We start from the raw sequence: 72,089 nt of genomic DNA, 5'->3' as shown, positions 1-72,089 counted from the left end.
GGTTCCCCCAGCTAGTGCCTCCCACCATTCCCCTGTGTCAACGGCACATGATAGCTTTAAATGGAGTTCAAAGGAGATACCTCAGATACCAGGAACAAACGACTGCAGAGACAGCTCCATGCCTCCATGCTCTGCTCTTCAGTGTGCTGGGCCCAGGGGTAACCCGTGAAACGTGGTCCAGGACCAGTCTAGAATCCGAAGGTTCCACTAGGAGTCAGTCCGACAGGGCCAGGGCAGGACATGAGGCAGGAAACCAGGCAAGGACAGGTACAGGATCTCAGGCAGGATCTAGCATACAGCAATGTTGCTCCCGCAACCTGGGGCGGGGTCCGACAGCCTTTTATCTTTGTCGAGGTCCTTATCCCCAACAACTCACCTCCCTTTTTCACCCAAAGGCAAGCACTCCTCTTGCGAGTATTCAGGTCTCTCCTTCTCTCAGACCTTAGTCTCTGCAGCTCAGGAGACGTCGGTGGGTTACTAGACCCAGGGGCCACCTCAGCCTCCCCTGACCCAACCGGTAGTGGAGCAGCTGTAAGTGATGGCCCAGCTGAAGCAACAAGGAAATCCCCACATCTGGAGCCAGGGCAGGCTCAGGCCCCTGACTCAGCCCAGCAGTGGAACCTGTGCAGACTGGAACTCTTCAGGACCAGGCCCAATACTTGGTTCAGATGATACCTGAGACAAAGGATCTGGTGCAGACTGAGACTCCTCTGGTTCCAAGTCCGAACTGAAGTCCCAGGCCATCACATTCAGCTTCCAACAAACATTTGGTTGACCACTCTTGGAGACCAAATGCTTGGTTAGATGGACCTTTGGTCTTTTCTCACAGATCTGTTCTAGGCCAGTGGCCCTTACCTAGCCCTTACCTAGCAAAGCGTGCCAGGTTCAGTCCCTGACAACTTCCTGTGCCAGGTTCAGTCCCTGACAACTTCCTTTGAGAAGGGTAGAGAAAGAAGCCACATGCTCTTCCAGGATATTCCACTCTTATCTGTCCCCCCCACCACCCCAAGCCTTTGCTGGTTTTCTGGTTTTTCCCTTCAGCAGTCAGACAGCATTCTGTTCAGTCCTCATTGGACTGTTTTGTGGTCTTCCTTCCCTTAGGTCTTTCTCCTCCCCGAAACATTTTAAAAATACTTCAGACATTTCTTCACAAGACACGTTTGCCTCCAGATACCGGATGTTGGTTATCACAAACAAGGAGAGTGCTGTGGCCCTCAGGTCCTGCTTGTGGTCTTCCTTTGGCAAATTCCTTGGCACCATGAGAACACGATGCTGGACTAGATAGGCCTTTGGCCTGAACACAGCAGGGTTCTTATGTACTTCCTTCCAGCGGCCTTTCTCCTGACAGAGCTTTCTCACTGTTTCAGAGTCCAGCTGGGAGAAAATCATGGGGGTTTTTCAGCCAGAATTCACCAGAACTCAGTTTTGGCACCTCTCAGAGGGCCGCCATTGCCGTTATAAGAGAACAAGGGAGGTGTTCATGGTGAGTTCTGGCATCTCTATTTCTAGAAAAATAGCACTGGAGAAAATCATCCTGTGAAGGGACTGCACAATTGGGAGGAGAAGACTTCAGCACCCGTCTCCCACTTTTAAGTCATCTGCCTTAAAACACCCCTTCCTTTCTCCATCTCCCACTTTACAACTATGTCACAGACTCACCCCCCTTCTACCACATGGCTTTACCAGTGGTGAATGCCAAAAAAAGCCTTTCGCTCCCCTGAGAGTGTTCAAGGCCTCTGTTTCTCCTGTAAGCCGCAAGCTGATTAACATTCCTTCAACGATATCCACTCCTGATTTGAAAGAAAGACACCTTTGATTCTGGCCTGGTGCGCACTTCTCAGTTGGGCTGGAATGAAATTCCTTGAATTCTGAGCTCGCTCCTTCTTTTTTCTTTCTTTCCTCTTCATTAGCATGGTTGCACAGTATCCTTTGCTTGATAGGAATAATGTCTTCTAACAGGCTTTCAGGAATGTAACTCTCGTAACTCTCGGGGAAAAGAGAAATGGCATTGATGCAGGATAATTTGTCAGCAAGTTTTAAGATCCGCAGCCATTCCTCTTCTCTGTTTCTGTCTTCTGTTTTCATCATTGGCATTCTCCTAATCTTCCAAGATTGCCCTTCATTTCCCCCAGACAGCCGAATGCCCTTCTGCTCTGGAAACATTCTCTCTCTCTCTCTGAGTTCATATTTATTTTAAATATTTCAGCCAAATGATGAATAAGGGCCTGGAGAAGAAGTTGAACTTTCTCTCTGTCTCTCTTCCGAGATATGAAGTGATTTTTCATTTCGGCTCTGGGTCTTCGAAGGCCTTAAAAGCCCTGGCTCTTTATCATAAAGGCTGTACGCAGAAGTGGAAGGGGGAATGAGATGAGTATTTTATTTGGAGGGGGGGGGAGACCAATGGTCCTCATGAATGCAAGCTTTTTGCAGCGTCCACACATCCAAAACAACAACGCATCTCCCAGATTTGCACTTTTCAGAGAAATTCTCATCAATTAAAAAAAGCCAGTTGCAAACAATCCTGTCATTAACAATGCAACTCATGCAAATTATTTTAATGTTTCTGTTGATTATGTGTTATGTTTTTATATTACCTTATTTTTGCAAGCCACCCTTTGGCCATTTTTGGCCACTCCTTGAATTTGTCCAATTTGCCCATTCTTCTTTAAAGCCATCCAAGTTGGTGGCCTTCATTGCCTCCTGGGTGAGGGAGTTCCATAGTTTTACTATGTGATGCATCAAGAAGTGTTTTCTTTTCTCTGTCCTGAATCTTCCAAGGGTCACCATCATTGGATGTCTACAAGTTCTAGTGTTACGAGAGAGGGAGAAAAACTTTTCTGTATCTGCTTTCTCTGTGCCACGCACCATCATTTTACACGTGTCTATCACCTCATGTCTACTCACCTTTTCTCTAAACTAAAAAGTCCCAAACACTTCAACCTTTCCTCACAGGGCACTTGCCAGTGTGGTGTAGTGGTTAAGAGTGGTGGACTCATAATCTGGTGAACCGGGTTCGCCTCTCCGCTCCTCCACATGCAGCTGCTGGGTGGCCTTGGGCTAGTCACACTTCTTTGAAGTCTCTCAGCCCCACTCACCTCACAGAGTGTTAGTTGTGGGTGAGGAAGGGAAAGGAGAATGTTAGCCGCTTTGAGACTCCTTCGGGTAGTGATAAAGCAGGATATCAAATCCAAAATCATCATCTTCTTCTTCCATCTCTAATATAATATAATATAATATAATATAATATAATATAATATAATATAATATAATATAATATAATATAATATAATATATAATATATAATATATAATATATAATATATAATATAATATATATAATATATAATATAATATAATATAATATAATATAATATAATATAATATAATATAATATATAATTTATTATTTGTACCCCGCCCACTCTGGGCGGCTTCCAACAAGGATTAAAAATACATCAAAAATATACATTAAAAACTTCCCTTCAGATGTCTTCTAAATGTCAGGTAGTTGTTTATGTCTTTGACATCTGATGGGAGGCCATTTCACAGGGCGGGCGCCACTACCAAGAAGGCCCTCTGCCTGGTTCCCTGTAGCTTTGCTTCTCGCAGTGAGGGAACCACCAGAAGGCCCTCGGCACTGGACCTCAGCGTCTGGGCAGAACGATGGGGGTGGAGATGCTCCTTCAGGTATACTGGGCAGAGGCTGTTTAGAGCTTTAAAGGTCAGCACCAACACTTTAAACTGTGCTCGGAAACATACTGGGAGCCAATGTAGGTCTTTCAAGACTGGTATTTTGTGGTTTCAGCGCCCACCCCCCCATTCACCAGTCCAACTGCCGCATTCTGGATTAGTTGTAGTTTCCAGGACACCTTCAAAGGTAGCCCCATGTAGAACGCATTGGAGTAGTCCAAGCGGGAGATTAAGTAGAGCATGCACCACTCTGGTGAGACAGTCCACAGGCAGGTAGGGTCTCAGCCTGCATACCAGATGGAGCTGGTAAACAGCTGCCCTGGATACAGAATTGACCTGTGCCTCCATAGACAGCTGTGAGTCCAAAATGACTCCCAGGCTGCGCACCTGGTCCTTCAGGGGCACAGTTACCCCTTGAGTTTGATCCCTTGAGATATCACAGTGACCTGCTTGCAAATTACGCTCCCATCTGAAGTGCCCTGTGTTGCTGATTAACTCAGGTGGATGCTTGAGTGATGCATATCCAGCGATGAAATTATTGTTTCAGAAGATGACATTTTGCCAGCAGGGTGTGTAAGGCCTTGTATCAGCATCCTTGGTCTGCTGCTGGGTCTCAGTACCCATCCAGGATCTACTGTTGATGCCTCCTGCAACCTTGGGCAGCTCTGTGGGATGCCTAGGAAATAGCCCTTCCCCTCCTAAGGAGCTATTGCAGGGGCCTAAAGAGTTTCCCATATGAAGTATGAGAAAGAAATCAAAATTTATTGGAAAAGAAAACACCATGGCGGATTTCACCCATTGACGTACTGACGGTTAAAAAATTAAATATGGAGGGAAGGTGGGCTACATATGAAGAGATTTTGATGGAAACCAAGCAAGGTTGAAAACTTAAGCCATATGATCAAATTGAAGGTTTATTTACAGGTTGGTTGCAATATCATCAAGTGAATGATATATTTAATGTAGATAAGAGGAAGGTTGGTTTTGAAAATAAAAAATCAAGATTCCAAATTGTTGGAAGGCTGAAGTAAATTATTATACAAGATGTACAATTTGTTGTTAGAATGGTTTACTAAAGATGAGGAAGTAGAAGAAGTTATGATAAAATGGGCACTAGATTTTGGGTATAACAGTGAGTTTGATTCAGGGATAAGATTGTGGAATGAAAATTTACAATTTACAGCAGGTATGGCATTAAAAGAAAATGTAATGAAGATGATGTACAGGTGGTATTTGACACCAGTAAAGTTAGCTAAAATGTATAGTATGAGAGATAAAACATGCTGGTAATGTAAAGAATCAGACAGTAACTTTTATCATATGTGGTGGACCTGTGACAAAGTAAAATCATTATGGGAATTGATCTATAATGAATTAAAGAAGATGTTTAGATACACCTGCCCAGCAAAACTGGAAGCATTTTTGCTAGGTTTGATGGGAGAGGAAATTACAAAGATAGATCAAAGATTATTTGTGTACGCCACAGTTGCAGTGAGAACTTTATTGGCTCAAAAGTGGAAGTTACAGGAGGTACCTACCATTGCTGAGTGGCAGGCGAAGATGATGGACTTTGCAGAACTGGCCAGACTGACTTGCAGGATTCGAGACCAAAATGATCAGGAATTCCAAAGGGACTGGAGTAAATTTATTGCATATTTGAATAACTAAAAACGTGACACTAGCAGGATTGAAATAAATCCTACAATGTGGACAATAGGTTAAAGATGTAAATTGTGTGATTGGATTAGAAATGGAAAACCTGCTGAAGGGAAGGAGGGAAGTCACATGCTCGGCAGAGCAGAGAGGTTTTGTGTTTGATATTGTAATGTTGCAATGTTGAAAATGTTGTTTAAGGAGGAAAATAATAAAAATATATTGAAGGGGGGGAGAGAGAGTTTGGTCTAGGGAGATTGGGAGGGAGATTGGAGGAGATGTAACAGATCCAGAAATAAAAGAGACTGGAGCCTACAGTGAGAAAGAAGGGAAGAGAAAGAACCACCCAGAGAGGATAGTAGAGCAGGGGTAGTCAGCGTGGTGCCCTCCAAATATTGTTGGAACACAATGGCTATTGGCCAGACTGGCTGGGGCTGATGGGAATTGCAGTCCAGTAACATCTTGAGGGCACCTGAAGTAGGAGGTTGCACAGGTTCTGCATCACAGGGGGAACCAGCAGCCAAAGGTCAGGATTCCCTTGTTAGACCTTCCTGTCTTGTATGGATGACAGGGGAAAGAGCCAATGGGGATGTAAGGGTGGGGCCAGTAGATGGGGCTCCACTCTTTCCCCTATGCAGCCAATCAAAAGAGGGGAAGAGGGGAGCACCATCCAGTGGGCCCGCGCCACCAACCCCATTGGATTTGCCCCCTGACACCCATGTAAGGGGAAGAAGGTCATGTTATTCAGATGAGGGAATATCGTCCAAGTAGGACTTTTGTCATGTCTTGCCACATTTCATCTCAGAGTTGACTAATGTCCTAGACAAGGAGACAAGAGCAGATTATTTGCTGATTTAGACCAGTGTTTCCCAAACTTTTTTGGGCAACGGCACACCTGTTTACTGAAAAAAAATCTCGCGGCACACCACCATTAAAGCCCCGCCCCGTGACGTCAGCGCGCAGCGTCACGCCGGGAGGGACGCACGAAAGTGAAAGTTTTTTTCCCCTCCCCCCTCAGTCCCTCGCTCGGAATTCAGCTCGTTTGGGGCATCGCTCCGGCTGCTCCCTCTCCCGCCGCGCAGGAGCGATGCCTCTCTCTGGCTCTCCCTCCGCGCAGGCTGAGGGAGGGAGGGAGGTGCGCGTGTGACCCGTCTCTGCTGGGAGACCAAACCCAGCGAGGCAGAGTCGCGCGGAGGCGCCCAGGCAGCGCTGCCGGCTGCGAGGAGGAGCGCCAGGCAGCAGCAGGAGGCGCGGCCTCTCCTCGCCGCCGCCGCCCCGCCTCTCGCCGCCCGACTCGCCCGCCTCCCTCCAGGCATCTCGCGGCACACCAGCCGGTGTCTCACGGCACACTCGTGTGCCGCGGAACACCGGTTGGGAAACACTGATTTAGACCATTTATCTTGCTGGTGGAGTTTGAAAGATTGCTTCCCTATGTTGAATTTGCATCCCTAGTTCTGGAAAACAGACTTACAGATGGAGTTTGTTTTACTTACTTATTTTTAGCTTTATAAAACTGTAAGGTCGCTCAAGGTGCCCGGGAGTACAGCAATATAGAACAAATGCATTAAAAAGAAACTTTGCCGTGAAATGAAACACAGCCATAATAAAATCCGTCTCATAATAATAGCACCAGCAGAAGCCAGATGAAATCTGCCAGTATCCATTAACCTCCTCTAAATGTTAATTCCCAATGGTCAGATATACAGGAAGTGGGTGATGAAAATAGGAAGAGCATTTGACTCTGGAACATTTCAATATTGTTTTAGGTTTATGGTGGGACTCTTCTAATTCCTGGGCGCAAGATATTGAATTGAGCATGTTAAAAAGACAAGCCAGGAGCCAGCCCGGGGATGGCTGTTAAGATGGGTCCTTAGCTGGGACAAAGGAACCGTCTATGAGCCAGAGGGCAAATGGGAAGGGGCCCTCTCTCAACTCAGAATTAGTTAGAAAGACAAAAACCTCTGGAGTAAAATTTTTGAGGTTTCCTGTGATGTGAGCTGGGGGAAAACAGGGCAGTGTTCAAAATGCTGCCAGCTGCAGAGCGTCAGAGAAGCATGTTGGATTTCTGATTGGATCCAATACTGCGGCTTTAAGAGGAACAAGACCTTTTTAGGGTGCGAATGTTGTGAGTCCCTCCACAGTAGGCTCAGGTTGTATATACAGTGTTACCTTGGTTCTCAAACTCAATCCGTTCTGGAAGTCCATTTGACTTCCAAAACTTTCGAAAACTAAGCCGTGGCTTCTGATTGGCTATTTGGCCCTGGAAACAATGCCAACAGCCGAAACGGATGTTCAGCTTCCGAAAGATGTTTGCAAAACAGAACACTTACTTTTGGGTTTGCGGCATTCGGGAGCTGATTTGTTCCTCAACTAAACTGTACGGGAACCAAGGTTTCACTGTATGAGTAAATAAACTATATATCCTAAGGGCACCACAGTCTTTGCTGTGCCTAATTTCCAGGGCTGGGACCCATGGAATTGTGGAAGTTGGGGTGGCATGTAACAATATGTTCTTCTGTGGTTGAAATTTTATCTACATTTCCCTGGAAGTAAGCTCCATTGACCATAATGGAGCTTCCTTCCGAGTAAACATTAGGTCCAAAAAGAGGAAATACATCACCCAAAAAAGAAACTAATTTAAATCCCTTTGCTCTAGTGGGAAGAGGATTTAATTTGACTAAGCCTGCCTTTGTTAAGCTTAACCTCATAAGAATACTCCATGTCTCTAAGGCTCAGAGTGCTTTTATCATGTGCGGAGTGGCTTTCCCTCTCTACTGCCTAACATAGCTGTGCTCTCTTATCTAGACTGAGGAGAAATGGCTTCCATATTTCTGTTATTGGAAGCAATAGTATGAATAAAAGCTGTCCAGTCCAAAAATATGATTCAAAAGCTTTACCAACAGAACTTGTTTCAAAACAGACACTTAAAACAACAGTGTTACATGCAAATAGTTGCATAATATTATGTGCCTATCCAAGCACAGGTACTGCATCTTAGAAATAGAAGATAGCTTTATCTGGAAGTGAAATCAAAGCTCTGTCTCTCTCACAGCCTCCATTAGAAGCCTGAGGCTGTGTTCCTGGAGAGAATCATTTGCACATCCTTTCTTCTCCAGTGCCTCAGAGAGAAAACAAAGACCAACTCACACAAAACAAAGATTCGCAACTGAATATCCCACATAATATAAGCTAAATATGTCACAAGAGAGCAGCAGAGATACATTCTTGGTTAATTATAAACCTCTTAGGTACTCTGCTGGTCCAGCTTAGTGTCAATGGAATTTTCCAATGTTAAATCTTTAGCAATACACATACAGAGGTTTTTTCCCATTCCAATGCACAAATAAACAAGTATACATAACATAACGTTCCAGACCAGAGTCATGCCTGGCAGGCAGGTTTGATGTTTCTTTGGAAATTAACCACTGCTTTGGAACCTACACAAAGTTGCTCCACCCCCCACCCCCCACCGAATAAATAAATAAATCCTCAGCATTCCTAATTGTAAGGACTGACCCAAGACATTTTACTGCAGGTGGAACTTCCCTTCCCCTATACCTCAGTTTAAGAAAAGTGCATGCAGTGGTCCCTCGGTTTAAGAACAGCCCTGTTTATGAACGATTCGGTTTACGAACTCTGCAAAACCAGAAGTCGTGTCCTTGTTTGCTAACTTTACCTCAGTCTAAGAACAGAATCCGAATGGTGGAAGGGCACCGGCAGCAGGAGGCCTCATTAGGAAAAACACACCTTGGTTTAAGAACAGTTTCGGTTTAAGAATGGACTTCTGGAACAGATTAAGTTCAGAAACTGAGGTACCACTGTAGTGTTCAAGGCCAGCCAAGTGACTGTCATTCAGCCCAGACATGGAGGTCCAGCTCCAAGGGCCTTCTAGTGGTTCCCTTACGGTGAGAAGTGAGGTTACAGTGAACCAGGCAGAGGGCCTTCTTGGTAGTGGCACCCACCCTGTGGAATGCCCTCCCATCAGATGTCAAGGAGATAAGTAACTATGCAACCTTTAGAAGACATTTGAAGGCAGCTTTTAATGTTTTATGATGTTTTTGTATATGCAGGAGCCCTCCCAGAGTGGCTGGGACAGCCCAGTCAGGTGGGCAGGGTACACATAATAAAATTATTCTTATCCTTATTCTTATTAGTGCTGGACATGAGGCAGAAAATCCCACAAGTGCGTCGCCCCAACAGTAAAAATTTAATAAACAATCATAATATAATATAACCATTTTCTGCCCTTTCGTAACACCCCAAATCAGCTGCTTGAGGCTGCAACCTCACCCTGTCAAATGGCTAATTGTCCTGCTGCTCTGCCAGTGGAAGAAGGTGTGAAAACCCTTTCAGAAATGCAGGGGGGAGGGCCCACTCACACATTACAAAAAAAGAGTGCATCACACAAAAGAGGACAAAAAGAGGCAGCTGATCTGTATAACATGTGCATATGTTCACTTAAATGTCTGTTAAAGTATATCCATGTTGTCAAAGTAGGAGAATCTAGAGAGAAGCCAGACCCTGGGAAGTTTCTTTTTTCCACTCTCAAGCAGGTTCTTGCAATCTTGTCTTTCCACTTGCATTCTAAAGGGATGCTAATCTCCGTCAAGGTAAAAGGGGTGGCAGTGGACATCAGTCACACAGAAGCGCATGAGCTTTATCATTCTGAAATCTGTGGTTATTACACTAACTGCATAAACGCTGCAGCCAAATGGAGACTCATCAGAGATAAGGGAAACAAAACCTGCATAACAATGAAAGGGAGTCAAACATCCTTCTTCTTCTTGGGCAAAGACCAACTTGATTTCTGTGTACAGCTCCCCAGAAAATGGTTTCCATGCAGAGTTTCTTCTTCTTCCCACTTACACCTGAAATAGTATTAGAAATGACAGGGAAACTTTGGTTCCCAGCTTGTATTGGTTTTATATTATTTACGGGGAGCATGTTGTCTTAGCACTTTCAGGGATAGGGTTTTATTTCCTTGTTGGGCATATGGGTACATTGGTTTTAAATCCCTGAGGAACTCCTGATCCCAGCCGTGCAGAAAGAGACAGGCCTCCTGTGGATGAAGGATTTAAAAATGTGCTCCATGATTGTGCATATGCTTAGAAAGATGGAGCTGTGAGTGGATGGGAAGCAGGGAGAAAAAGGAATGTCTAAGCATGTATGGGACAGGCATGCTCCACCATGCTCTCCCCCCTGGTATGGATGAAATATGGTGGATGACAATGCAACTAAAATTGCTACATTACAGACGATGCTTTGTGAAGTGTGGACATGGCAGCACCTTCTCACAAAAGTGGAGAGAGAACAACAAGAAAGTAGTAGGAGTCTTCCATGCTGAAGTCATTCACAAACCTGGTTAGAAACCCAGTGCTGGATTTATGTATAAGCTAAACAAGCTATAGCTTAGGGCCCCACTCTCTTGGGGGGAAAAGGAAAAAAGTGTTTGCGTTATTAAGTTTTTTATGAATAAAAAATCATTTTAAGTTAGAGCTTAATAATTATTTCACTATTAATATACTTCTTAATTGTATTTCACTATTAATATACTTCTTCTTAACAATTACTTTGATAAAATACATATTTTGTTATGTGCAAATGGCTTTAGATACCTATTAGGTCCATAAAGGTAAAGGTAAAAAGGTAAAGGATCCCTGGATGGTTAAGTCCAGTCAAAGGCAGCAATGGGGTTGCGGCACTCATCTCACTTTGAGGCCAAGGGAGCCAGCGTTTGTCCACAGACAGCTTTCTGGGTCATGTGGCCAGCATGACCAAACTGCTTCTGGCACAACGGGACACAGTGATGGAAGCCAGAGTGCATGGAAACACTGTTTACCTTCCCACCACCTATTTATCTACTTGCACTGGCATGCTTTCGAACTGCTAGGTTGGCAGGAGCTGGGACAGAGCAATGGGAGCTCGCCCCGTGACGGGGATTCAAATTGATGACCTTCTGATCGCAAGCCCAAGAGGCTCAGTGGTTTAGACCACAGTGCCACCAGCATCCAGAAATTAGGTTCATAAATTAGCATATAGCATATATTCAACACAAAAAATAGCTACAATTTGTTGTTGACAAAGGACAGCTGGACATATAAAGGGCCCCATTACCTTCAGTAGCTTAGGGCCTCATCAAGCCTAAATCCAGCCCTGTAGAAACCTGATCATCTGATTTGTAAACTCTTCCCTTAAATCCCAGATGGTGGATTAGAGCAAGGCAGTTATATCACTACCAACTCGGGAATAAATATTTTTCAAGAAATTCACTGCAAGGACTTCAGTAGTAAACTGTCATAACAGATTAATAAATGAGCAATTTTACCTTCATCTGCAATTATGAGCAATTAGAGAAATTATCTAAGATGCTTAAGTGAGCCTTCCCATTCTTATTTCTTGAATTCAATTGAATATAATTTTCAAACCTTTATTTAGGGTGAATCAGAATGATTAGAGTACTCAATCACATTTTCTTTTTTTTTTTTTTATAAAATTTTTATTGGTTTTACAACATTTTTAGGAAAAACAAACAAACACAAAAAGTGACAGACATACATGTATAGTTTCAAACATATTTTCATAAACCTCTTTTCTTGAACTTCCCCATACCCCCCCTCTCTGCATCCCAATGTCCATAATTCAACAAGCAACTCCCAGTTGTTACTTTCTAATCTCTGTCATCTTAGTCTCTTTTATAGTCTAACCTTGTATCCCTGTACCCTTTTGCTTCTGGAAACCACAACATTTTAGCATTCATTAAGTTTATAGTAGTCCTTAAGATAACTTTTAAATTTTCTCCATTCTTCTTCCACCGTCTCTTTTCGTTGATCACGGATTCTGCCTGTCATCTCGGCCAGTGTCATATAGTCCATCACTTTCATCTGCCATTCTTCCAAAGTGGGTAAATCTTGTGTCTTCCAATACTTTGCGATAAGTATTCTTGCTGCTGTTGTGGCATACATGAAGAAAGTTCTATCTTTCTTTGTCACCAATTGGCCGACAATGCCCAAGAGGAAGGCCTCTGGTTTTTTAGAAAAGGTACATTTAAGTACCTTTTTCATTTCATTATAGATCATTTCCCATCTTCGGGCATGTCCACCAAAGGTGATAGAAAGTACCTTCAGTCTCTTTACACTTCCAACATTTATTGTCGGGCAAATGATAGATTTTTGCCAGTTTGACTGGGGTCATGTACCACCTGTAAACCATCTTCATAATGTTTTCCTTTAAGGCATTACATGCCGTAAATTTAATACCGGTGTTCCATAACCATTCCCAGTCAGCTGACATAATGTTATGTCCGACATCCTGAGCCCACTTAATCATAGCCGATTTAACTGTTTCATCCTGTGTGTTCCATTTCAACAACAAGTTGTACATTCTAGATAGATTCTTAGTATTGGGTTCTAACAGTTCGGTCTCTAGTTTTGATTTTTCCACCTGGAAACCGATTTTCCTATCCTGTTTAAAAAATTCCATTATTTGGCGATATTGAAACCAATTTTCTACTTTATGCTTCAATTTCTCCTGACTTTGTAATTTGAATTTATCTCCATCCTGTTCTAAGATTTCCCAATACTTCGGCCATCCGACCTCCATATTGAGTTTCTTCACTGCTTTAGCCTCCACTGGTGACACCCATCTAGGGGTTTTATTTTCCAATAGATCTTTATATCTTATCCAAACATTGAATAATGCTTTTCTAACAATGTGATTTTTAAAGGCGCTGTTAACTTTATCATACCAAAGATATGCATGCCAACCGAAAGCATTATTGAAACCTTCCAGATCCAAGATGTCCGTGTTCTCGAGGAGCATCCATTCTTTCAGCCAGCAAAAAGCTGCTGCCTCATAATACAATTTTAGGTCCGGCAGGGCAAAACCCCCTCTTTCTTTAGCGTCAGTCAATATTTTAAATTTAATTCGGGGCTTTTTGCCCTGCCAGACAAATTTCGAGATATCTTTGTGCCACCTCTTAAAACATTCCATCTTGTCAAGAATCTGCAAGGTCTGGAACAAAAATAACATTCTAGGCAATACATTCATTTTAATTACTGCAATTCGGCCTAACATTGACAGTTTCAAATTTGACCATATTTCTAGATCTTTTTTAATTTCTGACCAACATTTTTCATAGTTGTCCTTATATAAATTCGCATTCTTAGATGTTAAATAAACCCCTAGGTATTTCACCTTCTTGACCACAGTCAAACCTGTTTCCTCTTGAAATTTCTCCTTTTCCATATCTGTTAGATTTTTCCCTAAAACTTTAGTTTTTTGCTTATTCAACTTAAATCCAGCTACCTGGCCAAATTGTTGTATTATTTCTAGGACCTTTTTCGTACTAGTGTTTGGCTCTTGCAAAGTCAATACTAGGTCATCTGCATACGCTCTTAACTTATACTGTTTAGCTCCGACCTGCACACCTTTGACCTGCTGGTCATTTCTTATCATGTTCAGCAACACCTCCAGAACTGAAATAAAAAGTAATGGGGAAATTGGGCACCCCTGTCGTGTTCCCTTTTCTATCTTAAGTTCCTCAGTCACAACATTATTTACAATCAGTTTAGCTTTTTGTTCAGAATATATTGCAGCCATACCATTCTCAAAACCCTGGCCTACCCCCATCCCATGAAGATTCTTCCTCATAAAACTCCAAGAAATATTATCAAAGGCTTTCTCCGCATCTACAAAGATCAATACTGCTTTAGTGTTTATATTCACCTCTAGCTTTTCCAAAATGTCTATTACATTCCTTACATTATCTGCTAGGTGTCTATTAGGGAGAAAGCCTGCTTGGTCTCTATGAATCTTCTCCATCAAGACTCTTTTAAATCTTTTTGCCAAAATGTCTGCAAAAATTTTGTAATCCACATTAAGCAGTGATATTGGGCGGTAGTTCTTAAGTTGGGTCTTTTCAGTCTCTGACTTTGGTATGAGTGAAATATATGCCTCTTTCCACGATTCAGGTGCCCTTTTTCCCTCAAGAATCTCATTACAAACTTCTCTTAGTGGTTGAGTCAGCCATTCCTTCAGCGATTTGTAGTATCTGGAAGTCAGTCCATCTGGTCCCGGAGATTTGCCCAATTGCATATTCTGAATGGCAGCCTCTATCTCTTGATCTGAGATTCTCTGGTTCAAATCCATCTTACTTTGATGAGAGATGTTTCGTAGTCCATATCTTCCAAGGAATTTATCTATATCTTCTTCATTTTGCGGGCCTTGAGTGTAAAGTTTTTTAAAATAACTTAAAAAGCAATTTCTAATTTCATTGGGTTTAGATATGTTCTTTCCATCCACCTCTAGGCTTGTAACTGTATTTAATTTCTGCCTTTTCTTCAGTTGCCATGCCAAAAGTTTACCACATTTATTTGCTGATTCAAAAGTCTTTTGCTTCATTTGCTTTATCTTCCATTCAATCTCTTGGTTCATCAATTCCATATATTGTGATTGATATAACTTGATCTCTCTTAAAATGTCCTGAGACTTTGGTTTTGTTCTTAATTTCCTCTCTCCTTCCTTTATCATTTCCAAAATCTTCTCTTTTTTCTCAGTTTGTTTTTTCCTCTTTATTGAATTTTGTTGAATCAAAAATCCTCTCATAACAGCTTTACTTGCGTCCCAGATCACTCTTTTCTCCACGTCGGTCCTCAAATTTATTTCAAAATAGTCTTTTAGGGTCTTTTGGGCCTTCGTGAGAATCTCCTTATCTCGAAAGAGGGTGTCATTCATTCTCCATCTAAATTGACCAGTTATTGTGAGTTTCATCTCCATCTTCACGGCGTTATGGTCGGAGCAAGTTTTTGGGCAGATTTCCACTTTCTTAATCTTTGGAGCCAGTCCACTAGTAACCCAGATTTGGTCAATTCTGGTCCAGGTCATCATTGCTTGGGAGAAAAAGGTTCCCTCTCTCTCCAGAGGGTTCCTTGTTCTCCAAATGTCTATCAGGTCCATATTTTCTGTCATTTCGAAAAAAGTCTTAGGGAGTCTCCCTTCTTTAGTGACTGTTAGTCTTTGTGCCTTGTCCATATTAGTGGAGACCACGCCATTCATGTCTCCCATGATTATCATATTGTAATCCAGATAGTCCGTCAAAGTTTCATGAAGTCTCTTAAAGAAGTCAGATTTGCCTTCATTTGGTGCATAAATTCCAACAACTAGAAGTTTTTCTCCTTGTACTTGTATCTCCACAGCCAGATATCTCCCTTGTTCATCTTTGAATATCATTTTTGGAGCCCATTTCTCCTTCACATATATTACCACTCCTCTCTTCTTAACTTTGTCTGATGAGATAAATTCTTGTCCTAGCCTTTTATTTGTGAGTAATCTCCTGTGGGCTCTAGTTATGTGAGTTTCTTGTAGACATATCAAGTCCAGTTGTTCTCTATTCAAAATATGAAATACTTGTCTTCTCTTCAAAGGCCCATTCAGTCCATTACAATTCCAACTAAGGAATTGCAAAGCCATCTTGTTATTTTCTTAAGACTCCTCCAACAGCTCCAAGTTGTTGCTCTTCTTCTGATGGTGGTGGTTTTTGTCCAAACGAGAGATTCAGGATATCCAGTGCTCTCCTCTGTTCTGCAAGTACGTCCACAGTCCCCTTCTGTAGGTCCTCCTGGTATCTTGCCAAAAATTTGTCTTTATCTTGAATTGTCTTTATTTTCACTTTCTTTGCCTTATAGTCGAATGACAGTCCTTGTGGGAACTCCCACCTGAAACGGATAGAATTTTTCTTTAACAAAAGAACCAAGTCCTTGTAGAAGTTTCTTAAATCCAAAATGTATTTTGGGATGTCTTTAAAGATCTGTACAGCTGAATTTCCAATTTGCAAGGCCTTTTCAAAGTGTAGTCCTAATATTTTATCTCTTTCCTCCTTGGATCTGAATGTAATCAAGCAGTCTCTCGGTGTCTTTCTATCTTGCTTTTTACCCAGTCTAAAGGCAGTCGTAATTTTAAATTCGTCTTCCTCAAGGTCCCAGCAATCCACAAACTCCCGTGTCAAATATTCCACAAGGTTGTCTCTTTCATTCTCCGGAATCAGTCTTAATTTTAAATTTCTCTCTTTCCTCTGTAACTCCCACAAGGCCAAAGTTGCATCATGCTCATAGACCTTCTTGGCAAGTGGCTCTAATTTCTCCTGTGTCTCTCCGGCAGTGGCTTTTGCCTCTTCGGCAATTTGACGCGTGGTAGCGTTTTCCTCCACCAATTTATTTATAGATTCTGTATTCTGGTTTAATCTTGCTGATATTTCTGTTAATTTTTGTGTGTTCTCTGAAGTCTGTTTTGTCAAAGACTCCAGAGTTTGGTTTATCTTGAGCAAGGCCTCTGTCACAGCTTCCATAGAGACGGCTGCTCCTTTGTCTTGTCCTGTTGTTCCTGCTGATCCGGCTGTTGCGCCTGAAATTGAGCCTCTTTTCTTTGCCTGTTGCAGCTGCAGCTGTTGTTGTTGTTGTTGTTGCTTGATCTTGGCTCTTGTAACTATCTCTTCTTGTGGGCCACTCATGTCAAGGTCAATTCCCACGGGATTATTCTCCCTTGGAAAATTCCACTGTCTTAGGCCGTCAAGTTTTACTTTATCCTCTAGAGGGAGCAAATCAAAATGGCCATAGAACAGGATTTCCAAATACAAAAACAAAGGAGACAGTCCGAGATGCAAAAAAGAAGGAGATTAACACAGTCAAAGTCAATGTTGCTAAAAACTTATAACTCCAAATTGCCACAGTTGCCCAGTTTATACTGTTTCTTCTTATGATATACAGTGATCAGGCACTGTGGAAACTTTGTATCAAAGTATCACTTCACAGGAAAAAGTCAGTTCAGTGTACTAACAAGGCAGACCGTTTCATGCTTTCAAATAGGTGAGATAGCAGAGGTTTTTTTCCTCCAAATGGATCATGCAGTTGTTAGTCAGATTCACCTCCCCTCTGCCCTGCTTGCTAGAGGGGAGATCAAAGGTCTAAATGTCCGGTTTATATGATCAAAGAGCAGGTTTAAACGGATGCAAGTTTAGAGTTCCGTTGCTTTCACTTTCATGCAGTCGGGGGGAGGCAGACTTCCTTTGCTTAAATCTCCCCGTTTTTAGCCCAATTTCTAAAATTTTAAAGGGTCCCGATTATAGTCCAGCTCTTACTCACGGGAATTCAGTCCAAATTTTCTTTTCAGGAAGGAATCGGCGCTCTCCGCTTATGGCGACGCGGCTTCACTTCGCAGGCTGGGTAGCGACTCTCAGCACCGCGCTCTCTCCCGATGTCGATCCGTAGCCTTTAAAAAGGCTCTTTCACGGTACCGGGGGGGCGCGAAGGTGCCCACCGAGTCTCCTTGTTCTCAGGCTTCAGCGCCTGGGATTTTAGGGGTCCCCCGCTCGCCGTAGCGGGTAAGACCCGAACTTGCGAAGCAGTCCTTCTCCGGAGCTCGGAGGTAGGACCGCCATTAAGCGCTGGCACCGACCGGAAGTCCTACTCAATCACATTTTCAGTCATAGTTTCCAGTAACTTCAAGGACTGATTTCTCCCATAGATCATTGTTCCTTTGTTCCTAATGGAATTCAACTTATCTGTGCTTTACTTTCTAAACATTTTGAGCGACGCAAATAGCCCTGAAGGTAAGGTGTTCCTGCTGATTGTTATATTTTTGAATGCAGCATTCTTATGGTTCAGTCCTATACATGCCCACAAGGAAGTAAATTCTATTGAGTTCAGTGGGGCTCACTCCCAGGTAAGTGGGCATACACTTCCAAGGGTATAGGACACTCAGTGGGTATAGGATTGGTACTTGCATAAGATTGCGCTGTGAAAAACCGATCAAGTAGCAAGCTTGAATAAACAAAGGCAATGGCTCTATCTGTACTTCACATTCTCATACCACTTAAACGGTCATGACTTCCCCCCAAAGAATCCTGGGAACTGTAGTTTGCTAAGGGTGCCAAGAATTGTTAGGAGACCCCTGTTCCCAGGGAACTCTGGGAATTCTAGCTCTGTGGAGGAAAACTCCAGGGAGGTGAAATGAGGGGTGATGTCTGTCACCCCTGCCTTTGTGACAGTAGCCCATGCAGGACAAAGATGAGGTAAGTTCAAATGGATCCTTATGACCATTCCCACGGACTGCAGGAGTGCTTCCTTTAGTTTTTGGGTTCCTCCAACTACAGCACATTCCGCGAGGATCTGGCTTTCCAATGCAGCTGTGAAATCACTCAACAAAAGACATGTTAAGCATGTAATGTTTCTAACAGAGCAAGTGACCAGCTTCCATCCATACTCTTCTGTTAACCTAAGAAAAGTGTGCCATCTCGTGGAGGACAAAGAACCTCAGCCTTCTGATTTATTCTGTCGCATGCCTCATTTGATCGGCTTGCCCCCAGGTTAACATTTAATTATGTTGCGCAAAATGCATTGAGAATAATTGCAGGTTGCGGGTATCAGTCAACATTAAAATCCTTTCGAGGGAATTTATTTTTATAACCTTGCCTATTAGAAAAATGTACAGAACTCAGCACAGAACTTGACAGCACTGACAGACCTCCTCTAAGCAGCAATAACGTGTCAAAGTCACACTCCCTTTCCATGTGGATTTGAAGAATATATATTTGGGGATGTAATGCCTAAAGAACAAGGTTTTCGGTACGATATTTATTTTTAAGAGCACAAAAAGCTGCCTTTCCCCCAGGCCAGATAGTTGGACTACCTAGCACAGCGTACAGTGACTGGTGGATGTTGTCTGGGACAAGGAAAGGGCTGAACTATAGCTCCCCCCATCCACGACTACTGACCACGCTAAGTGAGATGGGTGGGAGTTGGAGTGCAACAACATCTGAGGGTTCTCCATCCCTGATCTAGGGCTTTAATCTTCTCTAACCCTTTCTAGTCTCAGGCCACACCTGGAATCCTGTGTCTAGTTCTGGGCACCACAATTTAAGAAGGATATACAAGCTGGAACATGCGTGGAGGAGGGCAACCAAGATGATCAATGATCATCTGGAAACCAAGTCCTACTAGGAACAGTTGAGGGAGTTGGGCATCTTCAGCCTGGATAAGAGGAGACTGAGAGGGGATACGATGATAGCCATCTTCAAATATCAGGTGGAAGGTGGTAGCAGATGATGGGAATGACCTGTGCCTTAGACCAGCCTAGGTAGACAAATAATCTGACCTTGTGTATGCTGTGTTCCTATGAATTAGGATTAGGTCTTCACCTGGTATGCCCTAAATGTCACTGTCACCTACCCACTGGTAATACTCAGCTATAAAACTCAGAATGTCTCAAGCTCCAGGATTTGAACTACAGTGAATTTTGACCTGAGGGATTTTAGGCTGGGGACAAAACTATGCACCTTTACCTGACAAAATTGTGTGGAAACCAGGAAATGGGGAAGGGGATTGTTGTTTTGTTTTGTTTTGTGAATGTATTCTGTGTTTATATCTCGTATTTTTATGTTGTGAACTGCTCTGAGATCTATGATATGAGGGATGGTATACAAAATTAACTAATAATAATGATAATAATAATAATACAGTGGTACCTTGGGTTACAGACGCTTCAGGTTACAGACTCCGCTAACCCAGAAATAGTACCTCGGGTTAAGAACTTTGCTTCAGGATAAGAACAGAAATAGTGCTCTGGCGGCACAGTGGCAGTGGGAGGCCCCATTAGCTAAAGTGGTGCTTCAGGTTAAGAACAGTTTCAGGTTAAGAACGGACCTCCGGAATGAATTAAGTTCTTAACCCGAGGTACTACTGTAATACTGCACAGCAAAGTGAAGGTAAGAAGATGAACTGGGAATGTTTGGTGTGTGAGGATTTTTATTTTTATTTTACTTGCAAATGTATGATCAGCAGTTGATCTTGGTGTGAGAAAAAAAGGAGGCAGCCTTGTTTTCATTCCCATCAGTTCTCACCAGCCAGCGCCACACTGTAGGAGGCATTCCTCAGAGCACAGCACTGATAATGATGTGCCTTTTCCTGACTATGAGCTATTGTGTACTGTGCGGAAAGGGAGATCGGCGGAGATTGTTTTCTGCAGTAGGTTTCCTGAGGACAAAAAGAGACACTGTTCCAATTTCTCTCTCCCAAGTCTTCAGCTTGGGAGGGATAGATTTAGGATTTGGAACTTTTTAACAGCTGAAGAAGTTGGGGTGAGACTTCAGTTTTCAACTTGGAAAAACGTAAAACCTTTCAATTTATGCTTTCCAAGTACTTAGGCTTGTATACACACTAGTGGTTAACCTGACATTCCCACTGCTGGTTTTTGAGTCGATGTAAACATGATATGTAAACATGACCCTGATGTTGGGAAAGATGGAGGGCACAAGGAGAAGGGGACGACAGAGGAAGTGATGGTTGGACAGTGTTCGTGAAGCTACATGAGTAGCTACAGGAGTTTGGCCAAACTGCGGGAGGCAGTGGAACTCAGAAGTGCCTGGCGTGCTCTGGTCCAAGGGGTCATGAAGAGTAGGACACGACTAAACGACTAAACAACAACAACAGTCCTCTCCTCCATGAAATTGTCTTCTCCTCTTTTTCAGCCATCTAGGTTGACGGCCATCAGTGCCTCCTGCGTGAGGAAGTTTCATCATTTAACTCTGCGCTGTGTGAAGAAGACAAGGCAAGCATCACAAGAGCACAAGGCAAGGATCTGTGGGGAACCAGGTTTCTTATTCCTAGACTTGATCAAATATATATTAGTGGGTATCACAAACCAAAGGCCTTGCTACCTGTCTACCTGGCAATCAGAAAGACGGCACTTCCAGGTGATGTACATCCTATGCCCTTGCAAAATGTGGTTCTTTGGGGGGGGGGGTTATTGGGTTGGTCTTTTTATTTTGATTATATGTTTTCTGGTTTTATATTTTGAAATCATTTTTATTTGATTTTACAAATGTAAATTAATTACAATACCAAATACATTTTAATAAAATGAGATTTCTCTGAATCTCAAGACCTCCCCCCATCACCTCCATGGGTCCTATTGTCAACATTTCCAACTGCATGTAATTCCATAGTCTATGTTTTATATCTATCTATATTGTCCAACGGCGTTTCCGTGTGCTGTGCTGGTGCAGGCTCGCCAGAGCAGCTTCGTCACGCTGGCCACGTGACCCGGAAGTGTCTCCGGACAGCGCTGGCCCCCGGCCTCCTAAGCGAGATGGGCGCGCAACCCCAGAGTCGGTCACGACTGGCCCGTACGGGCAGGGGTACCTTTACCTTTACCTTTATATTGTCCATAGTATTTGTTACATTACAAGTGTGATTAAAATCCTGCTAATGTTTTCATCTGCTTACAGTGGTCTCTTAAACAAATTATAATGGTTTTATATCTTGATTTTGTTCTGTGAACTGCCCTGAGACCTCTGGGTATAGGGCAGTATATAAAGTCTAACAATAACAGCAGCAGCAACTATACCTTTAAAACACATTCCATTCTTATTCTCTCTGCCAAAGAATTCTGGACCCTGTAGTTTACCCCTCAGTGTTACAATTCCAGCAACCCTAAACAAACTGCAGTGCCCAGAATTCTTTGAGGGAAAGACTGTGCTCCAAAGGTACAGTTCTCACACAGCCCCATACTACTGGTGCCAGCATACCTTCCTTTACCTATTTGTTGTGGATCAAAAAAGAAATCCTGCTTACAGCATGAGTGGGCAAAAGGCGACTGGCAAAATCAGCACCAGATGCCACAACTCTCTGCTTTACAGCTTTGCAAGGAACAAGCATCATATCTAGAACGGCAGCTGAGAATCCAAAACACTGTCTACAGACGAGCAGAAAAACAAACCCTTTGACAAACCCTTCAACATCTCACAATGTCATCTGGATCTTTGTCTTGGCCATCAGCAATAACTGGAATGTTCCAAACATTGCCTTTGTCCCGGTCTTCGCAGCTAGCAAAACACTATCTTGTTTTGAATACCTGCTGAACTTAAGTCTAGAGCGTACGCCAGCAGCCTGAATCTTTTTTTTATCAAGGTGTTAATTCGAAACAGCTCCCAAATCTGTAACAGCCAGTCAGAGGAATGGTGGCCAAGGGATCAAGGCATAACCCCTCAACAAGCCTGAAAAATCATCCCCTAGAATGTTAGGCTAGAAGCTGTTTCTCTGCTTCTGAGGTGATAAGTTCTGCACTGTGAGTCATTTTCACATGGGCGCATGAGGGGCTGGTGCAACATGTGATACCAATAGCGCATCCTGCATGATGCCATAGTGCTTCACCAGATGCACTCCATACATTCACAACAAACCCTCCATCTCTTTGCCCTCTCTGACTAGATTCCCCAACTTTCCCAGCATTCCAAACCCCTTAGCAACAGTTGCCGTGCTCGCCCAAAACTGCCTCACCCATGACAACTTAACATTTGCTAAACTCCTGCTTTCCTCAGGCTAAACTAGCCTCATGAAATATGTGAAATCCAAAACAGAAACATTAAACAAACATCTCATCGCAAACTCGCATGGATAAACATAGATCATCTGCCACACTTGAATTTCCCACAATGCCCCAGAGCAATGCTAAGACAGGAGCAGGACTGTGAATTTTAAAAAGATGGGTAGATCCAGCTGCCTGGTGCAGCTTGGAGTCCCTGAGCAGGAAAATAAAATAAATAAAGGGGGAACAGGGGACAGACACCAGCAGTGGGGGCAGCCTTGTAGCCCTTGGCAGTTGCCTAAGGACTGCAAATGTCGAATCAGTGTCTGATATAATAAAGTCACATGGTTGTCATCTTTTGGAAGCGTGGCAGGGCTCCTATGCCTCTTGATAAATTAGTAACTGCATCACAGGAAGCAGTTTTAACAGGCCCAGATTTTTCCCAGCATGACAATGCAGTGATGAGGACAAGCCGCATCTTTTAAATTTCTGCATGCCACCCCACTAGTAGAGTCACAGGTTTACTGTCAGAGAAACACACACACACACACACACACACACACACACACACACAATGATCTCCATATAGAAGAGCTGTAACTGTTCCCTGACTATTTGAATCAGCTATAGAATCGGCAAGGTATCTTTTTACATTTTTGTTTTCTGCTTCCACTCATAAAACAAGCAAAACATATCGAGAAGACTGAAGACTCTTATCTGAATGGGGAGAAGCCTTTCTTTGTAAAACGTAGTGACATTTCAGGGGGTGGATGGGAACAGGGCAAGCATTCCTCACCAGCCAAGCAATCCTTAAAACGTCACATCTTACTTGCCAATGTGGTGAACTAAATTTAAGCTTGGGTGAATGTTGAGAAACTGAGATTCATACCTCTCTCCTTCTGGATAGCCATGCATAGACCTGCACTCAAATAGAGCAATTCTAAGTAGGATCAGGAGGAGCAATGTAGCAGAGGTACTGCCACATCTAGAAGCCTGCCAGATCATTCTGGCTGGGGCAAAAACTGTGGTTAGTCTTGCCAAATTGTCCATCTTGCCAACTTCTCTGTGGGCACAGCAGGGGCATCTTCAGTTGTAGACAGCCCCACCCCCCAATGACAGATGAGTCCTCCTATCATATCCTTACCCCCCTCCATCAGGCAACATCAGAGCATCAGGATTAGTCTCCAGAACACATTTTTGCAATATCATCTTGAATTTACCAATGAGCAAGCCTTATTGCAAGCTGAGATGCTGCTCCAGCTTTCCTTACCCATTTCATTTATGAAAGGAAGAGCCCATTCCAGGTAACCCTTTGAATATTGCGAAGAAACTAGAAAATCGCTACTCCTTCCATACGACAAAAAGGAATAAGGTATGCTATAAATTAACTAATGAGCCCATCGGTAAATAAGCAGATTTATCTAAACTCATTAAAAAAGCTATAAAGAAAATGTTTGATCAGACAGAACAAAAATGATTAGCTTGCTCTTGGATTTGGTGCCGTTGAATTAATTTTACATGAATAATGATAAAAGAAAATAGAAGTTCAAATTGATTTTTGAGATTATGCCAAGAGTGTCAGACTACTGAACTTTTTAAAATATGTGAATTATGTACTTTCAAAACGAGTACCAAAGCTACTCAGATTATACCAAATTATTTAAGGTGTTCAAGAAGTGGGCACACAATTGGCATGTTCTCCCATCTGGGTTTTATTATCACAAGGCAAAAGCTACTGTTTTCTACTCTGGAGAAAATTAGTTACGCCTTTCTTATGGCATTAACACAATCCCGTTATGTCCTAGCGAGCTTCAGCCATCTTCTATCATCACAAATGTTTCATTATATAGAAGAATGAAATGTTCATTCTTTATTTTTTTATTTTTAAATATATTTTTATTGGGTTTTACGTAACAAATTTGAATTCAAACATTACACATCAACATAATCATTTAGGATTCCCTGAGTCCTTTGATTCCCCTCCGCCCTTCCATAGTTATTATTATCAATCTTTTTTCCCAACTGCCTCCCTTATTTCCTCTATTTTTTTAAACAAATAATCCATTTTTACCATTAGTTCTTTGTATATTACAAGCATTACTCAAATCCTGCCAAAGTTTTTAGTCGTTTACAGTGTTCTCTTAAGTATATTGTAAATTTGTCCCATTCCATCTTAAAGTTCTTCTCTTCCTGGTTTCTGATTTTCCCAGTCAATTTCACCATTTCGGAATGGTCCATCATCTTCATCAGCCATTAGTCTCTGGTTAGAACTTTATCGTCTTTCCATCTCTGGGCCACTAGTATTTGCGCTGCTGTCGTTGTGTACAAAAATACAGTGGTGCCTCGCAAGATGAAATTAATTCGTTCCGCGAGTTTTGTCATCCTGCGATTTTTTTCGTCTTGCGAAGCACGGTGTCGGGAAAGTTTTGGAAAAGCTTCAAAAATCACCAAAGTCTTTAAAAACCTCAAAAAAGGCTACCACACCGCGTTCTATGAGTTGCTCCTCGAAGTCAAGTCGCAACTGTATTAACAGTGTTAAGAAAAAGGAAACAAACTTGCAAGACGTTTCTGTCTTGCGAAGCAAGCCCATAGGGAAAAACGTCTTGCGAAGCAGCTCAAAAAACAAAAAACCCTTTCGTCTAGCGAGTTTTTTGTCTTGCGAGGAATTCGTCTTGCGAGGTACCACTGTAGTCATTTCTGCTCCTTCAGAATCTCTGCAGCTAAAATACCTAGTAGAAAAGCCTCTGGTTTTTCCCCAAACCCCTTTTTCCAACTCATTGTAAATCATTTCCCACAATGCATTTGTTTTCTTGCACACCCACCAAATGTGGTAGAATGTAACATTCATTCTTTATAAGCCCTATTCAATCATTCCCTCTCATGCAATTCCAACTGTCAGGGGGTGTCAATCTTTTGTCCTGCCCCTCCATTGTGTTCTCAGAGGCCTGTCTCTGCAGGTCTCCATGTATTCAAGCTGAACTTCTGCAATGGGGATGGCTCTACTTGTGTTTGATTTCTGAATAGCTCAGAATCCTACATGGGTTCTTAACTCTGATTCTAGAACCCTGAATTATAAGGCTGGTGTGAGGGTGACCCACTAAGAAAGAGGACTAAGGACTGTGAAGATTTGAGTTTGGCTCATTATTTTCTGAACTGAAGGGCATTTATTGTTTCTTCCCCAATTCCAGATTTTGACACCTTCACTAATTATTACCACACAGGCATTCATTAGGCAGCCCTTCTTTGCTTTATTATCTTGGGAATAGTTTTGGCACTATTCAGAATTATGAGAAAGTCATAGACCAACTTGCTCCTTCACAAGTTCAAACTTATTTTTTACAGATGTTCCTACTTTTAAATAGATACACGTTAGGAGACTTGGGGACCTATTTATCAGCTGCTCTTATTTTCTTTGGTGTGACTTAACAAGCTTCTAAGTAGTTAAAGGATTGTGACCATATGCTGGCTTGCGACAGAAGTTTGCAAAGCTCATATTTCTTGTTTCTCTTACGATCAAAATATGCGTTAACATCTGGAGATTATGGTATTGTGGCAGACGGGATAAATACTGTAACACAAAAAATGCATGTGAATAGCTGATTTTGCATTTCTCAATTAAGGCTGCATTTTAAACTCTTAGCAACACTTTTTGTATAAATGTTTTAGATCATAATAAAGTTTTGCCTTTCCTGGTGCAGTGATATCTTCTGCTCACTGTAGATTACAATTTTGTCTTGTTTATGTGCTGGCAGTAAAACAACTGCAGCTGGTGTGATGCTGATATGCTAACAGCTACCCAAGACAACAGCGATCCCATAACTTCTGGCTTAAATATTTCAGCTGTTATTTTTCCCAGTTCCAAGAAGTGCAAACTTTAATCGATAATAAAATAATAACAGATCAATCTATTAATAGATTAAGAAGTGACATGATAGAAATGTATAGAATTCTGCATGCTGTGGAGAAAGTGGATACAGAAAAGTTTTTCTCCCTCATAAAGCTAGGGACTCAGCTATACATCTGCAAATATAACGTTTTGAGTGTGTTTTAAGTGCATAATGCAAATGTAACACTAGATGGCGATGGTGAGCTAATGGGAAATTCCATATATATTTTAAAGTGTTGGGGTTTTTTTATAAAAAAAATCGTATTCGGCCTAGAACTTGTGGACATGCAATGAAGCTGAATGTTGGAAGATTCAGGACAGAGAAAAGAAAGTCCCTCTTCACACAGCACATAGTTAAACCACCAACTTAGATGGCTTTAAAGGGGAATTAGATTCATGGAGGATGAGGCTAATAATGGCTACTATGCCATCCACGGTCAGAGGCAGTAAACTTCTGAATTGCTGGGAATCAAAAGTAAGAAGTGTAGTAGCTGGTAAGATGTTGCCAGTGTAGCACCATTTGCTGTGATGGCCTGGGAATCAGATTCAGAGGCTGAACCTGAAGAATCCCAACCTGCACAGGAGTCCCCGCCTCCAGAACCAACTGAGCCGGGGCTGGGGCCTGAGCCTGAAGGGTCCTCACCTGTGCTGGATCCTCAGGTGCAGGCACCAGCTGAGTCTGCTCTGGCTCCTGAGGGGATGGAGGACCCATTGCCTGCAGGTGCTCCACTCTCAGCCCCATCAGGGGAAGGGGAGGTTGCCTCTGGGTCTGGTAACCCTCCAGCCTCTCCTGAGCTGCAGAGGCTCAGGGCAGAGAGGCGGAGGGAACTAAGTTCCTGCAGGAGGAGTGCTCGCCTCCAGGCCAGGAGAGGTGAGTCACCTGTGGAACGGGGCCGCCCTATGCCTCGGGGCAGGTAAAAGCCAGCCAGCCTCAGTCCCAAGTTGCAGGAGCAACATTTTTTGGTAGCCTGTTCCTGCCTGCACCCTGTCCTGCTGGAGCTCCTGACCTCACCCGACTCCCTGCCTTGGACCCAGCCTCAGCTTTGTTGGACTGCCTTCATGCTGCACCCTCGACCTCGGACTGGACTCGGACCTCGCCTCTCGGTTAGCCCCCGGGACCAGCACAATTGCTCTCCCAGCTTCCCAACATAATAGGTCACTAGTGCTTATCAAGAGAGAGGGGAAGGGTGAGGCCCAGTGTGGTTCATGGCAATGGGAGCACATACATACATACATACATACATACATACATACATACATACATACATCAATTTATTTGCATGTCACCTTTCCATAGTTCAAACCATGCTCAAGGCAGCTCACACCATGAAAACAGTTCATCATTGCAACAAACAAAAGAAGTCATAAACAAAAAGTGAAACATCAAAAAACCACAACCAAATTGAAGAATCTCCACATGCCATATTTTTCCATGTATAAGACAACCTTTCTCCCCCTGAAACTTTTTAGTGATAAATTGGGGGTCGTCTTATACACGGGTTAATATGGTAAGTAAGTGAGGGCGGGAGCCATGGCGGGAGCAGGGATCGTCGGCGAGGAGGCTGCTTGCTTGCTCTTCTCGGCTTAGGTAGAGTAATTTTGGGCTCTCCAGAATAGGGGTCGTCTTATACATGGGGTCACGTTATACATGGAAAAATACAGTAAATTGTAAGATCTAAAATAAAGATACAAAAAATTAGTATCAATAACAGCAAATCTCACCCAACAACACCCTCAATCCAATCCAAAAGCATTGGATTGACTATGCCATCACATGCCACACCAGATCAAGCCCTCTGTGCCTCACTCCTCTCTCCCAGTAAGCCCCAGTTGGGAAGCTGGGAGAGCAACATTGTGCTGCCTCACTGGTTGCTATCACGCTCAGGTCCTGCTTGTAAGCTTCCCACAGGTGTCTAGTTGGCCACTGTGAGAACAGGATGATGGACTAGATGGGTCATTGGCCTGTTGTTCCAACAAGGCTCTTCTTACATTCTTAAGTAAGCCAGAGGTCCAATGTGGGCCTCCAGGCCTGTTTATCTGACCCTTGAGACTCTTTCCAGGCCCAAACCACATCCCTCACCAGTTCTGCTTTGCACCCTCCTTGCACCCTCCAGCTTTTGCATGGCTGGAATGCAAACCCTCCAAGCGCCCCTATTTTCCAGGGACAGATTTACAGAAGCCGTACCAGTTTCTGATTTGATCCCAGAATGTCCCACTTTTCCTTAGGGTGTCCCTATTTTCATCAGAGGGTATGGAGTTATGTGACCACCGAGCCAAGGAGATGAGTAACTATACAACTTTTAGAAGACATCTGAAGGCAGCCCTGTATAGGGAAGTATTTTTTTTAATGTTTTATTATGTTTTTATACATGTTGGAAGCCACCTAGATTGGCTGAGGCAAACCAGTCAGATGGGCGGGATATAAATACAGTGGTACCTTGGTTGTCAAACTTAATCCGTGCCGGGAGTCCATTTGACTCCTGGAACCATTAGAAAACCAAGGTGCGGCTTCCGATTGGCTGCAAGAGCTTCTTGCATTCAGTCGGAAGCCATTGAAGCTGCGTCGGACGTTTGGCTTCCAAAGAACGTTAGAAAACCAGAACACTTACTTTAGGGTTTTTGGAGTTCAGGAGTCAAAACGTATGAGTACCAAGGCATTTGAGAACCAAGGTATGACTGTAACAACATTATTACAGTCCCGGCTTCGGCTGGGGAGGGCAGGATATAAATAAAATTTATTATTTATTATTATTATGATATTATGTAATAGGTAAAAGGTAAAGGGACCCCTGACCATTAGGTCCAGTTGTGGTGCTCATCTCGCTTTATTGGCCGAGGGAGCTGCCTTACAGCATGTGGCCAGCATGACTAAGCCGATTCTGGCAAACCAGAGCAGCGCACGGAAACGCCGTTTACCTTCCCACTGGAGCAGTACCTATTTAACTACTTGCACTTTGACGTGCTTTCAAACTGCTAGGTTGGCAGGAGCAGGGACCGAGCAAGGGGAGCTCACCCCGTCACGGGGATTCGAACCGCCGACCTTCTGATCTGTAAGTCCTAGGCTCTGTGGTTTAACCCACAATGCCACCCGCGTCCCATATTATGTAATAGGACATTCCTATTTTCATTGGAGAAATGTTGGAGGGTATCAGAATGTGCTTACCTGGATGAGGCAGGTATGTGAGCATGTGTAGAAACTAGCCTCTCTCACCGAAGGTTGCCAAGTAAGGAATGCAGACCTTGAGCTGAAGAAAGCTCCCCAACCTACCCTGAAGGCTGGCAGTACTTCTGAATGTCTCGCGTCCCTAAAAGAGCTACTCTGAAATAAGCATTATGACAAGAGAAGCCTAAGTGGCATTTGAATCTTTCTTCACTGCGCAGCGATTCCTTTTGCCGCTTTCTATTATCTAGATAAAGCCGCACTTTAAATGAAATATGGGAATGACGAGACTATGGAATGCGGATGGGACTTACCAGAGAGATTTGGAAGAAGAAAAAGGAAAAGGCTCCGTTCAGAATCTCAGTCTTTCTGCCATATCAAAGAGCAAAGCAGCAGGCCAGAGGGGGACTCTGCAGCTTCCATTTAAAACACAAGAAGTAAAAGAGCGCTTGAGGGGACACAGCGCTACCATAATATAAATAGCTTTGGCTGCCAGAAGCAAACAGATTGTGGCATATTTGCCATGCTCTCCCTTGTGTTTCTTTGAAACTTGCCATGATGTTCATTTCAAAGAGTCTGCCGGTTGCTAAAATAAATCCAACAGCCATTTTGTTGGGGGATAGGGTAAACATAAATGTAGAGAGGGTAGAGGAGAAGCGGTATTGATTTGTACAAAATTCGTGCATCTTATCTGCTTCTGCGAGGCTTCATTTTAGAAACCGTAAACTGGTCTCAGATTATGGCTTGAAGGAACATAGGGCCATCACCTTGCTGAAGCTAAGTGGGTCTGGTCAGTGGCTGGCTGACCACAAAGGGAACTGCCTGCTTGCCACATGGGGTTCCATGGCAGATGGAAGGTGGGATATAAGTGCAACAAACAAACAAACCAAATAGCTCCCTACCATCATATCCACATCTGGTACCAGCTAGACCAAATGGGAACATCTTCTGGAGCTTCTGAAATGCTCAGAATCCAATGATTCATGAGACTCTGTAGGGATATTCACACGTTGTAAAACAGTCATTCTGACCAAACTGCGGGAGGCAGTGGAAGACAGGAGTGCCTGGTGTGCTCTGGTCCATGGGGTCACGAAGAGTCGGACACGACTAAACGACTAAACAACAACAAAACAGTCATGGCGATTGCTCTCCTAAATGCTCCGGTGGTGCCAATGGCACACAGATGGTACAGCCACAGCAGTATTGTCTCTTGATCATAATGTTTTCAACAGACTGTGAGGGAGTATGTTATATCTAGAGCATAGATGCTGCCAACCCATTTAAGGCCCAGTCCTACATGGGTCAAGATAATAGTTAATTATTTCTAATGCTAGGGTCCCAAGGGCCCAACTGTCCCCCTCACCCCAGTCGTGGTCTGCCTTCTCTCATACTGACTGAGGCTCAGGTATGCTGCACGGCCAATGCAGAAAGATAGCTGAGGGACCATAGCTCTGTGGTCAAACACCTGCTTTCATGTAGAAGGTCCCAGGTTCAAGCCCTGTCATTACCAGTTAAAAAGGACTGGGTAGTGGGAAAGACCTCTGCTGACTTCCCTTCATTGAGAGATGTAACTAGAGATGCATGCTATTCAGGTCTCAGCTTGGCAACTTTACAAGGAGGCCTGCATGGACGTAAGAGGATTGTTCTCAGTTAGCTTTGACTTTGATAAGGTATTGATCAAAATATGCAAGCAGCCCAGCCCCTGGTCAAAAGAGCATAAAACCCTATTTGGTCTTAGATCAAGATAGATCAAATGTAAAAAATTATAGACCAACCTCTCTACTTAATGTGGATTATAAAATTTTTGCTAATATATTGGCCGACAGGCTGAAGAAGGTTATGTCAGGATATATCCATAAGGACCAGGCAGGTTTTCTGCCTGGAAGACATATGAAAGATAATATTAGAAATATTGTAGATATTTTGGAAAAGTTGGAAGCAAGAAAAATTGCAAAGCAATGTTAATGTTTATTGATGCGGAGAAGGCATTTGATAACGTATCCTGGAGTTTTATGACATACAATTTAGAAAGTATTGGGGTTGGTCAAGAGTTTTTAAATGGTATTAATGTGATCTATCATGAACAAAAAGCTAAAATCATAGTAAATAATGTGGTATCAGAGGAAATTAGAATTGAGAAGGGTACCAGGCAAGGGTGCCCACTTTCCCCCCTGCTTTTTATTTTGGTCCTAGAGGTCTTGTTAAATATGATAAGGAAAGATGAACAAATTAAAGGTATAGTAGTAGGATCCAAACAGTATAAATTAAAAGCCTTTGTAGATGATTTGGTGTTGACATTAAAAGATCCAGACTCCAGTGCAATAAAAGCACTGGAGACGATACAGGAGTTTGGACAGGTAGCAGGATTTAAGCTAAATAAGAGCAAAACCAAAGTATTAGAGAAAAATCTGGACAATGAGGAAAGGAAATCACTACAAGAAAAGGCGGGCCTACTCTTTGTGAAAAAAGTTAAATATCTGGAGGTTAATCTGTTGGTGAAAAAATTGAATTTATATAAAGATAATTATGAGAAATTATGGAATGAAATTAAGAGAGATTTAGAGATATGGTCGAATTTAAAATTGTCATTAATGGGCCGGATTTCTGTGATTAAGAAAAATGTATTGCCAAAGATGTTGTTTTTGTTTCAAGCCCTCCCAATTATTGATAATGTGAAATGTTTTAAAGAATGAAGAAAGCTTTATCTAGATTTATCTGGCAGGGGAAAACACCCCAGAATTAAATATAAATTACTAACAGATTCAAAAGAAAGAGGGGGATTCTCCCTGCCAGATTTGAAGATTTATTTTGAAGCAGCAGCTCTCTGCTGGGTTAAGGAATGGATACAACTAGATGATGCTGATGTTTTAGACTTAGAGGGATTTGACAAACTGTTTGGATGGCATGCTTATTTATGGTATGGCAAGGTAAAGGCCCATAATGGTTTTAAAAATCAGGTAGTTAGAAAATCTTTATATAATGTTTGGATAAAATATAAAGATCTCTTAGAGAGGAAAACACCCAATGGCTTTCGCCAATGGAGGCAAAGGCCCAGAAAAAATCAAACATGGAAACCAAGTGGTTGAGATACTCTGATCTGTTACTGGAAGATAAAGAAGGATATAAACCATTAAGGATTAAGGATTAAAACCATTTGATCAAATTAAAAATAAAATAAATTGGCTACATTACCACCAGATTAATGAACTGTATAAATTAGATAAGAAAAATGGTTTTGTCTCAGAAAAAACTAAGTTGGAAATGGAGCTGTGGGACTCTAAAGTTAAAAATCTGTCTAAAATGTATAATTTATTGTTGGAATGGCATACAAAGGATGAACAAGTTAAATCTGTGATGATAGACTGGGCAAGAGATGTGGGACATAATATAATGTTTGAAGACTGGGAAAGGTTGTGAAGAAACGGGATCAAGTTCACTGTATGTACAGTGTTAAAGGAAAATATTATGAAAATGATGTATAGATGGTACTTGACTCCTTTAAAACTAGCAAAGATATATCATAATAGTGACAATCTATGCTGGAAATGTAAAGAAAAAGAGGGTACCTTTTATCATATGTGGTGGACCTGTCCCAAGGTGAAAGACTTCTGGGAGAAGATTTATAATGAATTGGAAAAAATGTTGAAATATACATTTATTAAGAAACCAGAGGCCTTTCTTCTTGGAATAGTAGGTTTGGAATTGCCAGAAAAAGATGTTAGATTGTTTTTGTATGCCACAACTGCAGCTAGAATTTTGTTAGCTAAGAATTGGAAATCACAAGAAGTCCCGACAGTGGAGGAATGGCAGATGAAGATGATGGACTTTTCGGAGCTAGCCGACCTGACTGGAAGTGTCCGTGACCAGAAGGAGGAGGAGTACCAGGAGGAATGGATGAAATTCAAATACCGGTACTATTTAGTTAAATATGCTAAGATAACTTAATTGGAAAAACTTGCAAATACCAGATAGGCTTAGGATTTCATTATGTGATGTTAGAGAATAATATGAAAACAAAGTAAGATGTTAAGTGATTAAGTTAATTTTATGAGAAAATTGGTTTTGGAAAACTGTTACAATGATATACAATGATATACATTGAAATTCAGCCAGGGGGATTTGAGGAAGTCACTTAACAATGTTACTAAAATTGGATCAAGTACAGTTAAGATGTATGGAAAAAATAAAAATAAAGCCCTATTTGATCTTGTTTAGGATGATCTTCCCTTGAACCTTGTTCAAGACACGTTTTACAAGGCTTTCCAACCACCCACCCCCTGCTGCAGAGTTTGCTTAGCAAATTGCCTTGACTCGCCGCTAAACTCTTCCCTCTTTTAAACAAACAAACAAATTAAATCACCAGCATTATTTCACCAGTCCTAATATACTAGAAATGTACGCCAAAGTTCAACTTCTCCTTTAATGGGGATGCAGTGTAAATAAAAGATGGCCTTCGGCTCCTTTGCATAGCCCAGATGTTAACTAATGTGAGAGATTAAAATGTGTTTAGGGGCGCTGAGCAAACACCAGATTAAATGCTGCTATGCTGTCCGTTGAAAGTCTTTTCAGCAGCGAGGTGCTTCCGCTGTTGCTTTGACAAGGTTCTCTTTGGGTCAGAGGCCAGACTTCATTTAGCGATCCCCAGGCAGAAGGTTTCCAAGCAACTGGAAATGGATGTCTTCACACTGGGTTCTTAAATAAAAGGGCATGTAAAGATGAAAACTTGGGACTCGCACTGGAGATTTTAACTTCTGTGTCCACTGACGGATTCTGCTAGCGACTGAGGCAGCCACGAAGTGAAGGGCAGTCCAGACAGAAAAGGTTTAACAAGGCAACATAGCCAGGAGTGGCGGCAACTTACGCACGAGCAGCCCCTATATTTATTACAACACACACCCATAAAAAGAAATTTAGAAAGGGGCAAGATTACTGTATTTTTTGCTCCATAAGACGCACCAGACCACAAGACGCACCTAGTTTTTGGAGGAGGAAAACAAGAAAAAAAATATTCTGAATCCCAGAAGCCAGAACAGCAAGAGGGATCGCTGCACAGCAAAAGTAGCGATCCCTCTTGCTGTTCTGGCTTCTGGGATAGCTGCGCAGCCTGCATTCACTCCATAAGACGCGCACACATTTCCCTTTACTTTTTAGGAGGGAAAAAGTGAGTCTTATAGAGCAAAAAATATGGTAGTTGTAGTTGCACAAAGCATGAAAAAGATCAAGAGGGCCCTGCCCTTTGCCTGCATCTCAAACCCGGTGAATCATGTGCCGCTGGGCCATGGCAGCAGCTTCTCCTCACCTGCTCAACAGCATCCACTATGAGCTGCCCAAGGGAGGAGGCCTGCAATGGAAGCCATGGAGAGGCCATGGAGAGGCCACAGAATGTTCCCTTGCCACCGCTGCTAGGGGAGAAGTGCCGGATCTTCCTCTTCTCCAAGCTTGGCAGCGGTGGCAGCACTGGTGAGGGAAATAGAGACATTCTGGGATGAGATCAGAAGCCAGGATGGTTTCCGTAGTTGCGTGGCAAGACCCTCAAGCCAACCCCCCATTAGGGCAAATAAATTCACACAGACACAGATATTTTGTTTAAGGTTTTTGGCCACAACTTTATTGATTATAGGAATGAGAGCAGTATTGGCTTAGGCATCGGCAAGACTATAGCTGACTTCTGCCCCCTTTGCAAGAAGTCTGTAAGGGTAAACCACTGAAAGGGAAATTGCTTTGGGGAAACCCGCCTGCATCTCCCCTGGTGTTCCCAGAGGCCTGGCATGGCCCTCACCCTCAAGCGGACTTTGGACAGGAACCTTTAATGGAATACCTTTGAAAATGGAGGGGCAGGTGAAGGCTGACCTTCCTTCCCCCATTCCCCATAAGCCAATGCCTAACTGCCACACAAGCCAATCGCTCACTGCCAATACCCTCACTCCCACAACAAATCTAATAAACTTTTTACAGTTCCAGTGAGCCATACATCACTACCACCATCCGACAGGGGCACACCATCCACCCTAAACAGGGCCACATTTCTGAAAGTAATTGATGGGTGTGGAATCAGCACTGCCACCCAAAGCAAGCACCCTCCGAGAAGCAGTGCGATCAACACGCCTTCTGGCTCTGTCTGTAGCAGCTGGGCACGAACTCTTGCGCCATGTGCGCCTTGCCAGGAGCTGTGACCAGAAAATGGTTGTGGCAGGAAGGACCTTCGCTAGCTCCTCCAAGTCTCTGACAATTCGAGTCCGCAAGTCCAAGCTCATAAAACCAGGCAAATCATTTTCACATTGGAGGGGATGCTGCCAAGTCACTTGCAGTCTTTTTTCTGGATTCAAGCAGCAATACTTCTTGGGGAAAGCAGGATAAGAAAAGCAGGGGCAGAGCAAGGTGGGTGCAGGGGCAGAACAAGGTAAAAAAAAATTTCAATGTGGAGAGGGGTGACAAGAAATTTTTCGCACCGGTAACCACCTGACCTTGCTACACCACTGAAGAAAAGTGGAGGTTATTATTATTTCTCTTTTTTACTGTGCCTGCTTTCTTGCTCAGAGATGACAGCTAAACATGCAGCAACAGCAAGAGGGAAGAGCAGGAGAAGGGCCAGGAGACTTCTGTAATAGTTGGCAGTGGGCCCCTTACTGGAGTGTGGGCCTCGATCACGCCAGCCTTTGCTACCAGTCCTTTCCTGGTGGGGCTAATAGTGGATACTTGTACCTGTCTAAGCAGCTGCCACATGAAGTTTTCTCAATACAGTGGTGCCTCGCAAGACGAAAAGAATCCGTTCTGTGATTCTATTCGTCTAGCGGGTTTTTTTGTCTTGCGAAGCAAGCCCATTGAAGGATTAGTGGATTAGCGCTATTAGCGGCTTTTAGAGGCTTTTAGCGGCTTATCTGCTGATCAGATCAGCTGATAAGCGGCTTAGCGGCTTAGAAAAAGGGGGGGAGGAAAAAAACAGCAGGAACTCGCAAGACATTGTCGTCTTGCGAAGCAAGCCCATAGGAGATTTGTTTTGCGAAGCACCTCCAAAACAGAAAACTCTTAGGTCTAGCGAGTTTTCCGTCTTGCGAGGCATTCGTCTTGTGGGACACCACTGTATGTGCTATTGCTTTTCTTCACTGTTGTGACATCACATCCTGCTTTGGGAGGGGAAGCAGCTCAGGGGTAGAGCAACTACTTCACATTCAGATGGTCCCAGGTTCAATCCTCTGAAAGAGACTCCTGCCTGAACCCCTGGTTTCATATGTGGTGGACCTGTAAAAGGGTAAAAAAAGTATTGGGAAATAATTTATAATGAATTGAAAAAAATGTTTAAAAGCACTTTTCCAAAAAACAACAACACCCAGAGTCCTTTCTGTTAGGGATAATTCCCAGGTGTCAAAAAAGGGTTATTTATGTACAGTGGTACCTCGGGTTAAGAACTTAATTCATTCTGGAGGCCAGTTCTTAACCTGAAACTGTTCTTAACCTGAGGTACCACTTTAGCTAATGGGCCTCCTGCTACCGCCGCACTGCCACCGCCCAATTTCTGTTCTCATCCTGAAGTAAAATTCTTAACCCGAAGTACTATTTCTGGGTTAGCGGAGTCTGTAACCTGAAGCATCTGTAACCCGAGGTACCACTGTATGCCACTACTGCGGCCCGTGTTTTGTTAGCCGAAAAATGGAAAACGAGTGAGGTCTCAACCAAAGAAAAATGGCAACTTAAACTGATGGAATATGCACAGTGTGCGGACCCAACGTATTTAATAAGAGAACAAAAAGAACATACGCTTAAAGAAGATTGGAAAAGGTTTGTTGAATATATGGGGGGAAATTGTGTACATTTGAAAACGTTGGCAGCATTAAGATAAATTCAGGTGTCAATGCACTGCAACTCCCAGCAGCCCCAGCCAGGGATGATGAAAGTTCCTCCACATCTGGAGGGCCAGAGATTTTCCTAGCAGTTCTGTGGAGAATCCTGATTGAGATGAACCAAAGCTCTGACTCAGTAAGGCAGCTTTCTTCATACTGATGCTTAGCACATGTTGTAGGGAGCCCTGCGCAGAGAGAAAATGAGCCCTCCAGAAAATAAAGGAGTGAAACATCCTTTATATGGGCTTCTTAATTAGTTTTTAAACAAGTGCATTCTTCCTACTCATTGTGAGCACTAAAATTTAGGGAGTTTACGAAGTTCCAGACAACAGACAAATAATTCATTCTCTTCCCCATGGTCTTGTCTCACCAGAGTGCACTTTAAGGTGACTTCTTGTCAGAGGGATAAGATAAATTTTGCTGCAGTCATTTGTTCTCCGGCATCCTGAATGACAAAGGGCAACTCATGTTTTCCAGCTAAACAAAACTGCTGAAGTTCAGGAAATGCGACGTATTCATTGTGAATTATAACATGTTTGTGGAATCCAGTTGTTTTAGAGGTTTACAGTAAATTGCAAAAAAAATGTTCTTTGGGTGGTCTGAGCAGGAATATCCCCTCCCCTAAAATTATAATTATTATATATTTATTTATTTATTTACTTTCTCCCCACCTTTCTCCCTGATTTGTAAGGCAACTTACAAATAAAAACAAGAACTGCTAAAAAGAGAAAAACTGATCATTAAAATACAATTAAACATTGATAGAATTAAACCACATACATATATAAACCATTTAAAACATACCAATGTATTATTATTGCTAAAAATGATTCCACACCAGCCATTTTAAAGGAGATGTGCATTTTCCAAATCTTAATTTCCACTAGTTTTAGTAATTGAGTTTGGGTCCATTCATTGGGGTCTGAATAGAGACAATGGGTTTCCTGTCCTGCCACATACCTTAAAACATCTAGCTAGGCTAAAATGATTGTGTTAGCACCTATTACTGCTATTATTGAATATTCTCTATGGCTAGACACCAAGGCTGCTGTCCCATATGCACTTTCCTGGGCTGTATACACTCTATACATTTAAAGCACATTTAAAGCGCATGGCTTCCTCCCAAAGAAGTCTGGGAACTGTAGTTCACCCTTCATAGAGCTACAATTCCCAACACCCTTAACAAGGTGCTGTTGGCTTTTCCATGGTAAGGACAAATTCAGATTTATTTCTTTTTTTTTTTTTTAAAGGTACTTCCGCATAGTGCAAATTCATATGCAACCTGCGTGCTTTTACTTTGCTTTATTCCATTTTGCAGCTTGGGAGAGCACAGGCTCTTTATTTCAGCCTTCTCCTTGTGTCCCCAGCACTCTACTCTGAAGTAGCACCATTTTCTCTTGGTTGATCAGCTCCATTTACGCCGTCCTCCCAGTAGGTTGTTCCCATCAGTAAGAGCTCTTGTGCTGTATAAAAGGCTTCAGTGACAGCAGTCCATAGTTTGTCTGGGAGAAAATTGGAACTTCAGAAGTATTATCTTGCCGGAACATATGCTTGTGCCTATTTTATCTCTCAAGTTATTTCCCGTTTCTAGCTATTAAAGACAGGAGAATAGACACGTTCTTCATGGCAAGGACGGGACAAAAGGACCCATTGTTTTGGATGCATAACCTGTGAATCTTGCAAAGTGCCCTTCTAAATAGTGGGCTCCTCCACCCTCTTGCAATGGAGAAGTAGCTCAGCTGTTGGTGTTTTCCGCTGGGCTTACTGTCAAAATAAAAATAAGAAGGCAAGATAGGAGATGAAATAGAATGGGAGGGAGGAAAGAAGGGATCATCCTTCTTTAATTTATAATTTCAAAAAGGATTATGTTAAATTCCCTTTCCTTTCTCGGTTTGCTAATGTTTATAGTTAATCTCACTTTCAGAATAGCTGGCATCTGCTGTAGCGTAATCCCTCTCTCGCGTTCTCTGCCCCCCCCCCTTTAAATAAAATATAGACATCCATTCTTGAAAGGTAGAAGACGGAACGTTGTAGCTTTAATTCTTCTTCACTTGCTTCCAAGGAAAGGTTTGTGCAAACAGTTGTAAGAAAGTGAAAGGCAGAGCAGCCATAATGCCTGCTGTTTGGATGCTGATGAAAACAGAGCAAGATGTAACTCTTCTTAAATTATGACATCTAGGATGGGGTAGGGAACCTTAGGCACACAAATTAGATGTCTCTACATCTCTCTGCCTGGCACTTGGGTTCCAGGCAGATAACATTCTCAATCCTTCCTTGAGATTGCCGGGATTGAACCTGTGATCTTCTGCATGCAAAGTATGTGCTTAGCCACTAAAATATGGCCACTTCTCACAATTAGTTTGTTGTTTTTTTTAAATGCATTTTATTTTGTTTTATGGTTTTATGGTTTTATGGTTTTATGGTTTTATGTTTTATGGTTAAATGAGAGCATGAAAGAACACTGCATTCTCTCCTTAAATATCACATCCTGAACTTGCAGAGTACAGTTGTGGAGAACAGCAGAACCCACCCAGTCCTGCCTGCCACATCACCCATGAGCCAAAATCTAATATTGAAATGCTGTCGTTTCAGCAGAATGTCTAAATCCAAGATGAGTGCTGAAAGCATGCACAGAAAAGATAAAAAATGAAAAGAAGCAGCAGAGAAGGTGAGGCAGGTCAGATGAGATGTGTCCTTCCATGTTTGACATGTTCAAGGATGTCTTTAGCTACCACAAAGGGTCTGGACATTAGCAGTGCTCCATCCAGCTATGTATGTGCTTAATGCAGGGACAAAAACAAGGCAGGTATTTTCTCTTCTTTCCATTGCTTTGGAAAGGCCAGGCTGGAAAAAGCTGGAAGAGGAGACAGAGAGAATGTATATTAAGAAAAATGATCATGCGGACACACCCCTGAAATGTGAAACGTATTTTTAGTGTCCTGCCAAAAAAATGCGTAGCAACACCCAATTCATTCACTCTTCTAACCAATGCCCAAATGAGTAAATCTTCTCTGAGAGTTTAATGTATAGCTCCTGAAAATGTTATGGTAAGCTTAGAGCAGAGGTGGAGAACTTGGTGTTGTTGAAACCCTACCATCCTTGAACTTGACCATTAGTCATGGTAGCCACAGGCTGCCCAACCCTGTGTTAGAGTGAGCACACTAAGCCACACATATTTCAAGTTCCACAAAGGATGAGCTTTTCCCCAGTAAGACTGTGCAAAGAATTTGCTGCTCGTATTCTAGACTGTATGGTTTGTATTTGTACATATGCATGTACAGTTGAAATACATAGTTCAAGAATTTACATATATCTCTGTAATTGGTTTCGGTCTTCTGGAAGACCCAAATCATTACAGTCCATGTAACTGAGAGCAGGTGTTGTGTAGTGGTTAGAGTATCAGACTAGGACCTGGGAAATCAAGGTTCCAATTTCCACTCAGCCATGAAGCTTGCTGGGTGACCTTGGGCCCATCACCACCTCTCAGCCTAACATCCTTCATGGAGTTCGTATTAAATGAGGAAGGGGTGAACCATTTAGGCCACTGTGGACTCGTGGGAGAAAAAGGTGAGATATAAATGCAATCAACCAGTCAATCAAATTTTCTTGTGGCAAACTAGCATGCCCTGGTAAACCGTCTGAAGAATTACTGCTCTATGCTGAGAGTGTGACAACTGTTTATTTGGGTGTATAACAGAACAAACTCAATCTAGTGTAGACTGTAAATTCTCTGGAGCAGCCACCATGCTGTTTCTGAGCTCTGTGAAACACCCTTTGGCAGTACTATTCAAGGCATTTGCTTCAACCCTGGCACCATCTTCCCCATCCTCACACTTAGCATCTGTTGTTGTTATTGTTGTTGCTGCTGCTGCTGTTGTTGTGTTCCCCTTGAGGCTGAAAAAGTCAAACTAACCAACCTAATTGTTGATGATCTGGCTACAGGCTGCTGCTGCTGCTGTTCAACCTCGTTTCACTGCTACAGAAAAGGCACCACTTAGTATGTCTTTACAGTATCAAATCCCATTCACTTTTAAGGGTCCAACCTCCTTTCTTTGGATTCTTTTAAATAAATTTTTAAAAAAACCCTGCTTGATAGCATTTACTGAAAAGACACGCTGGTGCTGTTCTGAAGAATTAATCATAAATCCTTCATCTGTGAACATTTGGAGTGCTGGTTGTTGACTTTGCAAGCTGCAAGGCAGGAAATTCTTCACATTGTTGACCTTCCTTTATTATTCTAGCAGCATTTTGTGGCATGGAGCTATCGTCTGATTTGTTTTGGAACATGTTCCCTCCATAATATCCCTAGCAGCCTTCTCTTTTATTTAGTGATGGGTTATGGCCTCAAAGTTTGGATTGGCTCTTGGCCACTGGATTCTTGCTAGGGGGCTGTGGAGGATCCCAAGTAGCAGATTTGCACTTCAGAACTTAGAAACCTCCATACACAAAAACAAGGGGGACTGTCACCATCCCAGTGGATACAGAGACGGGAGTGATCTTCACAGGATGCAAGACGCAAGCGGCAGTCCGTGTCTTAGCCAGACTTTCCCAACCGGATGTCCTGCCTGAACCCATGGAGAGCCACAGCTAGTCAGTGTAGACGATAAGAGCTAGATAGACCAATTGTTTGCCATCACATAAGGCAGCATCCTGCATTCCTATGTTCCACTTCCCAGTGATGGCAACCTGGCTGACATATGTGTGACCACTGCACAGAAACTCCCAGCTAACAGGATTTTGTGGGCCATCAAGGTGGCTTGAAGAATCCTCCCTACATATTGAAGAACTGTCCCAACAAGGATACAAAATGAGAAATGTTCAAAGGGTGTTCCGATCCCTTCAGCTTCTTAGGAGTTCTTGTATGAGCTTCTCCCTCAACATATAAACACTTATTGCGAGCAACTTTAGGCCGAGACCAAAAAAATCCCAAGAACCCCTGGTTACTAATGAGATTCAGCTGCCAATCATCTGTTTTTCAAGTAACTGTTCCTTGGAAGTCTGTGAGCCATCCTTTTAAGGGGTGAAAAGTTGCCTTTGAGCTGATTAAAGGCATCTGGAGGGGGTGGGGATCATCTTCCTGTTGTTGATTCAGCCAAGCTGATGCTGCTGGAAGAGGTACAGCTAATCAAGCCAGTGCAAAAATGCAGGAGTCTTGGGTTTGAGTCGTGGCTTAACCTCAATGGCTGGGAACATATTTCATCACAAGGTCTGCATTTTCTAGTCTTCCAGAGGCAGTGGGTGGTGTAGGAGGGCTTCCACTCCTCACACACACCTCTCCGGCCTTCATCCAGGTAAGTAAGAGGAGGCATTAATACAGCTCAATAACACATTTCAGTATGTCAGGTGCAGGTATGAGAGGTGCAGAGGAGGATCAAGACCAGTGAAAGTTGTGGCCTCTGGAGAGAATGAGTAGCTTAGGAAGGAGACTTCGAGAATGGTCTCCTGTGGGAGGTTGTGGACTCTCCTTCCTTGGATGTTTTTAAGCTCAAGTTGGATGGCCATCTGTCATGGATGCTTTAGCTGAAATTCCAGCATTGCAGGGAGCTGGACTTGATGACCTTTGGGGTCACTTCCAACTCTACAATTCTATGATTCTATGAGAGAGCTCAAAGGGCCGGTGAGAGAAGCCCAGAGGGGTGCATTTGGCCCCTGGGCCTTAGTGTTTTCTCTCCCCAGCTTTGCAAAGTCATTATCATAAATCAGACTTCCTCAAACTTGGCCCTCCAGATGTTTTTGGCCTACAACTCCCATGATCCCTAGCTAGCAGGACCAGTGGTCAGGGGCAATGGGAATTGTAGTCTCAAAACATCTGGAAGGCTGAGTTTGAGGAAGCCTGTCATAAATGATTTGATTGTGGGGAGCGCAGAGAGAGGAAATGCAGCAGCAAAATCAGACACCTTCATCTGCCCCAGCTACAACTAAACATGTCTCTCCTGTATCAGTCTCTACTGCCACAGCAGGTGCCGCAACCTTCCAACAGTTTGACTTCACCCCCAGAGGGACTCCTGAGACAGACAGCTGCCAACCAACCAACTAACCCATAGGCATCTGGCTGGCCACTGTGAGATCAAGAAGCTGGACTAGACTATGCAGACATTGGTCCTGATCCACTGGGGTTGTTCTTATGTTCTTATGACCATTTAGCTTTTGTAAGAAGCCTTTGGAGTCTACTTGATTGTCCAACCACTTGGGTTGTATGTTTTCCTGAAAGTCATTCAGACAAGCATACCCTCTAATCAGAGTGATGTAACTAACACAGTACCAACCATATCTGACCCAGATAAAGCCATAGTTAATGATGGTTAGGGGCAACTGACCCCTTTTTTCAGCAGCCTCCATTCCTGAGAATTCAGTGATACTTTGCACCACACCCAGCTTATATTTGACACTGGTAGAGTCAGAAGAAGCACCCTTTTCAAGGTATCAAGGTATCTCCTGGAGATTATGTCCGGTCTTAGGCCTCAGGTTCAGTATCCAGCAACTTCAGATGTCCCCTGCTTGAAACCCTGGGCATTTGCTGCCAGTCAGTACGGTATTGAGTTTGACTAACTCAGCATAAGGCAGCTTCCTAGGTTCTGTTGTTGATGCAAAATGTGAGTCCAGAATTGTACAGTGGCACAATCTGACCAAGACACCTTTGCTATAGCTCTTAACCATCTAAATAAGGCACAGTGGGCTTTTGATCTGCAAGCCCAATCTTCCCCACCAGCACTCTCCCTAAGGCACAAACCCTTCCAGTTTCCCATTCGGCAGGGGCCTACATAGCAGGCTTCCTTGTTTCAATATTGTGTGCCAAAACATTCCGGGCAGCAGCAGAAAGCAGCAAAATCTCTTTGAGAAACCCATGTGAGATCTCCCTTCCTCCTCCTCCTCCTCCTCTCATGCGAAGATAGTATGAGATGCTGTCTGAGACATGTCATTGCTCTGTTCTCCCCCAGCGGCATATAAGGAGAGGGTGCAGCTGGGGGAGGCTGAACACTCAGCTGAAAGCAACTGACCTTGAATGCCTAGAGACAGAAGCATACCAGACCCATGAACCACCATGGAAAAGGGAAACTGATTTCAAGTGGAGAATGTGCTTAACTGATAAGAGGACTGAAGTCAACTCCATGATTAGAGGAGCGGAATTGTAAGGGCTTCTGTAACTTAAAAGCAGCAAACACTGTGCTTGATAAGTGGCAGTGCCCTATAGTAAGAAGATTCCTCAACTTTTCCCAAGAGGAATAAAGGACTGGCCAGAACCTTCCAGTGAATAATAGGGCTCTGAGGTCATGTCGAGCCTAAACAAAACTGAAGGGAATGCACTGAGCAATCTCACGGATAGCACCCCAGATGTAAGAGTAACCAGGAAGCATCTGGGTCCATAATATAAGACCTTAGTCTAGACCAGCCTTTCTTAATCTTGGGTTCATGGGAGTTGTAGGGACCCAAGGCTGAGAAAGCTGGTCTAGACTGAGATGCCTTAGAGTACTACCTTTCCCAGGTTCTCTGATGACCGAACACCGCTAGGAACATAGAAAGAGCCTTCTGGATCAAGCCAGTAGCCTATCTAGTCTAGTATCTTGTTCTCACAATGGCCAGTCAGATGCCTATGGGAAGCCCATGTGCAGGACTCCTCCTGCAGTTTCCAGCAAATGGTATTCAGAAGGATGCTGCCTCCAGCAGTAAAGGCAGACCATCAGGGTTAGTAGCGCTTTAGTGGCGCTGAAACAGCAATCTACTGTAGTTACCAGGGAGGGAGAGTTATCCCACCAGTTTCCAAAGACACCTTTCTGATTCCCTACTGGTGTCTTGGCCTCCAGATGGATTTGAGAGAAGCAGTCTGGCAGCAATGGCAGATGAACCCCCATTTTGGGGTAGGCCTAAATTTGAAAGGGTCTGGGTTTGTTCCATATCGGGATGAACCTTCTTGAACTAGGAGAAGGTTGTTTGTACTCCAAACAACCTATCCAGCTTTCCAACAAGTAAATGACTGTTTTTTGCTTCTGTAACTTGGTCAGCTCACAGGATAGCTCCCAAATTTCCAGACATCTGGGAAAGAGTTCAATGTGCTAAGCAGAGATGAGTTCTGTCTTTGGGAGGTTGGATCAAACCTCTTAAAGAAGGGACTCCTGGGGGGATCTCAAAAATTTATCACCAGCATCCAAGAGATTGTCAGCCTGGATTTAGGATGTACTTTCTTATGTACAAGTAGCTGGTACTATTAAATGTGTTCCAGTTACACTGACACTCCAAAGTGGTCTATACTTAGCAATTAAAGAGCCACAGAGGAATTGAAGAATTAGAGGCTTCCTTCCAAGGCGCTGCTAACTATTGTTTATGCAGCCTTAAAACCACAAAGCCCATGATGCAACTTGACCGGGAATGCACAGGATTGAGTGCAAGTTCATGCCATTAAGATATTTAAGAAATTTTGCATGTGGATAAGAGCACGAGGCCTTTGATTAAAGAATGCAACTGAGAACACATTGGAGGCATGGAAACACAATGGGAAGCAGCTGAAATTGAAAATGGCAGATGAGCCTGGAGACATGAACTGGGAATGAAATTCATTTATGACCAAGTCATGGGACGCGGGTGGCACTGTGGGTTAAACCACAGAGCCTAGGACTTGCTGATCAGAAGGTCGGCGGTTTGAATCCCCGCGACGGGGTGAGCTCCCGCTGCTCGGTCCCTGCTCCTGCCAACCTAGCAGTTCGAAAACACATCAAAGTGCAAGTAGATAAATAGGTACCACTCCGGTGGGAAGGTAAATAGCGTTTCCGTGCACTGCTCTGGTTTGCCAGAAGCGGCTTAGTCATGCTGGCCACATGACCCGGAAGCTGTATGCCGGCTCCCTCAGCCAATAAAGCGAGATGGGCGCCGCAACCCCAGAGTCGGCCACGACTGGACCTAATGATCCTTTACCTTTAGCTTTTACATCAGTGTACCAACCTACCCACTTGTTCTGACAAAAGAACAAAGACACACTCACGTCTGAAAAGCAACAGGTAAAGATTGCTGGAGTTTGGTATATATCATCACAGTGGAGTGCAGAAATAGAGAATCTAGTAAGAGTGCTGGTTGAAAGAATAAAGAAGGTCTATTCCTCATGGCAAACAAAGTTATTCTGTGTATAAGCTTACAGGTGGCCAATATGGAGTCAAGAGGTTAACACTAACGCTTGCTAACACTAATGGACTTGGAGAAGAAGTAGGAAGGAAGGAAGCCTGAGAACACAGGCCACACATCAACAAGTAGTTCTTTAAGGAAGAATCTACAAGAAAAGAATAGGCTGCCTTTCTGTCTATTGCCCCCGACTGGTTCAGGTAACTTATTGCAAGCGTTGTTGCTTTCCTCATAACTAAGGAGGGTGCCTTGCTTGTTTCCCAAGGGCTCCAAGAAGATGAGGAGAGGCCATAGCTCAGTGGTGGAGCAGGTGATTTTTGCAAGTAGAAGGTCCAAGATTCATAGAATCATAGAGTTAATAGACCACAAGGGCCATCAAGTCCAACCCCCTGCCAACCCTCAATGTCTCAAGTTAGACACAGAGAGAGAGAGAGATCAAGTAGCAATTGATGAGAAAGACCTCTGCCTAAGACCGCAGGAAATAGGCAATGCTGGACCAAAACAGGCAAATAGTCTGACTTAATATAACTAAAAGCAATCCTATTTGCAAGGAGCTCAAAGTGGCATCCAGGAAGGTAGAAGAGCCAAACTTGGTTAACTTCAGCCATAGAACTACACCAAGTTCCTATGGACCATTTTTTAACCTGATGGTTCTTAAAAGGTATGTCTTATGGGTGTGATCTGGAACGAACTGCACTAGCATCACGTGGCTTGCTGGGACCATTGATGCATTCACACACGTATATTTACACTGGCTCCATGCAAAGGGAAACGTTCCCCTTCTTGTATTTTTAGCCGCGATGACTTCATGCTTCCAGAGCTGCATTTCCTTCATTAAAATGTACACACCTCGTTGAGGATTCCCCAAATAGAACAGTGCCGCGAGACTATATGCTAAGCGGAGTAGCCAGGCAACGGCTGCATCAAGAGACTGAAGGCTCATTCACCAGAGGGTGTTTCCAAAGTAGCTCTTGGCCCAAGGATGGTTTCGCCTGTTTACATGGGGCTGCCAACACCGATCAAGCTACGTGCGCAGCATGTGCTGCAGGCTTGGTGAAGGCAGGAGCTTTTTTCATGTACAAGCCATTTTCTGTGTGAATGCCAGGTATCCACAACATAGTGTTAGAGGGCCCAACTAGGACCTGGGAGACTGGGGTTCAGCTCCTCGCTCAGCTGTGAAGCTCATGGGGTGACCTTGGGCCAGTCACTATCACTTCGTCTAGCTCACAGGATTCTTGTGAGGTGAAAATGAAAATGGGGAGAACCATGCGTTGCACCTTGAGCTGCTTGGAGGGAAAGATGGGGTGACCTCAGCTGTATGTTCCACTGATTAAATTTTATATTGATTATTGTGGTACCGTATTTTTCACCCCATAGGACGCTCCGTCCCATAGGACGCACCTAGTTTTTTTGGGGGGGAAATAAAGGGGAAAAAATTTCCCTTTATTTCCCCCCCAAAAGCAGGTCGGGGAAACAGAACCAGGTCGAGGAACAGCGGGATGGCGGCGCTGCGCCTCCCTGCTGTCCCCCGAGCTTGTGGGGCTGGCCGATGTCTGCCCCGGCGAGGGGCGCTCTGCATCAGGGCGCCCCCCCCCTCGGGGCCGGCAGGCTGCTATCTGCAGCGTGGGGAGCCTTGCTGGGAACTCCGGCAAGGCTCCCCATGCTGCGGATGTCTGCCTGGCGAGGGGGGCGCTCTGCTTCAGGGCGCCCCGCCCGCCGGGCGGCAGGCTGCTATCCGCAGCATGGGGAGCCTTGCCGGGAAGTCCAGCAAGGCTCCCCACTCTGCGGATGTCTGCCTGGCGCGGGTGGCGCTCTGCTTCAGGGCGCCCCGCCCGCCGGGCGGCAGGCTGCTATCCGCAGCCTAGACATCCCTGCCGGAGCTCCCGTAGGGCTGCCTAGGCTGCGGGTGTGTTCCTGAAGCCTGGAGAGCGAGAGGGGTCGGTGCGGTATATTCTTATACTGTATGGTGTTTCGGTGTTTTTATCTTAAACGGTACATAAGTGCTAAATCAGGCACAGGCAAACTCCGGCCCTCCAGATATTTGGGACTACAATTCCCACCATCCCTGACCACTGGTCCTGTTAGCTCGGGATGATGGGAATTGTAGTCTCAAACATCTGGAGGGCCGGAGTTTGCCTATGCCTGTGCTAAATGAAATAGTGGTGAGCAGTGGTGGCTTCCCCTTGCCGCCCCTGTTTTCTAACAGGGGGGAAATGTAGCTAGACTGCTGCTTGGGACAACAGCAGCAGCACAGTACTTCTCAGTAGCCAGCATAGGGCACCCTCCCCAGCTGAATCTCTGTAGAAGGATGGCAGACCAGGAGTAGGCACCGACACAATTCAGATTTGTGGCATCTGCTTTGGCTCTTACTAGAACCGTGAGGCCCACCAACCGGAACCAAATGCAAAATTGTGGCTCAGCTGGGTTGCATTCGACTAACTGCTTGGCAGGGGGTTGGACTCGATGGCCCTTGTGGTCTCTTCCAACTCTATGATTCTATGATTCTATGATTCTATAACTGCTACTCAGAGTAAACCCACTAAAATTAATGAAGCAACATTACTCTTGGCTATTAATTTCAGTGGGTCTACTCCACTGATGGTTCTTATTAAGAAGGAAGGATGAGGGTGCCTCTGAATACATACTCACCCAGGGAATTTGTGATCAGAACAGTAAACAGTATACTTTCCCCAGTAATCTGGGGGAGAAGGTGCGGGGAGTTTTGGTTTGTTGCTGTTGTTCGAGAATAGGGAGTCAGAAGTCCTTGCCAATCTAACAAACATCACCCAGAGATTTACTGGTAGATCCCAATCTACATTCTGCCCGGCTACACTCTGAACAGCATGTCAACAATCTTTACAACTGCCTCTACAAAAATTGGCTAAGATCCAGACACTGTTTGTACTCTGCACTGAAAAGGAAAGAAAAATTATGCCACAAGGTAATCACAAGAAAAGCAACCTTCCTCTGTTTCATGTGTATATTTTGCACATAATAAACATGTACGGCTGTTGTCATGCAACAGTTCACTAGGCCCCTGACTCATGGTGCTGTGAACGACATCAAGATGGCAGACTGGGTTCTCAGAGATGCTGCAGCATCAGAGGCTGAGGAAGAGTGAACTAGAGAATGGAGGCTTATTATTTCCTATAGAATTCGCCAAAAATCTGCAGGGGGTGTCTAAATCCATTTTCATAATGGCACTTAACATTTGGAGCAATCTAGCCCTGGGTTACCAATGAAGTGCCCACCAAAAGTTGTTGGAATACAGTTCCCATTACCCTAGTCAGCATGGCCAATGGACAGAACTACAATGGAAATTGTAGTTCAACACACACACCCAAAAATCTGGAGGGTGCTATGAATTCAATGGGAGAGAATTAAGCCTTGCTTAAAGATGTGCCATCAAAAACAGCAAACCTTAAAAGCACATAACTTTGGCTGGATCATGCTCATTCTTCAAACTGCATGCTGTGAGAATATGAATGTGGTCTCACTAAAAGCTCACTACATCTTCCATAAATGTGTCCGGTTTGTTATTAAATATTGTTTTACAAGAGCATCAATCCAAGTCAAGGATTGACTTCTACACACCTTCCACCCAGTAGTGACCTGATTGGCTGAAGTCTTTTCCAATGTTCTCTGTAAAATAAATTGGCACCGAGAAAAACAGAACATTCTCTCAATGAGCACGACCCACTCCCTCATTTATGCATCCAATGTGTCACTCCAAGAGCACAGGCTTTGATCACGAGGACATGCGTATAGCAGACTGCAACCCTAAAGATTTAATAGTGCTCCTTAATACAGCTACTTGTGTCTGTTGACACAGGGAAATTCCAACTGGCCTGACTACTGAATGGAACTGAAATGCAAAAATGTAATGATATTTATATACCCCACAGCTGCCAGCAAACTCACATGCGTCATGAGTCATTCCAGATGTGGATATAAAACAGAGCCCGTCTGTGCAAATGAATTCCCTGATCCCAAAGAGACTTGGTTTAAGGCGAGGTGCCGCTAGTTTGTCAGGAAAAAAATTGCGCTCAGCAAGTTTTTCCTGCTACCAGGAGGGAAGAGGATAAGAATTTGCTGGCTGTTACAGATACAAGGAGAAGGTTGGGAAGAAAGGCCTAACCTATAGGCACAGCTAGGGCACTATTTTTGGACAATCAAGGATGCACTTGAAGACGCTGCTGCTGCTATTGTTATATTACAATGCTCATGCCACTGTGCCTCCCAGGTGGAACCGAGGTAAGAGTTATAAATATAAATTGCTTACAGCAGAGAAACAGAGGTGTTGCACAGGAGAGATCAATTGAGGGCTCCCTCTCCCCATCTCCCTCTACCAGCTCTTGAGAGTGGTCTGCGTATTTGCTTGTTTGCTTATGTTCATCTATTCCCATCGATTTCATAAAACAGCCCCCTGTTTTCTTTCTTCCAAAAAATTAACTTTAACATAGATTCTCTTCCAGCTGTAAAAGGTGGACTTTGAAACCACAGGGTCCCTATCTGGAATTAAGTCCTGTAAACAAACACTACTAATTGGTCTCATATGTTTTTACATGGACTCTGTTCACACAAACAGAAACCCTGCAAGCCGAAGACCTGAACTGAATTATTATTTTTGCTACACTCAACCACATGCAGCTGTACATTTGAGCCTGGCTGATTTTAAACACATTGCGGTGGAATCCTATCTTGACCTCTGCTTTTTCTCGCAATGTAAAGGGAAATTAAGGAAGAACGGTTGATTCCTCTTTTAAAGAAATGTTGGCGTGCCTCTTTTATTTCAACTTAACTTCACACGCACCCGGCTGCCACCATTATTTATTATATGTATATCACCATTCTTTTATTGATCTCAAAGAAGCTTGCAAAACCAGAGCCAGAACCGCTTAGCTTCAGCAAGGGGTCTCTGTACCATGTGCCTTTAAACCCAGCTCTGGGCCTCATCTCATCTTAGGAAAGCTAAGTAGCAGCATTTCTTAAAAGAGGAGTGTATATTATTCATCCACCTCTATTCATATATTACCGCAGCAGCTTAGAAACAACTTCCCTATAGCTTCATCCTATGTCACCACCTAGGTGTGAGCGCAGAAAGGCAGGCAATGGCCCTGATACATTGCACCTTAAAATGGTCAACTATAGCATTGCCCCATTTGATGACACCAGAGCAATACTTCAGATTGGCTCCTGTTGTGGGTTCTGGTTGCAAACACTGTGCTGCTGTGGCAATCCTTGTACTCCATCTAATACATTCACTTGCTGATATACTTGGGCTGTCCCAAAGGAGGACTCCAGAAGGCTTCTGGAGTTCTTCTGGGAATTTAAAAAGGGAGTTTAAAAATGGATAATAATTTTTCACTTTTTCACAGTGGAGATGTAACCACCTAGGTGTGAGCGCAGAAAAAAAGGCAAGGCTAAATTGGGATTGAGCCATACAACTCTCCTGACATGGTCTTCCATTTTTCTGAACCTGGTGCCCTCCAGATACTATGGACTAGAACTCCCACCAGCCTCAGTCACCAATGACCATTATTAGTACAACATACGGCATGGACTAGTTGGGGGGAAGATTGATTGACATATTATTAGGATGCTGCTGCAGTCCTGTATAATTGGGATCAGGTGGGACATGAATCTGCCCCAGAACCAGAATGCTTACATGCAAAGTGGTGGTACAGAATGCATTGTATGCCTGCGAACCAACAGAATCATTCAATGCTTCTCAAAGCTTATCCTGCTGTGTTGCTTGTTGCTATCAGTTCCGATAAGAAAAGTTGACTTACTTCTGAAGGTGATAGCATAGTGCCAAAGGCATTTGTTCCAGGTAGCCAAAATGACTCTTGGTTATGGTGTGCAACCTCCCCAGCCCTGCCTCTGTGCGTCCATTCATCTGCCGCATAACAATTTCTCATGGCACTGATACGTCACACCTTAAAATGATCAACTATAGCATAGAAAGCTTCTGGAGTCCTTCTGGGAATTTTAAAAGCCAATGGGAGTTTAAAAATGGATAATACTTTTTTACTATTAAAAGTGGAGATGTTGGAATGAGAACTTTTTACTTAATCCAGGTTCAGCCTGGGTTGTTACCATCACATACCTGTAAAAAAATTAATCTGTAGCAACCCAGAGATCTACATTCCTTTCTAGGTTATCCAGAAATCAGTCAGGCCAGACACATGTGTAGAAGGTGAATAAGTGATATGCAGGAGCCACGGTGCTTAACACACATGAGTCAGTGTTCTCCGCGCCAGTTGGGTGGCCATGAACCAATTTGGAGAGCCTGCTGGGGGCTAGCCTGGTTAGCTTTGGCTCCATCAATGGCTCTTCTGGTGACTCACTGGTAGACAGCCAGTTTTTGTGCCAAGGAATTCTGAATGGAGGAAGGAGATCCAGCAGTTGGGGCTCTTACACTTGAGTGCAGGGATGGGAAACCATTTTCAGCCTAAGGGCTGCATTCCTTTCTGGGCATTTTTCCAGGGAACCATGCTGGTGGTGGGTGGGGCCAGATGCAAAAGTGGGCAGGGCAACAAAGGTCAGTTCCCCCTTTGTACCATAGGCTGGTTTCTACACCCACCCACCCATCACACCATCCCGTACCCCTCAACCATCTCAACTTGAGCCGGACATCTCAGAATTACAGAACCCATCCTGGCTTCTGATTGGATCCCGGAATGTCCCATTTTTTTGGTCCAGCGCTCTGGTGCAAGTCAGCTGGCTCCCGCGAGAACTTGGGGGGGGGAGGTAAAAGAAAAATGAGCATCCTGGTTTTGATCAGTGAGATGTTGGAGAGTATGCCATCCAGTTAAGCCAAAAGCAGGATCAGAGTCCAAGATCACGGGCTGGTCAGGCCAACCGCTCCCCACAATGTCAAGGAGGATGCAGAGTCGGGGCAGTGATGTGTGTGAGCTTGGGAGACCCCCAAGGGCCCCATTTGGCCCCTGGAACTGAGATTCCACTTCCCTTCCTGAGTACATAGCAGTGATGGCATAAGTGGCCTTCACAAGAGTTGTGGTGCACTTGGCAGTTGCCCTCCTGCATGGTGCTAAAGTATATTCTTTATTTTTATTTTTAATACATATATATCTCACCTTTTCTCCAAAAATCTCAAGGGGGGATGCTTAATTTTCTTCCTCCCCATTTTATCCTCACAACAACCCTGTGAGGTAGGTTAGCCTGAGAGTGACAGGCCCAGGGTCACCCAGCAAGCTTCTTGGCTGTGTGGTAATTTGAACCCTGGTCTCCCAAGTCCTAGTTCAACACTCTAACCACTGTGCCGCCATCTGGCAAGCACACTGGGCCTCTCGTTCAGTGGCAGGGGCTAAAAGCCGCCCTTTTGACACTGCTTGTCTCTAAGGTATATTAGCAGGACCCCTTCAATTGTCACTCCATATCACTCCCAGTGCTGGGGTACCGTACACGTTCATTTCTTAGGGTTATTGAGGATTTGTGAGCATCATTTAGAGGGAAAAAAGCATGGTAACTTATTTGTGTGTTGTACTGTTTATGGAGGCAGGCAAACAACCACTTGCAATAATCATCTTGCTCATATACAGGGGGCCGGATCCATCTCTACTCATGTGCAAGAACCAATGGCCCCAAATAGGAATGCCTGACCCCGTCTGCATGAAAAGGCACATCCGGAGATGTAGACTGGGAAGCAGATGAGTTTCAGCTGGATGTGCTTCTGTGTCCTCAGATCCCCCTTAGAGAACTGGATATTTAACTAACGGGAGTTTCCCTTTTCGTTTCTGCTGGGATCAAAATGTTCCACTGCGTTCGAAAAAGCTCCCTGGAAATATTTAGAGCTGGAATATGGCAATATCTGGTTCGTTTTGCTGGTGATTAATAGTGGGGGCATTGTTAAGGGGTGGCCAGGACCCAGATTGCTTGCCCTTCCCACTTTTTAATGTAAAATGTGGCTTACAGGGCAACTGATCACGCTTCAAGGCCATAGAGACCCTAGTTTCCTTAAGGCATCTATGCTTGTAAATTAGCAGATTCCAGATGGCATTTTACCAGGAGTCCTTTAAGCACTGCTAGGTAATAGGGAAAGTCAAGTTCATGGGTTACTTTGAGGTCCATGTGGCTAAAATGAAAAAAAGAAGAAGTCTGTAATAATGTCCTAACCTGTTTGATCTCTCCGCTGTTATTTGGCACTTGGTCTGTGTTTGCTTTGATTGCACTGTCTGTAATGGAGAAGAAAAACACTTCTTAGCCAAGATTGTTGGGACTGCCCCAAAATCCACAGGTTTTCAAGAGAACTTTGGCTTACAGGACAAGTTTAATTTGTAATTTTTTAAAAAATTAAAAGAGAGAAAGCCTTTGCCTGATTTGGATATTTTGAAACAAATTTGTCCATAGAATTGTACAGTTTTATGGGGTATCGTAGGTCAACTAGCCCAACTCCCTGCTTGTTGCGGGAAACCCAGAGATAGAGAGATGACACCCTTTAGGTGTCACAAGATGGCAACTTCCATCATTCTTGTCCATTGGTTGTGCTGGTTGGGACTTGTGAAAGTTGGAGTCCAATAACATCTAGAGGCCCACAACTACTGCCCAGTGCCATTCCACTTGAAGACCTCCAATGACAGAGAGTCCATACACTCACTCGCTCGCTAGCTAGAGATGGGCGACTCTGTCAGCTTCATTTCCCCCTCGGTTTTTCATTTTTCCAATCTCAAAATTCAGTTCTCCGCACTTCCATATCACTTTGTGGGGTGGGGGGCGGATTTAGTCCTTATGAAAATCCTTCACCTTTTCCATGCAAATTTCTCCTAATATAAACATTTTTGTATGCACTTTCCCCTGTGAACTTTGAAGGATACCTGTGTCTCAGAGAATGCAGATCTGGCATAGCTGTGTTCACACATTGTTTCTGAGAAATTTGGCAGGTTCCCCTTTCAATGCAAACTGGATCAAATTTCACACCCCCCATTCCTACCAGTGAGTAATTGATTCCATTGTCCATACTGCTTTTTGCTGTTATCTTACTGTTCAGCTGAAATCTTTCATCCTGGAATTTAAGCTCCTTAGATTATGCGCTGTTCCTTGGGGCAACAAACATGTCTTTGCCCTCATTCTAGGTAGAATCCTTTGGAGAGTTGGGACTAGATCCTTAGGGATCCCTTCCAACTCTATGATTCTATGCTTCAGGTATCCAAAGTATGCCTACACTCGAGTAGGACCCTGGCAGAGACACATGCCCAACTGGCATGTTCTCTCCCTCCTGGTCTTTTGTTCGGGAGCTTCAAAAGCTTTCTTCAGCCCGAACATCTTAGCGACCGATGCCAACCGACACCAGCACACTTAAGGATCTGCAGAGTCTTCAGAGCATTGCATGACAGACCTCAGCAACTCAGCATTTTGGCTAATCTACTTTATTTACATATAAACACACATGGAGCACTGCAATATGGCTCCCTGTCTCTAGCAGCAAAGAGAAAGAACAAAGGACAATAGTCCCACTTCACAGAACACAGTAACACAAACATCCTGTCTCTGTCACTTCCCACTTTGTGGAGTCAAAACATATACGGTCATGTGAAAGACAACAATCCCATGACTGCAGTAATGGAGCAGGAATTCTAACAGTTCCGCCTCACCCTGCTCCACTTCTCCAAGTTAAACATACTGAGCTCCTTTACCTCTTTTCTTCACAAGACCTATTTTCCAATTTCCATCTTTGTTGACCTCCTTTGGACCACTTTTTCTACATCAAAGATGGGGAGCTTGTGACTCCCATATGTTATTGGATTACCTCTCCCATCAGCCCCTGCTCTATTTCCTTCTCAAAGTGCAGTGCCCTTCTTTATTCCAAGCTTGTTGCTGAATCAATGAGACATCATGGCTTGGTTACAGTGCAGTGTGGGGAAGGGGTGGGTGGGATATTATTATCCCCCATATTTTTAGTGGCCAAAATTTGGTGCGGCACTAATCTGAACGCTTAAAAAAATGTATTTCTCCCTACCCTCCCCAAGAAGCTGTAAACGAACAATAATTATCCATTGTCAGTTGAATTAGGGCAGGATATATTAAGGACAGATGTCTCTAATGAGCCATATGCAGCATTCTCCATGGAATGAGGACTATGCGGTCAGTGACATCTGAAAAAATGGGTTGCCTGCACACGGCAAATCCAGCTAATTATTAACATTTAGGGTTCATTGTGAATAAGTGCAGCATGAAATAACCACAGAGATGTGGTAGATATTTTTGGAACGACTTGTCTGCCAATCCTGGCTAGGGTTGCCAAATGTCAAGGTTTTAGCCTCCTTCTCAGTGCCCCTAGGAAAAGGAATAAAATCTCAAGAAGAAGCTGTTTTGTCTCAGGCCATCTCTATCCCAACCAACCATTCGGCTGGTTCAAGTATCCTGAAGCTTTGCAAAAAGGTTACATTAGGCTAAAATGCAGTCAAAGCAGTGTATATTTGGACTAGGTTTGCACTAAAATGCAGATGTATTTTCACAAAGGCTTTTTTTTTTAAATTGCAAACTGATGTGGAAATGTGGAGGATTGAATTTAAGACTGGAAAAAGAAGAGACAGGGAGCAACCTAAATTGTCAGATTTGCCCATCTTTATGGGGCAAGATGATTGTCAGATTTACTCATCCCTACCTGAATCATAGAATCATAAATGTTTCGAGTTGTTGAGGACCTTGAGGGTCATCTAGCCCAACCCCCTGCAATGCAAAAATCTCAACTAAAGCATCCATGACAGATGGCCATCCAATCTCTGCTTTAAAAGCACCTGGGAATAAGATCACCCATCCCACTGAATTCAGTAGGAAATATCTCTGAGTGGACAGAGTTAGGCCTGCACTTTTAGTCTGGATCTAACCCCAGATCAGTCTGGATCAAACCCAATACCTCTAATTCCACATAAATGCAAATATTCACAGACACTTACAGAAGCTTCTTGTCTACAGGGTCACACTTTTGGCTTGCCTGAGGTTATGATTATCTTTTCCACGGCTCTGCCCCAAGAATAAAAACAAATCATGCCTAGCTAGAATTGGCACTCAGTGAAGTTCCACAGACCAGCTATTATTCTGATTCATTTTTTAATAAGAGTACTGCTTTCTAAGATTATGAAAGAGCTGAATTCATATAAGCAGGAGACAGTAGACTCCTTTTGCAGCATAAAATCTGCTCCTCCTCCTTCTAGAGGGAGAAGAGGGAGTGATTCCACCTGCAATAGCCTAGCCTGCTGACCACTCCCTTTCTCGAACCCACCTAAGGGCAATTTTTGCCAGACGCACGAGAGCATGAGGGCTCTTAGCCATTAGGCTCATTGCCAGGGCCTCACCTTCTTTAAGAGGAAAAGAGCAGAGAACACTGTAATGAGAGCAGCATTTGGAGAGATCGCTTGTTCTCTGTCTGGAGTCTCGCTTTATGTCATGTTCTCTGAAGAGATCATTTGGTGGAGTCGGGTTTTCCTTTCTAGACTTCCTGGAAAATGGGGGCCCTCCACCCTTAATTCCATGACGGTGGGGCTCATCTGCTGAGCCAAACTGCCCCATGACGTCAAGTGTTTCCTCCTGCTTGGAATGAATTCCTTACAGTGAAACAATTTTGCATACATCTGTGCTGTTTCAAAGGATTTGCAGCACTATCCTACATAATTCAGTCGGGTTTATGCCCAGGTAAGTGGAGTTGGGGCCTCATCTTTAAATCTGCATCTTCAGATTTCAAAGCATTCTACAAATTGCAGCTGTGATTGAATTTGGGAAGTACCGTACTTTTTGCTCTATAAGACTCACATTTTCCCTCCTAAAAAGTAAGGGGAAATGTGTGTGCGTCTTATGGAGCGAATGCAGGCTGTGCAGCTATCGCAGAAGCCAGAACAGCAAGAGGGATTGCTGCTTTCACTGCACAGCGATCCCTCTTGCTGTTCTGGCTTCTGAGATTCAGATATTTTTTTCTTGTTTTCCTCCTCCAAAAACTAGGTGCGTCTTGTGGTCTGGTGCGACTTATAGAGCGAAAAATATGGTATGTGGGATAATTCTCTTCCTCCCTGTCCATTCTCCGTCCTTTGAAAGGATATTGCATGATCACGTCATCTAATAGCAACTTACAGTGGGGCCTTGCAAGACGAAAATAATCTGTTCCGCGAGTCTCTTCGTCTAGCGGTTTTTTCGTCTTGCGAAGCAACCCTATTAGCGGATTAGCGGATTAGCGCTATTAGCGGTTTAGCGGCTATTAAAGGCTTAGCGGCTATTAAAGGCTTAGCGGATTAGCGGCTAAAAGGCTATTAGCGGCTTAGAAAAAGGGGGGAAGCGGGGGGGGAAATCGGAACGTTCGCAAGACGTTTTCGTCTTGCAAAGCAAGCCCATAGGGCAAATCGTCTTGCGAAGCAGCTCAAAAACGGAAAACCCTTTCATCTAGCGGGTTTTCCGTCTTGGGAGGCATTCGTCTTGCAGGGCACCACTGTAGGTGTATTTAGGTAATTTGAGACTGGGCTTAATGGCCTCTCTTTAGATTAGGGATGGGGAACCTATGGCCCTCCAGATCTTGCTGGACTACAGCTCCCATTGTCCCTGGCCACTGCTGCATTACATCACTTCCTTCAAAATGTGGCACACCAGCCCTGTTGCATTCAGCGGACCCTCTTGCCCATTCTGCTGACTGGGTTCCTGGGCTTGTGTCCCCAAATCCTGCCCTGGCAGCATCAGCAGACATATAAACACATTTTTGCTAGTCAGGACCAGTTCTTGCATTCTATTTCTTAGAAGCAAACTTCTAAGCAAAACGATTGCCTTTTTAAAATATATAACTAGCTTCCCGCTCCAGACACCCTGTTTATCAAGCATTCATTCTGATTTTCTTGCGCAAAGCTTAAGCAGAGATGAGATTATATACAGTATTTATTGAGCATTTGTTCTGATTTGTTTGCTGAGTGGTTATATGGCAATGAGTATTTGTCCTTCATTCATTTTGCTTTGCTTGCAAGGTGTTTATGCCTGCTGGTCATTCAGTCGTTCCACACTTTTCAGTGCATGCTCCTGTCGTGCTCCAAACTGCAAAGAAGCCTGATTCTTTTTGAAAGTGGATTTGTTGTGCTAGAGCAAGAGAGCAATTTGATCTATTTTGAGTGTGGAAAACTAAAGTTTTGGTGTGTGGATGAATCCTTCCTGCAAAATAGTGACAGTCTAGAGGCACCCCAGCAAAATGCCTATAATCTATGACATAATACCAGTGAGATCACGGTCAGGGTGCTGACGACCTAGTGCCGAGAGTGGAAGGTAGATTTATCTTCCCCATGGGAGTGAAAATCAACTGTCCTTTAACAGTAGGAATTGATAGCTGAGCAAAGAACCATAATTTGGATTATAAGATTCTTGCTTTAATAAAAATTCCTTAAATACTGAAAAAAGGGGGGGAAATGGATGTATTTTGGGATGCCATACTGCAACATTTAGAGATGTGGAAAAACCAGTGAATGCTTATATTCTCCTTCAGGAGATGCAGTTAAAAGCAGTTCGCATTGGAATTTGTAATGGTCAGATTCTGTCACCGTGCCAACACAAATAGTGGAGGCCATGTCAACAGTCCCCACCTGAAAGTACTGTCTGATGCAACCAGCATCTCCATGTGATGCCCATCAGGAAGAGTGGCCAGTTATCCTCTTTCATGCTGGTTTCCCACTGCTTGTCTTCTTTCGCTGTGTGCCTGGCAGGCAGCAAAGCCAATGCACTTTGAATTAAGCAATTTCCCAGGGCCATTTGAGGATTCACACGGTGCACAGCACAGCAGCGGGCTGGCAGTGGCTGCAGCAGGATGAAGTGCTGGCTTGTTTCCGAATTGAAAGCACCCACCATGCCTTCACCCACTGACCACCTCCTTCCATAGTAAAAAGGAAGAAACCAGAACCAGCAGAGCAGTTCTAGGTTATTGTGCAAGCTACACCTGATGTTGCTAGACTCTAAATCCTATCAGCCCGGGTCATTGGCCATGTTGTATGGGATTGATGGGAGTTGGAGTCCTCCAGTGTAAGGGTGGCGCTGTGGGTAAAAGCCTCAGCGCCTAGGGCTTGCCGATCAAAAGGTCGGCGGTTCAAATCCCCGCGGCGGGGTGCGCTCCCGCTGCTCGGTCCCAGCGCCTGCCAACCTAGCAGTTCGAAAGCACCCCCGGGTGCAAGTAGATAAATAGGTACCGCTTACCAGCGGGAAGGTAAACGGCGTTCCGTGTGCTGCGCTGGCTCGCCAGATGCAGCTTTGTCACGCTGGCCACGTGACCCGGAAGTGTCTCCGGACAGCGCTGGCCCCCGGCCTATAGATGTGAGATGGGCACACAAACCCCAGAGTCTGTCAAGACTGGCCCGTTCGGGCAGGGGTACCTTTACCTTTACCTTTAGTGTAAGGGTAACCACTGGTTCCCCATCCCTACTTTAGCGGGCTTGTTCGATCTGCCTACAGGCAGACATTCCTTATAGTATGGATGTGGAACCTATGGCTATCTGGATGCTCTTGAACTCTGAACCCCATCAATTCCAGATAGCATGACTGAGGGAGGTTCTTCAACAACACCTGGAGGGTCACACATCTGGTTAAAATATTAGAACAGTAAGAAAACCACCAAGAAGCAATGGGGTCAGGGCACAGCAGAAGGGCACAGCCAGGTTCAGTCCCTGCCCTCCCCAATTAACATAGGGATTAGCAGCTGGTGATGGGAAAGACTATATGCTGGAGATCCCAGAAAGCCATTGCAAGTCATAGTAACTGCTGCCTCCCACATTGTTTTTGCTGCAATAGCAGCACTAAAGTGACCAGCACTGAAGTGACCTCTCTGGGACGCAATCTTGGGTATCATGTGTGGAGGTCCTGGGCTGCCCAGAGAGCAAGACCCCCCCTTTGGACTCATTGATGTGGTCCAAAGCAAAGCAGAGCATTAATTGTGCTGAGAGTTTCCCAATTCGGTGTATTTTGAAATCCAGTCCTATGCTGGATCAGGGATCTCCTGTCTCCCAAGCAGTCACAATTACTGTACATGATGTGAGTCGGAGGCATCATTAAAATAAATTAGTGCATGGTGAGATGAAATAATTGTTTTACATAAACTCCTCCAGGGGAAGAAGATGGAGATGGCAAATCACATTAATCCTGCCATCCTATTCTCTGATACGGAACAAGTGTCACAGCTCTGCGTTGGTGTAGGGGGAAGCCGAGTCAGCAGAAAAGTTTCTGCGTGGTTTTGTAAACACTGCACCAAATATTGTCGGTACACCTTTCTCCATCTCAAGACCGTTTTTGTTTTTGCACGATTTGCAAAATGAATCACTGGCAATTGGTGATTATGCATTTACTGAGTAAAGCCAATGGAAGAGCAAGCTAACGAAACAAGAAACCACGTGCATAAATGGGAGGAGATAGAAGTCTTAGCGTGCCCAGTGGCCTGGGATGGAAGGGCATGAGGTTTTCAAGATCGCCTTTCGGCAGCCATAAAATAAAAGCCATAAATAATTAGAGAGCCAGGGAACACCCAACAATTCCAGGATCAAATCAGAAACTGGGATGGCTTCTGTAAATCAGGGGCTGTCCCTGGAAAATAGAGACACTTAGAGCAGTGTTTCCCAACCACTGTTCCGCGGCACACTAGTGTGCCGCGAGACGTTGCCTGGTGTGCCGCGAGATGTTGCCTGGAGGGAGGCGGGCGAGTCGGGCGGCGAGAGGCGGGGCGGCGGCGGCGAGGAGAGGCCGCCCAGCGCGGGGCTCTCGCCGTCTGCCTGCCTGGCTGCCTGCAAGCTCGGCGGGCAGCGCCTCCGTCCGCAGCGCCCGCCTCGCGGCTCTCATTCCCTGCCAAAGCTCACCCAGCCAAGCCACGCTTTCCTTCCTGCTTCGCTTTGCTGCCTCCTCCCCCCCCCACCCCCAAAGCTTGGAGGTTCCCCGGCAAGGGGGAGGGAAAAAAATTGAAACTTACACTTTCGTGCGTCCCTCCCGGCGTGACGCTGCGCGCTGACGTCACGGGGCTGTAATGGTGGTGTGCCTCGAGATTTTTTTCATCAAACAAGTGTGCCTTTGCCCAAAAAAGGTTGGGAAACACTGACTTAGAGGGTCTGGAAACGGTGGCATGAAAGGAAATCTGTGTGAGCCCTTAGTCGTTTTGCAATGGATTAATTCATCTATCCCTCAGGAATAGACCTTTCCATGAGTTATGTTCCCCAAAGAACGGTGCTTTAAAATTAATTTGATCATTGTAGCCTGGATCCCTGCCAGCGGTTGTTTAGCAAATAAACATTGTAACTGCTGGGTGATTGAAATTTTAATTACTAAGCAATTAACACTTCAAGATTTCAAGGCAGAACATTGTGCGAAAGGTGCTGCAGCTCAGGCAGGAGGGAAGGGAATGCAAAGGAGAGCAGAACCTAAAAGGAATGGAGGAGGAGGAGGAGGAGAAATGGAGGTCTGGATTGCAACCCCCTTCCTCACAGGGCCATTGTGAGGATGACACGGTGTGGGGGACTGATGGACATCGATCAACCTGAATTCTTTCTACTCCAGCATCCTGTTTTTTCAGTGGCCAACCAGTTATATAAAGAATAATAAAAAAGGACTTCTGATTTAAAGATCTCACCCCCATAGTGTGGGTCCAAAGGGTTGAAACAATGAGCAAAATCTTTATCTCCCACAGGAGATCGAGATGGCCATCAATTTGGATGGCTCTAAAAGAGGATTGGGGAAATTCATGGAGGATAAGGTTGTTGTTAACCAGTAGTTCTGATGGCCACGCTCTGCCTCCACCTTTAAAGGCAGTCATGCTTCTGAATGCCAGCTGTTTGAAACCGCTGGGTGGAAGATGGAGTGCTCTTTCGCTCGGGTCCTGCATGTGGTTGGCCACAAGATGCTAGACTAGATGGGCCATTGGCCTGATCCAGCAGAACATTATGTTCATATGTTCTTACTGTGCTCCCATTAGCAGTTAACCATGGCTCAGCATCCTTCGAGTCCAAAGCCTGGATCTCTTGGAAGTTTGAAGGTTCAAATACCTTCTTGAAGCTATTAACAGCAGTTACAGCTTTAGCTGCTTTAGCAAATTCATCAGCAAATCTCTTTGGAGGTCTACCTTTTGTGGCTCTTTCAGACCTGCAAATTAGACGTAAGTCTTCAAGGCTCTCCTCTTCTTTCTTAGGAGAAAAGTGGCCTATAGTGAACAGTGGTCCCTCCAGTTCTCGATCAGAGCCTTCAGAGGGTCGCAGAGAGGCCTTAGCACTCTTGAAATCCTCTGAACCATCTGAGTCAGTTTCAGATTCAGAATCAGAACCTTCATCAGTGGGTGTGGGGTTTTGCTGCTGTTTGCGTGTCGAGGTCCCCAATCCACCCCCCCAAATAACTCACAACGGACACGTAATTTTTGTTTAAGATTTTTGGCATGATTTTGGCCACAACTTTATTCAATTACAAACTGTGAGTGGTTGTTTAGGCATTGGTTAAGACTATCTGTCCCCCTGCCTGGGGACAGAACTGACTTCCGGGCACCACCGAAAGCCAGTGTGGGAAAACAAGTCGGGGAAGAATTGCAGCTGAGTCACAGACCCTCAATTCTCACCCACAAGCTCCCCGAAGGCTTGCCGGCCCTAGTCCCATTCCAGGGATTGGACGAAAAGTTGGCAAGCCCCAGGATTCCTTTAACGGAATTCCCTTTCCGCAGCAACCATGGAGGGGCAGGCCCATCCTATCCTAACCCCTCCTCCACCAATTTATAACCAATGCCTAACTGCAACCTTACAAGTTGTGACAATTTGCTACGTAGTAGGCAAAAACCACCCGGCCGGCCAATTTGCCAGATGGAAAAATTCCTACCAGGCCCCTGCTCAAAGGCAGACGACCCCATGACAGGCATAGCAAGGTCAACGCAACAAGCCCTTACTCTAGGGCGGGTGGGCAGGTGATCCGTTGCACACAGCAAAGAGAAAGTCCCAAGCTGCGTGCAGAGTATTTAAACATTTTACCCCTCCCACCAAAATTGCAACATAACTTTTTCCCCAGCAACCCAGCAAACCAATCACTGCCCCCATGCCATCTTGGAGAACCTGCCTGGCAACAAAGGGGTGGCTCAGTAGACTCCACCACAACACATGCTCTCCATGAAGGAGAACACGCTTTATCCTCAGACTCCTCACTGTCATCAGGATAACATTGGAAAATTCCCACAGAGGAACCTCAGGCCTGGATGGATTGAATACAGCCCCCTGCCTTCTCCATCTGGCCCTCAGAATTCTCCACCTGCCACACCCCCTCTCCTCAAGCACACCCCTCTATGCCTCTTGTTACACACCCCAAGTGTTTTTGCCTGGCAGGAATGTGTCCTTGAACTCCCATAATGCCTTGTGCTCAGAGGGGAATTTGAGCCTCAGACTGAATAATCTTCCCCATTAGAACAAGAAGGAAAGTCTTGGAATATGGTGTTAGATGGAAGGAACAAAATGGCTAAAAAGGGAGCCATTATTTCAGTTTAAGCCAAGGCTTGTCAGAGCTCAGATACCAGATTTATTATAATTATCAGTGCCGGGCAGAAGTTCAAAAGGTATGGTTTAAATGAAAGGCGTCATTTCTGCCTGATGAGCAGCAGCTCTGAAAAACAGCGGCCCTGCCAGGCTGGGGTGGGTAGCAGGGGCAGCTGCACAGTGAGCGCAACAGCTTCTTTCTTATCTCTCCCTTCCTCCCCAGCGATGCTCTTCCCATCCGCTCAGCGAGTGAAGAGGTCTTCGGCAGCTCTCCTCAACCCAGTGCTTCAGAAGTCTCAGGATGATGTGGACCTTCTGTTCGAGGTTTAGTATACACCAGAGAACCATCTTTCTGTGTAGAAATATACCAGATATAACAATATCGTCAAGGCAGCACAGAGGATAAGGAGCTTGGTGCAGAGCCTCGATAGCCTGGTGGGACAGAAGCACTTGTTGACTCACTGCTGTTTATGAAGGGGAGGGGTGAGGTGGCAGGGCAGGCGGCACAGCACAAATGCACTGGCAAAGCCAACCTGGTGCTCCCGCCAGTGTGTTTGCACCATGCTGCCTTCCTGCTGTCTCACCCATCCTCCTCCTCAGTGACTCACCTGCTCAGAGGGCAGGTGAGTGCCTCTGCCCTACCATGCTCTATGCTACTGGAGGAGAGATGTCATGACATTTATTTGCAGGCTTTTGCTCTCATGTTTAAGAGCAGCCATCCATGCCACTGAAATAAAGTTATGGGCATTAGGAAAAAAACCCTGAAGAATCAAGTTTACTGTGATTAGGGAATGAGGCATATGGAAAGGCTCTCTCCCACATCAAATATAGAATCACAGAATCATAGAAGTGTAGAGTTGTCACTGTCAATCTGTAGCTTCATTGCTGAATCCAATAAGCATGCTTAAAGTTGTCACCATAAAGCAGGAATAGGGAACCATCGTCCCGCACAGCCTGCAAATGTCCCGGAAAAAACAGGACATCCTGTTTTCTCATGCGAGAGCATGGCAACCATTTTGGGTGCCGTGACTCATAAAGGAGCATGGGTGCGAAGACACACGTCCCAGTTTGGGGATTCCAATATGTTGTTGTTGTTTTGAATATTTTATTAGTTGAATATAAGAACAACATATAATCAAATACAAGCAATCAAATACAGTGGGATTCCAAGATGTTGATGGGTATGCACCCCTGGCTATTGGCTGTTCTGGCAGGGGCTGATGGGAATTGAAGTCCAACAACCTGTGGAAAGCCACGGGTTCCGTGGCCCTGCCCCAGAGCAATATTTTAACAGAAATCGTAGACCAAGTTAGATGGTGGTTAGATGCTGGCTTCAGAAGAACGTGGTCTCAGACACAGCTGAGTGATGGGCTACAGCTGTAAGGGCTGCTGACCTGCCTCCTGCCATTTTATTTTTAAACTAATCAGCCCCTTTGTCTGCTTTATGTTCCAATAAAAACAATCTAAATTTAACCTAAATGTTATGCATTGTTCCTGTGGGAGGCTGGCTGGGTTCTCCCTAAGAGCAAATGAGCCGAGTTTTGTTTGGAAGGTACCACTCCAAAATATGGTTGCCCTGCCATCTTTTTGGACAATTTTTCCTCATTCCTCCTCTGTGTGTTTCTGCCCCAGCTTCTTCTAAGTGAGCTGCAGATCAACGACGACCTGAAGATCTCTGTCAAAGATGAGGAGCTGGCTTCGATGAGGAAGGTGACTGCATTTGACACTCTCTGCAATGACGTCATCCCTAAAAGCATCACAGACATTCGCCGACTGAATGCCAGGCTGCTGGGCCACCCTGGGGTGCTAAAGAAAGAAGATTTCGAGAGGACCGTGTTGACCATGGTCTACACAGCCTATAGGGCAGCTCAGTCCCAAGGTCACCAGAAAGACACATGGGCGGAATCCTTTGTGGGTCTCTACAAGGCCCTGAAGCACGACTTGACATTCTCAACCAGCCAGACGTCCTCATCTCAGCGGACTTTGTAGTCCAGAAATTTACTTTAATAGGAAGCACATCTGCCTCTTTGCTTTGTTTTTGTATATATAAAAAGTTTAGGACTGCAGGCGTGGAAAGATTCTTTATTCTCTAGCTCCTCCTAGAGGGCACCTGTTGAAAAATCTTTTACGTGCTTCTGAAATTTCTCCTTGTCTGAATTTCTCCCTGGATTTTGGGAGTTACAAATTGCCTGTGCCTGCTTCTGAAATGGAACCAATGAGTTAAGAATCCTTTCTTATTCTTTTCTCCTTTAAATAATCCGAATTTTGTATGAAGCCCCATGAATGCAGAGTTTTCCCCAGTCTTTCGTGGACATAAGTGATTTCCCCAAAGCTCTGCTCAGATTAGATTGGAAATTAACTGAGTTCTCCCAGAAGGAAAAATGAGACACCTTACCTTTTTTTGTGTGGAGCCAGTCTGAGGACTCAAAACACCATCTCAGTCCTGCCAGCCTGCTGTCTCCAAAAACTCTCCTTGCAAGCTGACCTCAACCCCCAGACACACTTCATTTTCTTTGTCTGACAATCAGTGACCAAATGGGGAGGGCACAGGAGAGAAGGGAATATTGCTCTGTTTCCTTGTTCCCTCCCCAACCTTATTCACATATTCCTTCTCTTTAGAGTGCTAACATCCTGGAGTCCCATCCCAGGCTAGGCCTGCTTCAGTTTGTTTCTTATTTTAATGCAAGCCTACCTGGTTCACATTTTCTGAAACGATCCACCAAACTGCCCTTAAAATTGGGTCAGTGAGAAAGTGGGAGAAACCAAAATGGACAGACGCACCAATCTGTCCATCCCAGCTGACATTAATTTATATAAAGAACCAAGGACATTTCTCTGGCACCCAACATGCCCCTTTGTTTTCAGATACTATGGTAGCCACAAAGCCCAAAACACCACGGCACACATTTTCTCTCCCACTCACTGGCAAGTGGAATCAGTATAAACCATGCAAAATCTGTATAGGGAAAATTAATTTCCATAGACTTATACATCAAGATCAGTTAATCTGATCCTAACTTTTAGGGTACCTTCATTTTACTCTAAGTGAATGAATCATTGGTTCTTTGATGTTCCCTCTTGTTACTCCCTCTAGGTTCATGTGAACGTGCATAAAAAGTGTGTGCTTTGATACACATATATCCAGGGTCAAAAGGCCTCAGAGTTGTTTGTGCAAACAGCATTGCAGGGCATTTTTAAGCATGCCTATTCAGGATCATCCTGTTGTATTTTATAGGTCTTTGTCCCTCGTAAGTGTGCATACAATTGCAGCCTTAATTTTTTTTCCCCAACTTGAAAACTGGTGAATGTTTGGGATCCACGGTGGAGAAAATACCCTTTCAATAAAATTCTCATTGATGAATTCATTAGCTTTTCAGCAGGGAATAATAGGGTTGTGCATTGGCTCTGTGTGCACCTCAGGTAATGAGGCAAATTGGTGTGATACAGGTCACAATATCATGCTCCTGAGTTAGATCAGGCTATTAACAGGTGAATTAGGGAATCCCCAGGGAAGTAGTTCTGTTGCCTCGGTTCCCCCGTGCCCCAAAAATTCTGTGCATGACCTTCCTTTCCTTTCCTTTCCTTTCCTTTCCTTTCCTTTCCTTTCCTTTCCTTTCCTTTCCTTTCCTTTCCTTTCCTTTCCTGAAAAATGAAATCAAGTTGAATGGTAAAATGTCTAGCACTTGAGAGGAGAGGGAATATATAGGAGAGGGGAGATGGGGGATCTTTCATTTTGATGGACATTTTGATTATCTTTTAATCAGTGAATTATTTTCCCAGTGCACTTCACTGTCAGTGATTTAAAGGAGGAATGTTGAAGTAAACATGCGGTCTGCCTTTCTCCTCCATATTCTGGCTGCAAGAACAGGGCATAAGCAGTAGAGTTAGGCTACTGGGGTCTAAGAAAATAATCCCTTTTCCTAACAAACCATCAGAAATCATAATGCCCTCTCTTTTTTCTTCAAGGGGGTACTTCTAGGAAGTGGGGAGTGGGGAGAAAAAACAGTGTCTTTTCTATTTTGTTATAACAAGATAAAATCACCTAGCATGATAGCCCCTGGACCTATCTGTCCGAACTTTGACAGGTTACTTAACTGTCCTTGTGTCCCCATTTCTCAAATGGATTGCCCCGATCAAATTAAGAGAGGGAATGTGGTTTTTTGTTTTCCCACATGAAAATGGTAGTCTGACCTTGTAGGAGAACTGCTGTAGCTACCTGTCAGAAATTTGGCAGTATTCGTTCCTTCAGAAGTGGGAACTGTGCCTGCAATTTGCATCCAATTCTGGAATAAAATAAAACAGTTAAATACTTTACTTCTTTCAGACAACAAACAAACAACAAACCACCTTAAATGTTCCCTGCATGGAAATCCCTGGATGGATCTGTTTGAACTTTGGCAGACTTGATCCATTCTGCAAGGGCTATTGGGCCTACAAATTACATCCACTTGTGTGAAAAGAAGTCATAGCCGCTTTTAGATTTCCCATTCTGGTCAATGGGAGCTAAATAGAGCGTTGGGCTTAACAGGTCAAATTTGAACCCAAATGTCAAACCAGAACAACACAGAGCAGATCTGAAACAGATCAGGCTCCTTCGCATTGCTAGATACAGATACAAAATGAATATTGTGGTTGCTTCACATGCCTAGAACATACTTTTGGTTTAGCTTGGTTAAGAGATGATGACACAATTATTTTTGCAGTTACCCACTGTAAGAGATGAAAACTGAGTTATCCAGATCTCACTTTCCTCAGAGATTGGAGATGATATTAAAGGAATGGGGAGATAATCCCACAATTTCTGCAAATTAAACGAGGAACCTTAGCAACAGTGGCTTTTGAAGCCCCTTTGCACAGAAATGGTGGAGAGTCAGCATTTATTTTCTAGGAACACTAATATTTATATATATCTCCAAAAACAGAGCACTCGCAGTCAGATTGAAAGGGCCCAAGCAGCGTCAACGTCCTGGTATGGCTCCAAGCCTAGAGCTGACTCTGTGTGGGCTCAGACATCTGTTCAGCAATGGCAGATCAAAGATTCTACTAGCTGTGTAATTACACCATTCCTGGCTGTTCCTGTCCTGTGATTGAGTAACTCTGTGGCGTGAGTCATAATTTTGCTGCATCCCCTGCAGAATGAATAGTTTAGTTTAGGTCGCATTTGGTCAGCCAATCCGAGAACCAACAGCAGGCAGTTCATCTTGTTTGACATGCAGCGGGGAAAGGAATCCGACTACATGTGTGTAGCAAGACCACATCTGTGTCACGGGACTCCAGTGATGGGACAGCACACTCCATTGGATCGCAGAGAGTAAAATACCAGTTTGGAGGTGCCAGGCAGAAACAGCTGTGCCCTCTCACTCCTTGTCACCACTCTGCCTGGCTTCTGTTCAACGTCCACTCAAAATAATGCAACATGCCATTGCCACCATGTGTCACACCGAGTAGACCAGCAATGTTGAACCAGTTGACTGTGGTCGCCAGGTAAATTGCCAGGGTTCTCCAGATCGATTGTGAAAGTGAAAAAAGATATTGTCTGGTTGCTCCTGAGCGATTGAGATGTGCCCCGCCCCCAGTGCCATGTTGCATTGGCGCCACTTGTATTCCCCTCGTCTGTGGTAGAGTGGGGGAAGGAGGGATGGTTGTGGACTGCTTGGTGAGTGATTTTATGCAACCCTTTCCTAAAAAAGGCTCAACAACTCTGAGCAATGACAATGGGTAGATCACTGCCAGTTTTATTATACAGCCATACCTCATGTTACGTCCGTTTCATGTTACGTTCTTTCAGGTTACGTCCCGCAGTGACCTGGAAGTATCGGAAAGGGTTGCTTCCAGGTTTTGCCGCTCGCACTTGCGCAGAGGTGCAAAATGATGTCAAGCACATGCACAGAAGCGGTAAAATCGCAGCCTGCGCATGCATAGATGCACCGCTGAGGGTGGCATTCTTTTCATGTTGCGAAGGGGCCTCCGGAACGGATCCCATTCGCAAGCAGAGGTACCACTGTACAGTGGTACCTCGGGTTACATACGCTTCAGGTTACAGACTCCGCTAACCCAGAAATAGTACCTTGGGTTAAGAACTTTGCTTCAGGATGAGAACAGAAATCGTGCTCCGGCGGCACGGCAGCAGCAGGAGGCCCCATTAGCTAAAGTGGTGCTTCAGGTTAAGAACAGTTTCAGGTTAAGTACAGACCTCCGGAACGAATTAAGTACCGTATTTTTCGCCCCATAGGACGCACCGGCCCATAGGACGCACCTAGGTTTTTTTGGGGGGGGGAATAAAGGGAAAAAAGATTTATTTCCCCCCCAGGTGTGCTGTGCTAATCCCGAAGCTTGGGACATGCGGAGCTCAGCGCACCCCAAGCTTCTGGGTGCTGGCAAGCTCTCCGCTAGCCTTGGGAGAGCTGGGTCTCCCATGGCTAGCGGATAGCTTCCTGAAGCCTGGTGAGCAAGAGGGGTCGGTGCGCACCGACCCCCCTCGCTCTCCAGGCTTCAGCGAAAGCCTGCATTCACCCCATAGGACGCACACACATTTCCCCTTCATTTTTGGAGGGGGAAAGGTGCATCTTATAGGGCGAAAAATACGGTACTTAACCCAAGGTGCCACTATACTGGGAGTAGATCGCATCTCTATAGAGTTGGATGTGCCTGGAATAGACCAATGCAGCTGCTCACACATTGCCTGCTGGAATGTACAGCCTTCCAGGGATGATTGTCCCTCTGTCTGCCCACTTGGTTAGGGGGTCTTCCCTAAACCTATTTCAAAAAGTAAAAACCAGGAAACCACCCAAATTGTTGAGCTTTTCTTTACAAAAACGCCAAAAAAACCACACCAAACCACCCCGATTTCTCGGTTTACTTCCTGAAGATCCAGGACAAACCACTGCCTTCTGGAAATTCTCACTGGATTACCAGAGAAGGAAGGATAACAAAGATGATGGACTATGCC

General features: G+C 44.3%; 1 protein-coding gene and 1 long non-coding RNA gene across 2 annotated transcripts; one reads left to right on the top strand and one right to left on the bottom strand.

The window, feature by feature from the left end:
• Window positions 1-50,641: 50,641 nt before the first annotated feature.
• On the top strand, window positions 50,642-68,505 carry FAM180A (family with sequence similarity 180 member A). The gene is made up of 3 exons (XM_081212087.1): window positions 50,642-50,942; window positions 65,364-65,464; window positions 66,773-68,505. The coding sequence occupies exons 1-3, from the start codon at window positions 50,867-50,869 to the stop codon at window positions 67,127-67,129; spliced, it is 534 nt and encodes a 177-aa protein (XP_081068213.1). The 5' UTR covers window positions 50,642-50,866; the 3' UTR covers window positions 67,130-68,505.
• Window positions 58,653-62,254, bottom strand: LOC308596382. Its single transcript, XR_014012505.1, has 3 exons — window positions 61,049-62,254; window positions 59,129-60,682; window positions 58,653-58,770 (listed from the first exon to the last, which is right to left on the bottom strand). It is a non-coding gene; the product is annotated as an uncharacterized lncRNA (long non-coding RNA).
• Window positions 68,506-72,089: the final 3,584 nt, after the last annotated feature.

Source organism: Podarcis bocagei (genome assembly GCF_964188305.1).
Source record: "Podarcis bocagei genome assembly, chromosome: 10".
Lineage (NCBI taxonomy): Eukaryota > Metazoa > Chordata > Lepidosauria > Squamata > Lacertidae > Podarcis > Podarcis bocagei.
Note: the sequence above shows the minus strand (reverse complement) of the source record. Positions and strands in the feature narration are given on the sequence as shown.

Bases quoted from the DNA above. Each gene is read 5' to 3' on its own strand.
- FAM180A (XM_081212087.1), top strand. From the start codon at position 50,867: ATGCACTTGAAGACGCTGCTGCTGCTATTGTTATATTACAATGCTCAT. The intron at 50,943-65,363 runs GTAAGAGTTATA...CTTCCTCCCCAG, and splicing joins GCCTCCCAGGTGGAACCGAG to CGATGCTCTTCCCATCCGCT. The intron at 65,465-66,772 runs GTTTAGTATACA...TTTCTGCCCCAG, and splicing joins ATGTGGACCTTCTGTTCGAG to CTTCTTCTAAGTGAGCTGCA.